Here is a 71,523-nt window from a genome sequence, read left to right as displayed (position 1 = left end):
GAGAGATGCCTGCAGGAACATGTTACCGACAGTGCAGTACTGCGAGCCTCAGTCTCAGCCTCAGGAAAGATGCCTGCAGGAACATGTTACCCACAGTGCAGTACTGCGAGCCTCAGTCTCAGCCTCAGGAGAGATGCCTGCAAGAACATGTTACCGACAGTGCAGTACTGCGAGCCTCAGTCTCAGCCTCAGGAGAGATGCCTGCAGGAACATGTTATCGACATTGCAGTACTGCGAGCCTCAATATCTGCCTCAGGAGAGATGCCTGCAGGAACATGTTACCGACAGTGCAGTACTGCGAGCCTCAGTCTCAGCCTCAGGAGAGATGCCTGCAGGAACATGTTACCGACAGTGCAGTACTGCGAGCCTCAGTCTCAGCCTCAGGAGAGATGCCTGCAGGAACATGTTACCCTCAGTGCAGTGCTGCGAGCCTCAGCCTCAGGAGAGATGCCTGCAGGAACATGTTACCCACAGTGCAGTACTTCAAGCCTCAGTCTCAGCCTCAGGAGAGATGCCTGCAGGAACATGTTACCGACAGTGCAGTACTTGGAGCCTCAGTCTAGGCCTCAGGAGCGATGCCTGCAGGAACATGTTACCCACAGTGCAGTACATCGAGCCTCAGTCTCAGCCTCAGGAGAGACGCCTGCAGGAACATGTTACCCACAGTGCTGTACTGCGATCCTCAGTCTCCACCTCAGGAGAGATGCCTGCAGGAACATGTTACCAACAGTGCAGTACTGCGAGCCTCAGTCTCAGCCTCAGGAGAGAAGCCTGCAGGAACATGTTACCGACAGTGCAGTAATTCGAGCCTCAGTCTCAGCCTCAGGAGAGATGCCTGCAGGAACATGTTACCGACAGTGCAGTACTTCGGGCCTCAGTCTCAGCCTCAGGAGCGATGCCTGCAGGAACATGTTACCCACAGTGCTGTACTTCGAGCCTCAGTCTCATCCTCAGGATTGACGCCTGCAGGAACATGTTACCCACAGTGCAGTACTGCAAGCCTCAGTCTAAGCATCAGGAGAGACGCCTGCAGGAACATGTTACCCACAGTGCAGTAATGCGAGCCTCAGTCTCAGCCTCAGGAGAGATGCCTGCAGGAACATGTTACCGACAGTGCAGTACTTGGAGCCTCAGTCTCAGCCTCAGGAGAGACGCCTGCAGGAACATGTTACCCACAGTGCAGTACTGCGAGCCTCAGTCTCAGCCTCAGAAGAGATGCCTGCAGGAACATGTTACCGACAGTGCAGTACTGCGAGCCTCAGTCTCAGCCTCCGGAGAGACGCCTGCAGGAACATGTTACCCACAGTGCAGTACTGCGAGCCTCAGACTCAGCCTCAGGAGAGATGCCTGCAGGAACATGTTACAGACAGTGCAGTACTGCGAGCCTCAGTCTGATCCTCAGGAGCGATGCCTGCAGGAACATGTTACCGACAGTGCAGTACTTCGAGCCTCAGTCTCAGCCTCAGGAGAGATGCCTGCAGGAACATGTTACCGACAGTGCAGTACTGCGAGCCTCAGTCTCAGCCTCAGGAGAGATGCCTGCAGGAACATGTTACCCACAGTGCAGTACTGCGAGCCTCAGTCTCAGCCTCAGGAGAGATGCCTGCAGGAACACGTTACCAACAGTGCAGTACTGCGAGCCTCAGTCTCAGCCTCAGGAGAGATGCCTGCAGAAACATGTTACCGACAGTGCAGTACTTCGAGCCTCAGTCTCAGCCTCAGGAGAGACGCCTGCAGGAACATGTTACTGACAGTGCAGTACTTGGAGCCTCAGTCTCAGCCTCAGGAGCGATACCTGCAGGAACATGTTACCGACAGTGCAGTACTGCGAGCCTCAGTCTCAGCCTCAGGAGAGATGCCTGCAGGAACATGTTACCCACAGTGCAGTACTGCGAGCCTCAGTCTCAGCCTCAGGAGAGATGCCTGCAGGAACACGTTACCAACAGTGCAGTACCGCGAGCCTCAGTCTCATCCTCAGGAGAGATGCCTGCGGGAACATGTTACCGACAGTGCAGTACTTCGAGCCTCAGTTTCGGCCTCAGGAGAGACGCCTGCAGGAACATGTTACCGACAGTGCAGTACTTGGAGCCTCAGTCTCAGCCTCAGGAGCGATGCTTGCAGGAACATGTTACCCACAGTGCAGTACTTCGAGCCTCAGTCTCAGCCTCAGGAGAGATGCCTGCAGGAACATGTTACCGACAGTGCAGTACTTGGAGCCTCAGTCTCAGCCTCAGGAGCGATGCCTGCAGGAACATGTTACCCACAGTGCAGTACTTCGAGCCTCAGTCTCAGCATCAGGAGAGACACCTGCAGGAACATGTTACCCACAGTGCAGTACTGCGAGCCTCAGGAGAGATGCCTGCAGGAACATGTTACCGACAGTGCAGTACTTGGAGCCTCAGTCTCAGCCTCAGGAGAGATGCCTGCAGGAATATGTTACCAACAGCGCAGTACTTGGAGCCTCAGTCTCAGCCTCAGGAGAGATGCCTGCAGGAACATGTTACCGACAGTGCAGTACTTGGAACCTCAGTCTCAGCCTCAGGAGAGATGCCTGCAGGAACATGTTACCGACAGTGCAGTACTGCGAGCCTCAATATCAGCCTCAGGAGAGATGCCTGCAGGAACATGTTACCGACAGTGCAGTACTGCGAGCCTCAGTCTCAGCCTCAGGAGCGATGCCTGCAGGAACATGTTACCCACAGTGCAGTACTTCGAGCCTCAGTCTCAGCCTCAGGAGAGACGCCTGCAGGAACATGTTACCCACAGTGCTGTACTGCGATCCTCAGTCCACGCCTCAGGAGAGAGGCCTGCAGGAACATGTTACCGACAGTGCAGTACTGCGAGCCTCAGTCTCAGCCTCAGGAGAGATGCCTGCAGGAACATGTTACCCACAGTGCAGTACTTCAAGCCTCAGTCTCAGCCTCAGGAGAGACGCCTGCAGGAACATGTTACCAACAGTGCAGTACTGCGAGCCTCAGTCTCAGCCTCAGGAGAGAAGCCTGCAGGAACATGTTACCGACAGTGCAGTACTTCGAGCCTCAGTCTCAGCCTCAGGAGAGATGCCTGCAGGAACATGTTACCGACAGTGCAGTAATTCGAGACTCAATCTCAGCCTCAGGAGCGATGCCTGCAGGAACATGTTACCCACAGTGCAGTACTTCGAGCCTCAGTCTCAGCCTCAGGAGAGACGCCTGCAGGAACATGTCACCCACAGTGCAGTACTGCGAGCCTCAGTCTCAGCCTCAGGAGAGATGCCTGCAGGAACATGTTACCGACAGTGCAGTACTTGGAGCCTCAGTCTCAGCCTCAGGAGAGACGCCTGCAGGAACATGTTACCCACAGTGCAGTACTGCGAGCCTCAGTCTCAGCCTCAGGAGAGATGCCTGCAGGAACATGTTACCGACAGTGCAGTACTGCGAGCCTCAGTCTCATCCTCAGGAGCGATGCCTGCAGGAACATGTTACCCACAGTGCAGTACTGCGAGCCTCAGTCTCAGTCTCAGGAGAGATGCCTGCAGGAACATGTTACCGACAGTGCAGTACTTGGAGCCTCAGTCTCAGCCTCAGGAGAGACGCCTGCAGGAACATGTTACCCCCAGTGCAGTACTGCGAGCCTCAGTCTCAGCCTCAGGAGAGATGCCTGCAGGAACATGTTACCCACAGTGCAGTACTGCGAGCCTCAGTTTCAGCCTTAGGAGAGATGCCTGCAGGAACATGTTACCGACAGTGCAGTACTGCGAGCCTCAGTCTCAGCCTCAGGAGAGACGCCTGCAGGAACATGTTACCCACAGTGCAGTACTGCGAGCCTCAGTCTCAGCCTCAGGAGAGATGCCTGCAGGAACATGTTACCGACAATGCAGTACTGCGAGCCTCAGTCTCATCCTCAGGAGCGATGCCTGCAGGAACATGTTACCGACAGTGCAGTACTTCGAGCCTCAGTCTCAGCCTCAGGAGAGATGCCTGCAGGAACATGTTACCGACAGTGCAGTACTGCGAGCCTCAGTCTCAGCCTCAGGAGAGATGCCTGCAGGAACATGTTACCCACAGTGCAGTACTGCGAGCCTCAGTCTCAGCCTCAGGAGAGATGCCTGCAGGAACACGTTACCAACAGTGCAGTACTGCGAGCCTCAGTCTCAGCCTCAGGACAGATGCCTGCAGGAACATGTTACCGATAGTGCAGTACTTCGAGCCTCAGTCTCAGCCTCAGGAGAGACGCCTGCAGGAACATGTTACCGACAGTGCAGTACTTGGAGCCTCAGTCTCAGCCTCAGGAGCGATGCCTGCAGGAACATGTTACCGACAGTGCAGTACTGCGAGCCTCAGTCTCAGCCTCAGGAGAGACGCCTGCAGGAACATGTTACCGACAGTGCAGTACTTGGAGCCTCAGTCTAGGCCTCAGGAGCGATGCCTGCAGGAATATGTTACCCACAGTGCAGTACTTCGAGCCTCAGTCTCAGCCTCAGGAGAGACGCCTGCAGGAACATGTTACCCACAGTGCTGTACTGCGATCCTCAGTCTCCGCCTCAGGAGAGATGCCTGCAGGAACATGTTACCGACAGTGCAGTACTGCGAGCCTCAGTCTCAGCCTCAGGAGAGATGCCTGCAGGAACATGTTACCCACAGTGCAGTACTTCAAGCCTCAGTCTCAGCCTCAGGAGAGACGCCTGCAGGAACATGTTACCAACAGTGCAGTACTGCGAGCCTCAGTCTCAGCCTCAGGAGAGAAGCCTGCAGGAACATGTTACCGACAGTGCAGTACTTCGAGCCTCAGTCTCAGCCTCAGGAGAGATGCCTGCAGGAACATGTTACCGACAGTGCAGTACTTCGAGCCTCAGTCTCAGCCTCAGGAGCGATGCCTGCAGGAACATGTTACCCACAGTGCAGTACTTCGAGCCTCAGTCTCAGCCTCAGGATTGACGCCTGCAGGAACATGTTACCCACAGTGCAGTACTGCGAGCCTCGGTCTCAGCCTCAGGAGAGACGCCTGCAGGAACATGTTACCCACAGTGCAGTACTGCGAGCCTCAGTCTCAGCCTCAGGAGAGATGCCTGCAGGAACATGTTACCGACAGTGCAGTACTTGGAACCTCAGTCTCAGCCTCAGGAGAGACGCCTGCAGGAACATGTTACCCACAGTGCAGTACTGCGAGCCTCAGTCTCAGCCTCAGGAGAGATGCCTGCAGGAACATGTTACCGACAGAGCAGTACTGCGAGCCTCAGTCTCATCCTCAGGAGCGATGCCTGCAGGAACATGTTACCGACAGTGCAGTACTTCGAGCCTCAGTCTCAGCCTCAGGAGAGATGCCTGCAGGAACATGTTACCGACAGTGCAGTACTGCAAGCCTCAGTCTCAGCCTCAGGAGAGATGCCTGCAGGAACATGTTACCCACAGTGCAGTACTGCGAGCCTCAGTCTCAGCCTCAGGAGAGATGCCTGCAGGAACACGTTACCAACAGTGCAGTACTGCGAGCCTCAGTCTCAGCCTCAGGAGAGATGCCTGCAGGAACATGTTACCGACAGTGCAGTACTTCGAGCCTCAGTCTCAGCCTCAGGAGAGACGCCTGCAGGAACATGTTACTGACAGTGCAGTACTTGGAGCCTCAGTCTCAGCCTCAGGAGCGATGCCTGCAGGAACATGTTACCGACAGTGCAGTACTGCGAGCCTCAGTCTCAGCCTCAGGAGAGAAGCCTGCAGGAACATGTTACCCACAGTGCAGTACTGCGAGCCTCATTCTCAGCCTCAGGAGAGATGCCTGCAGGAACACGTTACCAACAGTGCAGTACTGCGAGCCTCAGTCTCAGCCTCAGGAGAGATGCCTGCAGGAACATGTTACCGACAGTGCAGTACTTCGAGCCTCTGTCTCGGCCTCAGGAGAGACGCCTGCAGGAACATGTTACCGACAGTGCAGTACTTGGAGCCTCAGTCTCAGCCTCAGGAGCGATGCCTGCAGGAACATGTTACCAGCAATGCAGTACTTCGAGCCTCAGTCTCAGCCTCAGGAGAGATGCCTGCAGGAACATGTTACCGACAGTGCAGTACTTGGAGCCTCAGTCTCAGCCTCAGGAGCGATGCCTGCAGGAACATGTTACCCACAGTGCAGTACTTCGAGCCTCAGTCTCAGCATCAGGAGAGACACCTGCAAGAACATGTTACCCACAGTGCAGTACTGAGAGCCTCAGGAGAGATGCCTGCAGGAACATGTTACCGACAGTGCAGTACTTGGAGCCTCAGTCTCAGCCTCAGGAGAGATGCCTGCAGGAACATGTTACCAACAGCGCAGTACTTGGAGCCTCAGTCTCAGCCTCAGGAGAGATGCCTGCAGGAACATGTTACCGACAGTGCAGTACTTGGAGCCTCAGTCTCAGCCTCAGGAGAGATGCCTGCAGGAACATGTTACCGACAGTGCAGTACTGCGAGCCTCAATATCAGCCTCAGGAGAGATGCCTGCAGGAACATGTTACCGCCAGCGCAGTACTTGGAGCCTCAGTCTTAGCCTCAGGAGAGATGCCTGCAGGAACATGTTACCAACAGTGCAGTACTGCGAGCCTCAGTCTCAGCCTCAGGAGAGACGCCTGCAGGAACATGTTACCGACAGTGCAGTACTTTGAGCCTCAGTCTCAGCCACAGGAGAGATGCCTGCAGGAACATGTTACCGACAGTGCAGTACTTCGAGCCTCAGTCTCAGCCTCAGGAGCGATGCCTACAGGAACATGTTACCCACAGTGCAGTAATTCGAGCCTCAGTCTCAGCCTCAGGAGAGACGCCTGCAGGAACATGTTACCCACAGTGCAGTACTGCGAGCCTCAGTCTCAGCCTCAGGAGAGACGCCTGCAGGAACATGTTACCCACAGTGCAGTACTGCGAGCCTCAGTCTCAGCCCCAGGAGAGATGCCTGCAGGAACATGTTACCGACAGTGCAGTACTTGGAGCCTCAGTCTCAGCCTCAGGAGAGACGCCTGCAGGAACATGTTACCCACAGTGCAGTACTGCGAGCCTCAGTCTCAGCCTCAGGAGAGATGCCTGCAGGAACATGTTACCCACAGTGCAGTACTGCGAGCCTCAGTTTCAGCCTTAGGAGAGATGCCTGCAGGAACATGTTACCGACAGTGCAGTACTGCAAACCTCAGTCTCAGCCTCAGGAGAGACGCCTGCAGGAACATGTTACCCACAGTGCAGTACTCCGAGCCTCAGTCTCAGCCTCAGGAGAGATGCCTGCAGGAACATGTTACCGACAATGCAGTACTGCGAGCCTCAGTCTCATCCTTAGGAGCGATGCCTGCAGGAACATGTTACCGACAGTGCAGTACTTCGAGCCTCAGTCTCAGCCTCAGGAGAGATGCCTGCAGGAACATGTTACCGACAGTGCAGTACTGCGAGCCTCAGTCTCAGCCTCAGGAGAGATGTCTGCAGGAACATGTTACCCACAGTGCAGTACTGCGAGCCTCAGTCTCAGCCTCAGGAGAGATGCCTGCAGGAACACGTTACCAACAGTGCAGTACTGCGAGCCTCAGTCTCACCCTCAGGAGAGATGCCTGCAGGAACATGTTACCGACAGTGCAGTACTTCGAGCCTCAGTCTCAGCCTCAGGAGAGACGCCTGCAGGAACATGTTACCGACAGTGCAGTACTGCGAGCCTCAGTCTCAGCCTCAGGAGAGATGTCTGCAGGAACATGTTACCCACAGTGCAGTACTGCGAGCCTCAGTCTCAGCCTCAGGAGAGATGCCTGCAGGAACACGTTACCAACAGTGCAGTACTGCGAGCCTCAGTCTCAGCCTCAGGAGAGATGCCTGCAGGAACACGTTACCAACAGTGCAGTACTGCGAGCCTCAGTCTCAGCCTCAGGAGAGATGCCTGCAGGAACATGTTACCGACAGTGCAGTACTTGGAGCCTCAGTCTCGGCCTCAGGAGAGACGCCTGCAGGAACATGTTACCGACAGTGCAGTACTTGGAGCCTCAGTCTCAGCCTCAGGAGCGATGCCTGCAGGAACAAGTTACCCACAGTGCAGTACTTCGAGCCTCAGTCTCAGCCTCAGGAGAGATGCCTGCAGGAACATGTTACCGACAGTGCAGTACTTGGAGCCTCAGTCTCAGCCTCAGGAGCGATGCCTGCAGGAACATGTTACCCACAGTGCAGTACTTCGAGCCTCAGTCTCAGCATCAGGAGAGACACCTGCAGGAACATGTTACCCACAGTGCAGTACTGTGAGCCTCAGGAGAGATGCCTGCAGGAACATGTTACCGACTGTGCAGTACTTGGAGCCTCAGTCTCAGCCTCAGGAGAGATGCCTGCAGGAATATGTTACCGACAGCGCAGTACTTGGAGCCTCAGTCTCAGCCTCAGGAGAGATGCCTGCAGGAACATGTTACCGACAGTGCAGTGCTTGGAGCCTCAGTCTCAGCCTCAGGAGAGATGCCTGCAGGAACATGTTACCGACAGTGCAGTACTGCGAGCCTCAGTCTCAGCCTCAGGAAAGATGCCTGCAGGAACATGTTACCCACAGTGCAGTACTGCGAGCCTCAGTCTCAGCCTCAGGAGAGATGCCTGCAAGAACATGTTACCGACAGTGCAGTACTGCGAGCCTCAGTCTCAGCCTCAGGAGAGATGCCTGCAGGAACATGTTATCGACATTGCAGTACTGCGAGCCTCAATATCTGCCTCAGGAGAGATGCCTGCAGGAACATGTTACCGACAGTGCAGTACTGCGAGCCTCAGTCTCAGCCTCAGGAGAGATGCCTGCAGGAACATGTTACCGACAGTGCAGTACTGCGAGCCTCAGTCTCAGCCTCAGGAGAGATGCCTGCAGGAACATGTTACCCTCAGTGCAGTGCTGCGAGCCTCAGCCTCAGGAGAGATGCCTGCAGGAACATGTTACCCACAGTGCAGTACTTCAAGCCTCAGTCTCAGCCTCAGGAGAGATGCCTGCAGGAACATGTTACCGACAGTGCAGTACTTGGAGCCTCAGTCTAGGCCTCAGGAGCGATGCCTGCAGGAACATGTTACCCACAGTGCAGTACATCGAGCCTCAGTCTCAGCCTCAGGAGAGACGCCTGCAGGAACATGTTACCCACAGTGCTGTACTGCGATCCTCAGTCTCCGCCTCAGGAGAGATGCCTGCAGGAACATGTTACCAACAGTGCAGTACTGCGAGCCTCAGTCTCAGCCTCAGGAGAGAAGCCTGCAGGAACATGTTACCGACAGTGCAGTAATTCGAGCCTCAGTCTCAGCCTCAGGAGAGATGCCTGCAGGAACATGTTACCGACAGTGCAGTACTTCGGGCCTCAGTCTCAGCCTCAGGAGCGATGCATGCAGGAACATGTTACCCACAGTGCTGTACTTCGAGCCTCAGTCTCATCCTCAGGATTGACGCCTGCAGGAACATGTTACCCACAGTGCAGTACTGCAAGCCTCAGTCTAAACATCAGGAGAGACGCCTGCAGGAACATGTTACCCACAGTGCAGTAATGCGAGCCTCAGTCTCAGCCTCAGGAGAGATGCCTGCAGGAACATGTTACCGACAGTGCAGTACTTGGAGCCTCAGTCTCAGCCTCAGGAGAGACGCCTGCAGGAACATGTTACCCACAGTGCAGTACTGCGAGCCTCAGTCTCAGCCTCAGAAGAGATGCCTGCAGGAACATGTTACCGACAGTGCAGTACTGCGAGCCTCAGTCTCAGCCTCCGGAGAGACGCCTGCAGGAACATGTTACCCACAGTGCAGTACTGCGAGCCTCAGACTCAGCCTCAGGAGAGATGCCTGCAGGAACATGTTACAGACAGTGCAGTACTGCGAGCCTCAGTCTGATCCTCAGGAGCGATGCCTGCAGGAACATGTTACCGACAGTGCAGTACTTCGAGCCTCAGTCTCAGCCTCAGGAGAGATGCCTGCAGGAACATGTTACCGACAGTGCAGTACTGCGAGCCTCAGTCTCAGCCTCCGGAGAGATGCCTGCAGGAACATGTTACCCACAGTGCAGTACTGCGAGCCTCAGTCTCAGCCTCAGGAGAGATGCCTGCAGGAACACGTTACCAACAGTGCAGTACTGCGAGCCTCAGTCTCAGCCTCAGGAGAGATGCCTGCAGAAACATGTTACCGACAGTGCAGTACTTCGAGCCTCAGTCTCAGCCTCAGGAGAGACGCCTGCAGGAACATGTTACTGACAGTGCAGTACTTGGAGCCTCAGTCTCAGCCTCAGGAGCGATACCTGCAGGAACATGTTACCGACAGTGCAGTACTGCGAGCCTCAGTCTCAGCCTCAGGAGAGATGCCTGCAGGAACATGTTACCCACAGTGCAGTACTGCGAGCCTCAGTCTCAGCCTCAGGAGAGATGCCTGCAGGAACACGTTACCAACAGTGCAGTACCGCGAGCCTCAGTCTCAGCCTCAGGAGAGATGCCTGCGGGAACATGTTACCGACAGTGCAGTACTTCGAGCCTCAGTTTCGGCCTCAGGAGAGACGCCTGCAGGAACATGTTACCGACAGTGCAGTACTTGGAGCCTCAGTCTCAGCCTCAGGAGCGATGCTTGCAGGAACATGTTACCCACAGTGCAGTACTTCGAGCCTCAGTCTCAGCCTCAGGAGAGATGCCTGCAGGAACATGTTACCGACAGTGCAGTACTTGGAGCCTCAGTCTCAGCCTCAGGAGCGATGCCTGCAGGAACATGTTACCCACAGTGCAGTACTTCGAGCCTCAGTCTCAGCATCAGGAGAGACACCTGCAGGAACATGTTACCCACAGTGCAGTACTGCGAGCCTCAGGAGAGATGCCTGCAGGAACATGTTACCGACAGTGCAGTACTTGGAGCCTCAGTCTCAGCCTCAGGAGAGATGCCTGCAGGAATATGTTACCAACAGCGCAGTACTTGGAGCCTCAGTCTCAGCCTCAGGAGAGATGCCTGCAGGAACATGTTACCGACAGTGCAGTACTTGGAACCTCAGTCTCAGCCTCAGGAGAGATGCCTGCAGGAACATGTTACCGACAGTGCAGTACTGCGAGCCTCAATATCAGCCTCAGGAGAGATGCCTGCAGGAACATGTTACCGACAGTGCAGTACTGCGAGCCTCAGTCTCAGCCTCAGGAGCGATGCCTGCAGGAACATGTTACCCACAGTGCAGTACTTCGAGCCTCAGTCTCAGCCTCAGGAGAGACGCCTGCAGGAACATGTTACCCACAGTGCTGTACTGCGATCCTCAGTCCACGCCTCAGGAGAGAGGCCTGCAGGAACATGTTACCGACAGTGCAGTACTGCGAGCCTCAGTCTCAGCCTCAGGAGAGATGCCTGCAGGAACATGTTACCCACAGTGCAGTACTTCAAGCCTCAGTCTCAGCCTCAGGAGAGACGCCTGCAGGAACATGTTACCCACAGTGCAGTACTGCGAGCCTCAGTCTCAGCCTCAGGAGAGACGCCTGCAGGAACATGTTACCCACAGTGCAGTACTGCGAGCCTCAGTCTCAGCCCCAGGAGAGATGCCTGCAGGAACATGTTACCGACAGTGCAGTACTTGGAGCCTCAGTCTCAGCCTCAGGAGAGACGCCTGCAGGAACATGTTACCCACAGTGCAGTACTGCGAGCCTCAGTCTCAGCCTCAGGAGAGATGCCTGCAGGAACATGTTACCCACAGTGCAGTACTGCGAGCCTCAGTTTCAGCCTTAGGAGAGATGCCTGCAGGAACATGTTACCGACAGTGCAGTACTGCAAACCTCAGTCTCAGCCTCAGGAGAGACGCCTGCAGGAACATGTTACCCACAGTGCAGTACTCCGAGCCTCAGTCTCAGCCTCAGGAGAGATGCCTGCAGGAACATGTTACCGACAATGCAGTACTGCGAGCCTCAGTCTCATCCTTAGGAGCGATGCCTGCAGGAACATGTTACCGACAGTGCAGTACTTCGAGCCTCAGTCTCAGCCTCAGGAGAGATGCCTGCAGGAACATGTTACCGACAGTGCAGTACTGCGAGCCTCAGTCTCAGCCTCAGGAGAGATGTCTGCAGGAACATGTTACCCACAGTGCAGTACTGCGAGCCTCAGTCTCAGCCTCAGGAGAGATGCCTGCAGGAACACGTTACCAACAGTGCAGTACTGCGAGCCTCAGTCTCACCCTCAGGAGAGATGCCTGCAGGAACATGTTACCGACAGTGCAGTACTTCGAGCCTCAGTCTCAGCCTCAGGAGAGACGCCTGCAGGAACATGTTACCGACAGTGCAGTACTGCGAGCCTCAGTCTCAGCCTCAGGAGAGATGTCTGCAGGAACATGTTACCCACAGTGCAGTACTGCGAGCCTCAGTCTCAGCCTCAGGAGAGATGCCTGCAGGAACACGTTACCAACAGTGCAGTACTGCGAGCCTCAGTCTCAGCCTCAGGAGAGATGCCTGCAGGAACACGTTACCAACAGTGCAGTACTGCGAGCCTCAGTCTCAGCCTCAGGAGAGATGCCTGCAGGAACATGTTACCGACAGTGCAGTACTTGGAGCCTCAGTCTCGGCCTCAGGAGAGACGCCTGCAGGAACATGTTACCGACAGTGCAGTACTTGGAGCCTCAGTCTCAGCCTCAGGAGCGATGCCTGCAGGAACATGTTACCCACAGTGCAGTACTTCGAGCCTCAGTCTCAGCCTCAGGAGAGATGCCTGCAGGAACATGTTACCGACAGTGCAGTACTTGGAGCCTCAGTCTCAGCCTCAGGAGCGATGCCTGCAGGAACATGTTACCCACAGTGCAGTACTTCGAGCCTCAGTCTCAGCATCAGGAGAGACACCTGCAGGAACATGTTACCCACAGTGCAGTACTGTGAGCCTCAGGAGAGATGCCTGCAGGAACATGTTACCGACTGTGCAGTACTTGGAGCCTCAGTCTCAGCCTCAGGAGAGATGCCTGCAGGAATATGTTACCGACAGCGCAGTACTTGGAGCCTCAGTCTCAGCCTCAGGAGAGATGCCTGCAGGAACATGTTACCGACAGTGCAGTGCTTGGAGCCTCAGTCTCAGCCTCAGGAGAGATGCCTGCAGGAACATGTTACCGACAGTGCAGTACTGCGAGCCTCAGTCTCAGCCTCAGGAAAGATGCCTGCAGGAACATGTTACCCACAGTGCAGTACTGCGAGCCTCAGTCTCAGCCTCAGGAGAGATGCCTGCAAGAACATGTTACCGACAGTGCAGTACTGCGAGCCTCAGTCTCAGCCTCAGGAGAGATGCCTGCAGGAACATGTTATCGACATTGCAGTACTGCGAGCCTCAATATCTGCCTCAGGAGAGATGCCTGCAGGAACATGTTACCGACAGTGCAGTACTGCGAGCCTCAGTCTCAGCCTCAGGAGAGATGCCTGCAGGAACATGTTACCGACAGTGCAGTACTGCGAGCCTCAGTCTCAGCCTCAGGAGAGATGCCTGCAGGAACATGTTACCCTCAGTGCAGTGCTGCGAGCCTCAGCCTCAGGAGAGATGCCTGCAGGAACATGTTACCCACAGTGCAGTACTTCAAGCCTCAGTCTCAGCCTCAGGAGAGATGCCTGCAGGAACATGTTACCGACAGTGCAGTACTTGGAGCCTCAGTCTAGGCCTCAGGAGCGATGCCTGCAGGAACATGTTACCCACAGTGCAGTACATCGAGCCTCAGTCTCAGCCTCAGGAGAGACGCCTGCAGGAACATGTTACCCACAGTGCTGTACTGCGATCCTCAGTCTCCGCCTCAGGAGAGATGCCTGCAGGAACATGTTACCAACAGTGCAGTACTGCGAGCCTCAGTCTCAGCCTCAGGAGAGAAGCCTGCAGGAACATGTTACCGACAGTGCAGTAATTCGAGCCTCAGTCTCAGCCTCAGGAGAGATGCCTGCAGGAACATGTTACCGACAGTGCAGTACTTCGGGCCTCAGTCTCAGCCTCAGGAGCGATGCCTGCAGGAACATGTTACCCACAGTGCTGTACTTCGAGCCTCAGTCTCATCCTCAGGATTGACGCCTGCAGGAACATGTTACCCACAGTGCAGTACTGCAAGCCTCAGTCTAAGCATCAGGAGAGACGCCTGCAGGAACATGTTACCCACAGTGCAGTAATGCGAGCCTCAGTCTCAGCCTCAGGAGAGATGCCTGCAGGAACATGTTACCGACAGTGCAGTACTTGGAGCCTCAGTCTCAGCCTCAGGAGAGACGCCTGCAGGAACATGTTACCCACAGTGCAGTACTGCGAGCCTCAGTCTCAGCCTCAGAAGAGATGCCTGCAGGAACATGTTACCGACAGTGCAGTACTGCGAGCCTCAGTCTCAGCCTCCGGAGAGACGCCTGCAGGAACATGTTACCCACAGTGCAGTACTGCGAGCCTCAGACTCAGCCTCAGGAGAGATGCCTGCAGGAACATGTTACAGACAGTGCAGTACTGCGAGCCTCAGTCTGATCCTCAGGAGCGATGCCTGCAGGAACATGTTACCGACAGTGCAGTACTTCGAGCCTCAGTCTCAGCCTCAGGAGAGATGCCTGCAGGAACATGTTACCGACAGTGCAGTACTGCGAGCCTCAGTCTCAGCCTCCGGAGAGATGCCTGCAGGAACATGTTACCCACAGTGCAGTACTGCGAGCCTCAGTCTCAGCCTCAGGAGAGATGCCTGCAGGAACACGTTACCAACAGTGCAGTACTGCGAGCCTCAGTCTCAGCCTCAGGAGAGATGCCTGCAGAAACATGTTACCGACAGTGCAGTACTTCGAGCCTCAGTCTCAGCCTCAGGAGAGACGCCTGCAGGAACATGTTACTGACAGTGCAGTACTTGGAGCCTCAGTCTCAGCCTCAGGAGCGATACCTGCAGGAACATGTTACCGACAGTGCAGTACTGCGAGCCTCATTCTCAGCCTCAGGAGAGATGCCTTCAGGAACATGTTACCCACAGTGCAGTACTGCGAGCCTCAGTCTCAGCCTCAGGAGAGATGCCTGCAGGAACACGTTACCAACAGTGCAGTACCGCGAGCCTCAGTCTCAGCCTCAGGAGAGATGCCTGCGGGAACATGTTACCGACAGTGCAGTACTTCGAGCCTCAGTTTCGGCCTCAGGAGAGACGCCTGCAGGAACATGTTACCGACAGTGCAGTACTTGGAGCCTCAGTCTCAGCCTCAGGAGCGATGCTTGCAGGAACATGTTACCCACAGTGCAGTACTTCGAGCCTCAGTCTCAGCCTCAGGAGAGATGCCTGCAGGAACATGTTACCGACAGTGCAGTACTTGGAGCCTCAGTCTCAGCCTCAGGAGCGATGCCTGCAGGAACATGTTACCCACAGTGCAGTACTTCGAGCCTCAGTCTCAGCATCAGGAGAGACACCTGCAGGAACATGTTACCCACAGTGCAGTACTGCGAGCCTCAGGAGAGATGCCTGCAGGAACATGTTACCGACAGTGCAGTACTTGGAGCCTCAGTCTCAGCCTCAGGAGAGATGCCTGCAGGAATATGTTACCAACAGCGCAGTACTTGGAGCCTCAGTCTCAGCCTCAGGAGAGATGCCTGCAGGAACATGTTACCGACAGTGCAGTACTTGGAACCTCAGTCTCAGCCTCAGGAGAGATGCCTGCAGGAACATGTTACCGACAGTGCAGTACTGCGAGCCTCAATATCAGCCTCAGGAGAGATGCCTGCAGGAACATGTTACCGACAGTGCAGTACTGCGAGCCTCAGTCTCAGCCTCAGGAGCGATGCCTGCAGGAACATGTTACCCACAGTGCAGTACTTCGAGCCTCAGTCTCAGCCTCAGGAGAGACGCCTGCAGGAACATGTTACCCACAGTGCTGTACTGCGATCCTCAGTCCACGCCTCAGGAGAGAGGCCTGCAGAAACATGTTACCGACAGTGCAGTACTGCGAGCCTCAGTCTCAGCCTCAGGAGAGATGCCTGCAGGAACATGTTACCCACAGTGCAGTACTTCAAGCCTCAGTCTCAGCCTCAGGAGAGACGCCTGCAGGAACATGTTACCAACAGTGCAGTACTGCGAGCCTCAGTCTCAGCCTCAGGAGAGAAGCCTGCAGGAACATGTTACCGACAGTGCAGTACTTCGAGCCTCAGTCTCAGCCTCAGGAGAGATGCCTGCAGGAACATGTTACCGACAGTGCAGTAATTCGAGACTCAATCTCAGCCTCAGGAGCGATGCCTGCAGGAACATGTTACCCACAGTGCAGTACTTCGAGCCTCAGTCTCAGCCTCAGGAGAGACGCCTGCAGGAACATGTCACCCACAGTGCAGTACTGCGAGCCTCAGTCTCAGCCTCAGGAGAGATGCCTGCAGGAACATGTTACCGACAGTGCAGTACTTGGAGCCTCAGTCTCAGCCTCAGGAGAGACGCCTGCAGGAACATGTTACCCACAGTGCAGTACTGCGAGCCTCAGTCTCAGCCTCAGGAGAGATGCCTGCAGGAACATGTTACTGACAGTGCAGTACTGCGAGCCTCAGTCTCATCCTCAGGAGCGATGCCTGCAGGAACATGTTACCGACAGTGCAGTACTTCGAGCCTCTGTCTCAGCCTCAGGAGAGATGCCTGCAGGAACATGTTACCGACAGTGCAGTACTGCGAGCCTCAGTCTCAGCCTCAGGAGAAATGCCTGCAGGAACATGTTACCCACAGTGCAGTACTGCGAGCCTCAGTCTCAGCCTCAGGAGAGATGCCTGCAGGAACACGTTACCAACAGTGCAGTACTGCGAGCCTCAGTCTCAGCCTCAGGAGAGATGCCTGCAGGAACATGTTACCCACAGTGCAGTACTGCGAGCCTCAGTCTCAGCCTCAGGAGAGATGCCTGCAGGAACACGTTACCAACAGTGCAGTACTGCGAGCCTCAGTCTCAGCCTCAGGAGAGATGCCTGCAGGAACATGTTACCGACAGTGCAGTACTTGGAGCCTCAGTCTCGGCCTCAGGAGAGACGCCTGCAGGAACATGTTACCGACAGTGCAGTACTTGGAGCCTCAGTCTCAGCCTCAGGAGCGATGCCTGCAGGAACATGTTACCCACAGTGCAGTGCTTCGAGCCTCAGTCTCAGCCTCAGGAGAGATGCCTGCAGGAACATGTTACCGACAGTGCAGTACTTGGAGCCTCAGTCTCAGCCTCAGGAGCGATGCCTGCAGGAACATGTTACCCACAGTGCAGTACTTCGAGCCTCAGTCTCAGCATCAGGAGAGACACCTGCAGGAACATGTTACCCACAGTGCAGTACTGTGAGCCTCAGGAGAGATGCCTGCAGGAACATGTTACCGACTGTGCAGTACTTGGAGCCTCAGTCTCAGCCTCAGGAGAGATGCCTGCAGGAATATGTTACCGACAGCGCAGTACTTGGAGCCTCAGTCTCAGCCTCAGGAGAGATGCCTGCAGGAACATGTTACCGACAGTGCAGTGCTTGGAGCCTCAGTCTCAGCCTCAGGAGAGATGCCTGCAGGAACATGTTACCGACAGTGCAGTACTGCGAGCCTCAGTCTCAGCCTCAGGAAAGATGCCTGCAGGAACATGTTACCCACAGTGCAGTACTGCGAGCCTCAGTCTCAGCCTCAGGAGAGATGCCTGCAAGAACATGTTACCGACAGTGCAGTACTGCGAGCCTCAGTCTCAGCCTCAGGAGAGATGCCTGCAGGAACATGTTATCGACATTGCAGTACTGCGAGCCTCAATATCTGCCTCAGGAGAGATGCCTGCAGGAACATGTTACCGACAGTGCAGTACTGCGAGCCTCAGTCTCAGCCTCAGGAGAGATGCCTGCAGGAACATGTTACCGACAGTGCAGTACTGCGAGCCTCAGTCTCAGCCTCAGGAGAGATGCCTGCAGGAACATGTTACCCTCAGTGCAGTGCTGCGAGCCTCAGCCTCAGGAGAGATGCCTGCAGGAACATGTTACCCACAGTGCAGTACTTCAAGCCTCAGTCTCAGCCTCAGGAGAGACGCCTGCAGGAACATGTTACCGACAGTGCAGTACTTGGAGCCTCAGTCTAGGCCTCAGGAGCGATGCCTGCAGGAACATGTTACCCACAGTGCAGTACATCGAGCCTCAGTCTCAGCCTCAGGAGAGACGCCTGCAGGAACATGTTACCCACAGTACTGTACTGCGATCCTCAGTCTCCGCCTCAGGAGAGATGCCTGCAGGAACATGTTACCAACAGTGCAGTACTGCGAGCCTCAGTCTCAGCCTCAGGAGAGAAGCCTGCAGGAACATGTTACCGACAGTGCAGTAATTCGAGCCTCAGTCTCAGCCTCAGGAGAGATGCCTGCAGGAACATGTTACCGACAGTGCAGTACTTCGGGCCTCAGTCTCAGCCTCAGGAGCGATGCCTGCAGGAACATGTTACCCACAGTGCTGTACTTCGAGCCTCAGTCTCATCCTCAGGATTGACGCCTGCAGGAACATGTTACCCACAGTGCAGTACTGCAAGCCTCAGTCTAAGCATCAGGAGAGACGCCTGCAGGAACATGTTACCCACAGTGCAGTAATGCGAGCCTCAGTCTCAGCCTCAGGAGAGATGCCTGCAGGAACATGTTACCGACAGTGCAGTACTTGGAGCCTCAGTCTCAGCCTCAGGAGAGACGCCTGCAGGAACATGTTACCCACAGTGCAGTACTGCGAGCCTCAGTCTCAGCCTCAGAAGAGATGCCTGCAGGAACATGTTACCGACAGTGCAGTACTGCGAGCCTCAGTCTCAGCCTCAGGAGAGACGCCTGCAGGAACATGTTACCCACAGTGCAGTACTGCGAGCCTCAGACTCAGCCTCAGGAGAGATGCCTGCAGGAACATGTTACAGACAGTGCAGTACTGCGAGCCTCAGTCTGATCCTCAGGAGCGATGCCTGCAGGAACATGTTACCGACAGTGCAGTACTTCGAGCCTCAGTCTCAGCCTCAGGAGAGATGCCTGCAGGAACATGTTACCGACAGTGCAGTACTGCGAGCCTCAGTCTCAGCCTCCGGAGAGATGCCTGCAGGAACATGTTACCCACAGTGCAGTACTGCGAGCCTCAGTCTCAGCCTCAGGAGAGATGCCTGCAGGAACACGTTACCAACAGTGCAGTACTGCGAGCCTCAGTCTCAGCCTCAGGAGAGATGCCTGCAGAAACATGTTACCGACAGTGCAGTACTTCGAGCCTCAGTCTCAGCCTCAGGAGAGACGCCTGCAGGAACATGTTACTGACAGTGCAGTACTTGGAGCCTCAGTCTCAGCCTCAGGAGAGAAGCCTGCAGGAACATGTTACCGACAGTGCAGTACTTCGAGCCTCAGTCTCAGCCTCAGGAGAGATGCCTGCAGGAACATGTTACCGACAGTGCAGTACTTCGAGCCTCAGTCTCAGCCTCAGGAGCGATGCCTGCAGGAACATGTTACCCACAGTGCAGTACTTCGAGCCTCAGTCTCAGCCTCAGGATTGACGCCTGCAGGAACATGTTACCCACAGTGCAGTACTGCGAGCCTCGGTCTCAGCCTCAGGAGAGACGCCTGCAGGAACATGTTACCCACAGTGCAGTACTGCGAGCCTCAGTCTCAGCCTCAGGAGAGATGCCTGCAGGAACATGTTACCGACAGTGCAGTACTTGGAACCTCAGTCTCAGCCTCAGGAGAGACGCCTGCAGGAACATGTTACCCACAGTGCAGTACTGCGAGCCTCAGTCTCAGCCTCAGGAGAGATGCCTGCAGGAACATGTTACCGACAGAGCAGTACTGCGAGCCTCAGTCTCATCCTCAGGAGCGATGCCTGCAGGAACATGTTACCGACAGTGCAGTACTTCGAGCCTCAGTCTCAGCCTCAGGAGAGATGCCTGCAGGAACATGTTACCGACAGTGCAGTGCTGCAAGCCTCAGTCTCAGCCTCAGGAGAGATGCCTGCAGGAACATGTTACCCACAGTGCAGTACTGCGAGCCTCAGTCTCAGCCTCAGGAGAGATGCCTGCAGGAACACGTTACCAACAGTGCAGTACTGCGAGCCTCAGTCTCAGCCTCAGGAGAGATGCCTGCAGGAACATGTTACCGACAGTGCAGTACTTCGAGCCTCAGCCTCAGCCTCAGGAGAGACGCCTGCAGGAACATGTTACTGACAGTGCAGTACTTGGAGCCTCAGTCTCAGCCTCAGGAGCGATGCCTGCAGGAACATGTTACCGACAGTGCAGTACTGCGAGCCTCAGTCTCAGCCTCAGGAGAGAAGCCTGCAGGAACATGTTACCCACAGTGCAGTACTGCGAGCCTCATTCTCAGCCTCAGGAGAGATGCCTGCAGGAACACGTTACCAACAGTGCAGTACTGCGAGCCTCAGTCTCAGCCTCAGGAGAGATGCCTGCAGGAACATGTTACCGACAGTGCAGTACTTCGAGCCTCTGTCTCGGCCTCAGGAGAGACGCCTGCAGGAACATGTTACCGACAGTGCAGTACTTGGAGCCTCAGTCTCAGCCTCAGGAGCGATGCCTGCAGGAACATGTTACCAGCAATGCAGTACTTCGAGCCTCAGTCTCAGCCTCAGGAGAGATGCCTGCAGGAACATGTTACCGACAGTGCAGTACTTGGAGCCTCAGTCTCAGCCTCAGGAGCGATGCCTGCAGGAACATGTTACCCACAGTGCAGTACTTCGAGCCTCAGTCTCAGCATCAGGAGAGACACCTGCAAGAACATGTTACCCACAGTGCAGTACTGAGAGCCTCAGGAGAGATGCCTGCAGGAACATGTTACCGACAGTGCAGTACTTGGAGCCTCAGTCTCAGCCTCAGGAGAGATGCCTGCAGGAACATGTTACCAACAGCGCAGTACTTGGAGCCTCAGTCTCAGCCTCAGGAGAGATGCCTGCAGGAACATGTTACCGACAGTGCAGTACTTGGAGCCTCAGTCTCAGCCTCAGGAGAGATGCCTGCAGGAACATGTTACCGACAGTGCAGTACTGCGAGCCTCAATATCAGCCTCAGGAGAGATGCCTGCAGGAACATGTTACCGCCAGCGCAGTACTTGGAGCCTCAGTCTTAGCCTCAGGAGAGATGCCTGCAGGAACATGTTACCAACAGTGCAGTACTGCGAGCCTCAGTCTCAGCCTCAGGAGAGACGCCTGCAGGAACATGTTACCGACAGTGCAGTACTTTGAGCCTCAGTCTCAGCCTCAGGAGAGATGCCTGCAGGAACATGTTACCGACAGTGCAGTACTTCGAGCCTCAGTCTCAGCCTCAGGAGCGATGCCTACAGGAACATGTTACCCACAGTGCAGTAATTCGAGCCTCAGTCTCAGCCTCAGGAGAGACGCCTGCAGGAACATGTTACCCACAGTGCAGTACTGCGAGCCTCAGTCTCAGCCTCAGGAGAGACGCCTGCAGGAACATGTTACCCACAGTGCAGTACTGCGAGCCGCAGTCTCAGCCCCAGGAGAGATGCCTGCAGGAACATGTTACCGACAGTGCAGTACTTGGAGCCTCAGTCTCAGCCTCAGGAGAGACGCCTGCAGGAACATGTTACCCACAGTGCAGTACTGCGAGCCTCAGTCTCAGCCTCAGGAGAGATGCCTGCAGGAACATGTTACCCACAGTGCAGTACTGCGAGCCTCAGTTTCAGCCTTAGGAGAGATGCCTGCAGGAACATGTTACCGACAGTGCAGTACTGCAAACCTCAGTCTCAGCCTCAGGAGAGACGCCTGCAGGAACATGTTACCCACAGTGCAGTACTCCGAGCCTCAGTCTCAGCCTCAGGAGAGATGCCTGCAGGAACATGTTACCGACAATGCAGTACTGCGAGCCTCAGTCTCATCCTTAGGAGCGATGCCTGCAGGAACATGTTACCGACAGTGCAGTACTTCGAGCCTCAGTCTCAGCCTCAGGAGAGATGCCTGCAGGAACATGTTACCGACAGTGCAGTACTGCGAGCCTCAGTCTCAGCCTCAGGAGAGATGTCTGCAGGAACATGTTACCCACAGTGCAGTACTGCGAGCCTCAGTCTCAGCCTCAGGAGAGATGCCTGCAGGAACACGTTACCAACAGTGCAGTACTGCGAGCCTCAGTCTCACCCTCAGGAGAGATGCCTGCAGGAACATGTTACCGACAGTGCAGTACTTCGAGCCTCAGTCTCAGCCTCAGGAGAGACGCCTGCAGGAACATGTTACCGACAGTGCAGTACTGCGAGCCTCAGTCTCAGCCTCAGGAGAGATGTCTGCAGGAACATGTTACCCACAGTGCAGTACTGCGAGCCTCAGTCTCAGCCTCAGGAGAGATGCCTGCAGGAACACGTTACCAACAGTGCAGTACTGCGAGCCTCAGTCTCAGCCTCAGGAGAGATGCCTGCAGGAACACGTTACCAACAGTGCAGTACTGCGAGCCTCAGTCTCAGCCTCAGGAGAGATGCCTGCAGGAACATGTTACCGACAGTGCAGTACTTGGAGCCTCAGTCTCGGCCTCAGGAGAGACGCCTGCAGGAACATGTTACCGACAGTGCAGTACTTGGAGCCTCAGTCTCAGCCTCAGGAGCGATGCCTGCAGGAACATGTTACCCACAGTGCAGTACTTCGAGCCTCAGTCTCAGCCTCAGGAGAGATGCCTGCAGGAACATGTTACCGACAGTGCAGTACTTGGAGCCTCAGTCTCAGCCTCAGGAGCGATGCCTGCAGGAACATGTTACCCACAGTGCAGTACTTCGAGCCTCAGTCTCAGCATCAGGAGAGACACCTGCAGGAACATGTTACCCACAGTGCAGTACTGTGAGCCTCAGGAGAGATGCCTGCAGGAACATGTTACCGACTGTGCAGTACTTGGAGCCTCAGTCTCAGCCTCAGGAGAGATGCCTGCAGGAATATGTTACCGACAGCGCAGTACTTGGAGCCTCAGTCTCAGCCTCAGGAGAGATGCCTGCAGGAACATGTTACCGACAGTGCAGTGCTTGGAGCCTCAGTCTCAGCCTCAGGAGAGATGCCTGCAGGAACATGTTACCGACAGTGCAGTACTTCGGGCCTCAGTCTCAGCCTCAGGAGCGATGCCTGCAGGAACATGTTACCCACAGTGCTGTACTTCGAGCCTCAGTCTCATCCTCAGGATTGACGCCTGCAGGAACATGTTACCCACAGTGCAGTACTGCAAGCCTCAGTCTAAGCATCAGGAGAGACGCCTGCAGGAACATGTTACCCACAGTGCAGTAATGCGAGCCTCAGTCTCAGCCTCAGGAGAGATGCCTGCAGGAACATGTTACCGACAGTGCAGTACTTGGAGCCTCAGTCTCAGCCTCAGGAGAGACGCCTGCAGGAACATGTTACCCACAGTGCAGTACTGCGAGCCTCAGTCTCAGCCTCAGAAGAGATGCCTGCAGGAACATGTTACCGACAGTGCAGTACTGCGAGCCTCAGTCTCAGCCTCAGGAGAGACGCCTGCAGGAACATGTTACCCACAGTGCAGTACTGCGAGCCTCAGACTCAGCCTCAGGAGAGATGCCTGCAGGAACATGTTACAGACAGTGCAGTACTGCGAGCCTCAGTCTGATCCTCAGGAGCGATGCCTGCAGGAACATGTTACCGACAGTGCAGTACTTCGAGCCTCAGTCTCAGCCTCCGGAGAGATGCCTGCAGGAACATGTTACCCACAGTGCAGTACTGCGAGCCTCAGTCTCAGCCTCAGGAGAGATGCCTGCAGGAACACGTTACCAACAGTGCAGTACTGCGAGCCTCAGTCTCAGCCTCAGGAGAGATGCCTGCAGAAACATGTTACCGACAGTGCAGTACTTCGAGCCTCAGTCTCAGCCTCAGGAGAGACGCCTGCAGGAACATGTTACTGACAGTGCAGTACTTGGAGCCTCAGTCTCAGCCTCAGGAGCGATACCTGCAGGAACATGTTACCGACAGTGCAGTACTGCGAGCCTCAGTCTCAGCCTCAGGAGAGATGCCTGCAGGAACATGTTACCCACAGTGCAGTACTGCGAGCCTCAGTCTCAGCCTCAGGAGAGATGCCTGCAGGAACACGTTACCAACAGTGCAGTACCGCGAGCCTCAGTCTCAGCCTCAGGAGAGATGCCTGCGGGAACATGTTACCGACAGTGCAGTACTTCGAGCCTCAGTTTCGGCCTCAGGAGAGACGCCTGCAGGAACATGTTACCGACAGTGCAGTACTTGGAGCCTCAGTCTCAGCCTCAGGAGCGATGCTTGCAGGAACATGTTACCCACAGTGCAGTACTTCGAGCCTCAGTCTCAGCCTCAGGAGAGATGCCTGCAGGAACATGTTACCGACAGTGCAGTACTTGGAGCCTCAGTCTCAGCCTCAGGAGCGATGCCTGCAGGAACATGTTACCCACAGTGCAGTACTTCGAGACTCAGTCTCAGCATCAGGAGAGACACCTGCAGGAACATGTTACCCGCAGTACTGCGAGCCTCAGGAGAGATGCCTGCAGGAACATGTTACCGACAGTGCAGTACTTGGAGCCTCAGTCTCAGCCTCAGGAGAGATGCCTGCAGGAATATGTTACCAACAGCGCAGTACTTGGAGCCTCAGTCTCAGCCTCAGGAGAGATGCCTGCAGGAACATGTTACCGACAGTGCAGTACTTGGAACCTCAGTCTCAGCCTCAGGAGAGATGCCTGCAGGAACATGTTACCGACAGTGCAGTACTGCGAGCCTCAATATCAGCCTCAGGAGAGATGCCTGCAGGAACATGTTACCGACAGTGCAGTACTGCGAGCCTCAGTCTCAGCCTCAGGAGCGATGCCTGCAGGAACATGTTACCCACAGTGCAGTACTTCGAGCCTCAGTCTCAGCCTCAGGAGAGACGCCTGCAGGAACATGTTACCCACAGTGCTGTACTGCGATCCTCAGTCCACGCCTCAGGAGAGAGGCCTGCAGGAACATGTTACCGACAGTGCAGTACTGCGAGCCTCAGTCTCAGCCTCAGGAGAGATGCCTGCAGGAACATGTTACCCACAGTGCAGTAATTCAAGCCTCAGTCTCAGCCTCAGGAGAGACGCCTGCAGGAACATGTTACCAACAGTGCAGTACTGCGAGCCTCAGTCTCAGCCTCAGGAGAGAAGCCTGCAGGAACATGTTACCGACAGTGCAGTACTTCGAGCCTCAGTCTCAGCCTCAGGAGAGATGCCTGCAGGAACATGTTACCGACAGTGCAGTAATTCGAGACTCAATCTCAGCCTCAGGAGCGATGCCTGCAGGAACATGTTACCCACAGTGCAGTACTTCGAGCCTCAGTCTCAGCCTCAGGAGAGACGCCTGCAGGAACATGTCACCCACAGTGCAGTACTGCGAGCCTCAGTCTCAGCCTCAGGAGAGATGCCTGCAGGAACATGTTACCGACAGTGCAGTACTTGGAGCCTCAGTCTCAGCCTCAGGAGAGACGCCTGCAGGAACATGTTACCCACAGTGCAGTACTGCGAGCCTCAGTCTCAGCCTCAGGAGAGATGCCTGCAGGAACATGTTACCGACAGTGCAGTACTGCGAGCCTCAGTCTCATCCTCAGGAGCGATGCCTGCAGGAACATGTTACCGACAGTGCAGTACTTCGAGCCTCTGTCTCAGCCTCAGGAGAGATGCCTGCAGGAACATGTTACCGACAGTGCAGTACTGCGAGCCTCAGTCTCAGCCTCAGGAGAAATGCCTGCAGGAACATGTTACCCACAGTGCAGTACTGCGAGCCTCAGTCTCAGCCTCAGGAGAGATGCCTGCAGGAACACGTTACCAACAGTGCAGTACTGCGAGCCTCAGTCTCAGCCTCAGGAGAGATGCCTGCAGGAACATGTTACCCACAGTGCAGTACTGCGAGCCTCAGTCTCAGCCTCAGGAGAGATGCCTGCAGGAACACGTTACCAACAGTGCAGTACTGCGAGCCTCAGTCTCAGCCTCAGGAGAGATGCCTGCAGGAACATGTTACCGACAGTGCAGTACTTGGAGCCTCAGTCTCGGCCTCAGGAGAGACGCCTGCAGGAACATGTTACCGACAGTGCAGTACTTGGAGCCTCAGTCTCAGCCTCAGGAGCGATGCCTGCAGGAACATGTTACCCACAGTGCAGTACTTCGAGCCTCAGTCTCAGCCTCAGGAGAGATGCCTGCAGGAACATGTTACCGACAGTGCAGTACTTGGAGCCTCAGTCTCAGCCTCAGGAGCGATGCCTGCAGGAACATGTTACCCACAGTGCAGTACTTCGAGCCTCAGTCTCAGCATCAGGAGAGACACCTGCAGGAACATGTTACCCACAGTGCAGTACTGTGAGCCTCAGGAGAGATGCCTGCAGGAACATGTTACCGACTGTGCAGTACTTGGAGCCTCAGTCTCAGCCTCAGGAGAGATGCCTGCAGGAATATGTTACCGACAGCGCAGTACTTGGAGCCTCAGTCTCAGCCTCAGGAGAGATGCCTGCAGGAACATGTTACCGACAGTGCAGTGCTTGGAGCCTCAGTCTCAGCCTCAGGAGAGATGCCTGCAGGAACATGTTACCGACAGTGCAGTACTGAGAGCCTCAGTCTCAGCCTCAGGAAAGATGCCTGCAGGAACATGTTACCCACAGTGCAGTACTGCGAGCCTCAGTCTCAGCCTCAGGAGAGATGCCTGCAAGAACATGTTACCGACAGTGCAGTACTGCGAGCCTCAGTCTCAGCCTCAGGAGAGATGCCTGCAGGAACATGTTATCGACATTGCAGTACTGCGAGCCTCAATATCTGCCTCAGGAGAGATGCCTGCAGGAACATGTTACCGACAGTGCAGTACTGCGAGCCTCAGTCTCAGCCTCAGGAGAGATGCCTGCAGGAACATGTTACCGACAGTGCAGTACTGCGAGCCTCAGTCTCAGCCTCAGGAGAGATGCCTGCAGGAACATGTTACCCTCAGTGCAGTGCTGCGAGCCTCAGCCTCAGGAGAGATGCCTGCAGGAACATGTTACCCACAGTGCAGTACTTCAAGCCTCAGTCTCAGCCTCAGGAGAGACGCCTGCAGGAACATGTTACCGACAGTGCAGTACTTGGAGCCTCAGTCTAGGCCTCAGGAGCGATGCCTGCAGGAACATGTTACCCACAGTGCAGTACATCGAGCCTCAGTCTCAGCCTCAGGAGAGACGCCTGCAGGAACATGTTACCCACAGTGCTGTACTGCGATCCTCAGTCTCCGCCTCAGGAGAGATGCCTGCAGGAACATGTTACCAACAGTGCAGTACTGCGAGCCTCAGTCTCAGCCTCAGGAGAGATGCCTGCAGGAACATGTTACCGACAGTGCAGTACTTCGGGCCTCAGTCTCAGCCTCAGGAGCGATGCCTGCAGGAACATGTTACCCACAGTGCTGTACTTCGAGCCTCAGTCTCATCCTCAGGATTGACGCCTGCAGGAACATGTTACCCACAGTGCAGTACTGCAAGCCTCAGTCTAAGCATCAGGAGAGACGCCTGCAGGAACATGTTACCCACAGTGCAGTAATGCGAGCCTCAGTCTCAGCCTCAGGAGAGATGCCTGCAGGAACATGTTACCGACAGTGCAGTACTTGGAGCCTCAGTCTCAGCCTCAGGAGAGACGCCTGCAGGAACATGTTACCCACAGTGCAGTACTGCGAGCCTCAGTCTCAGCCTCAGAAGAGATGCCTGCAGGAACATGTTACCGACAGTGCAGTACTGCGAGCCTCAGTCTCAGCCTCAGGAGAGACGCCTGCAGGAACATGTTACCCACAGTGCAGTACTGCGAGTCTCAGACTCAGCCTCAGGAGAGATGCCTGCAGGAACATGTTACAGACAGTGCAGTACTGCGAGCCTCAGTCTGATCCTCAGGAGCGATGCCTGCAGGAACATGTTACCGACAGTGCAGTACTTCGAGCCTCAGTCTCAGCCTCAGGAGAGATGCCTGCAGGAACATGTTACCGACAGTGCAGTACTGCGAGCCTCAGTCTCAGCCTCCGGAGAGATGCCTGCAGGAACATGTTACCCACAGTGCAGTACTGCGAGCCTCAGTCTCAGCCTCAGGAGAGATGCCTGCAGGAACACGTTACCAACAGTGCAGTACTGCGAGCCTCAGTCTCAGCCTCAGGAGAGATGCCTGCAGAAACATGTTACCGACAGTGCAGTACTTCGAGCCTCAGTCTCAGCCTCAGGAGAGACGCCTGCAGGAACATGTTACTGACAGTGCAGTACTTGGAGCCTCAGTCTCAGCCTCAGGAGAGAAGCCTGCAGGAACATGTTACCGACAGTGCAGTACTTCGAGCCTCAGTCTCAGCCTCAGGAGAGATGCCTGCAGGAACATGTTACCGACAGTGCAGTACTTCGAGCCTCAGTCTCAGCCTCAGGAGCGATGCCTGCAGGAACATGTTACCCACAGTGCAGTACTTCGAGCCTCAGTCTCAGCCTCAGGATTGACGCCTGCAGGAACATGTTACCCACAGTGCAGTACTGCGAGCCTCGGTCTCAGCCTCAGGAGAGACGCCTGCAGGAACATGTTACCCACAGTGCAGTACTGCGAGCCTCAGTCTCAGCCTCAGGAGAGATGCCTGCAGGAACATGTTACCGACAGTGCAGTACTTGGAACCTCAGTCTCAGCCTCAGGAGAGACGCCTGCAGGAACATGTTACCCACAGTGCAGTACTGCGAGCCTCAGTCTCAGCCTCAGGAGAGATGCCTGCAGGAACATGTTACCGACAGAGCAGTACTGCGAGCCTCAGTCTCATCCTCAGGAGCGATGCCTGCAGGAACATGTTACCGACAGTGCAGTACTTCGAGCCTCAGTCTCAGCCTCAGGAGAGATGCCTGCAGGAACATGTTACCGACAGTGCAGTACTGCAAGCCTCAGTCTCAGCCTCAGGAGAGATGCCTGCAGGAACATGTTACCCACAGTGCAGTACTGCGAGCCTCAGTCTCAGCCTCAGGAGAGATGCCTGCAGGAACACGTTACCAACAGTGCAGTACTGCGAGCCTCAGTCTCAGCCTCAGGAGAGATGCCTGCAGGAACATGTTACCGACAGTGCAGTACTTCGAGCCTCAGTCTCAGCCTCAGGAGAGACGCCTGCAGGAACATGTTACTGACAGTGCAGTACTTGGAGCCTCAGTCTCAGCCTCAGGAGCGATGCCTGCAGGAACATGTTACCGACAGTGCAGTACTGCGAGCCTCAGTCTCAGCCTCAGGAGAGAAGCCTGCAGGAACATGTTACCCACAGTGCAGTACTGCGAGCCTCATTCTCAGCCTCAGGAGAGATGCCTGCAGGAACACGTTACCAACAGTGCAGTACTGCGAGCCTCAGTCTCAGCCTCAGGAGAGATGCCTGCAGGAACATGTTACCGACAGTGCAGTACTTCGAGCCTCTGTCTCGGCCTCAGGAGAGACGCCTGCAGGAACATGTTACCGACAGTGCAGTACTTGGAGCCTCAGTCTCAGCCTCAGGAGCGATGCCTGCAGGAACATGTTACCAGCAATGCAGTACTTCGAGCCTCAGTCTCAGCCTCAGGAGAGATGCCTGCAGGAACATGTTACCGACAGTGCAGTACTTGGAGCCTCAGTCTCAGCCTCAGGAGCGATGCCTGCAGGAACATGTTACCCACAGTGCAGTACTTCGAGCCTCAGTCTCAGCATCAGGAGAGACACCTGCAAGAACATGTTACCCACAGTGCAGTACTGAGAGCCTCAGGAGAGATGCCTGCAGGAACATGTTACCGACAGTGCAGTACTTGGAGCCTCAGTCTCAGCCTCAGGAGAGATGCCTGCAGGAACATGTTACCAACAGCGCAGTACTTGGAGCCTCAGTCTCAGCCTCAGGAGAGATGCCTGCAGGAACATGTTACCGACAGTGCAGTACTTGGAGCCTCAGTCTCAGCCTCAGGAGAGATGCCTGCAGGAACATGTTACCGACAGTGCAGTACTGCGAGCCTCAATATCAGCCTCAGGAGAGATGCCTGCAGGAACATGTTACCGCCAGCGCAGTACTTGGAGCCTCAGTCTTAGCCTCAGGAGAGATGCCTGCAGGAACATGTTACCAACAGTGCAGTACTGCGAGCCTCAGTCTCAGCCTCAGGAGAGACGCCTGCAGGAACATGTTACCGACAGTGCAGTACTTTGAGCCTCAGTCTCAGCCTCAGGAGAGATGCCTGCAGGAACATGTTACCGACAGTGCAGTACTTCGAGCCTCAGTCTCAGCCTCAGGAGCGATGCCTACAGGAACATGTTACCCACAGTGCAGTAATTCGAGCCTCAGTCTCAGCCTTAGGAGAGACGCCTGCAGGAACATGTTACCCACAGTGCAGTACTGCGAGCCTCAGTCTCAGCCTCAGGAGAGACGCCTGCAGGAACATGTTACCCACAGTGCAGTACTGCGAGCCTCAGTCTCAGCCCCAGGAGAGATGCCTGCAGGAACATGTTACCGACAGTGCAGTACTTGGAGCCTCAGTCTCAGCCTCAGGAGAGACGCCTGCAGGAACATGTTACCCACAGTGCAGTACTGCGAGCCTCAGTCTCAGCCTCAGGAGAGATGCCTGCAGGAACATGTTACCGACAGTGCAGTACTTGGAGCCTCAGTCTCGGCCTCAGGAGAGACGCCTGCAGGAACATGTTACCGACAGTGCAGTACTTGGAGCCTCAGTCTCAGCCTCAGGAGCGATGCCTGCAGGAACATGTTACCCACAGTGCAGTACTTCGAGCCTCAGTCTCAGCCTCAGGAGAGATGCCTGCAGGAACATGTTACCGACAGTGCAGTACTTGGAGCCTCAGTCTCAGCCTCAGGAGCGATGCCTGCAGGAACATGTTACCCACAGTGCAGTACTTCGAGCCTCAGTCTCAGCATCAGGAGAGACACCTGCAGGAACATGTTACCCACAGTGCAGTACTGTGAGCCTCAGGAGAGATGCCTGCAGGAACATGTTACCGACTGTGCAGTACTTGGAGCCTCAGTCTCAGCCTCAGGAGAGATGCCTGCAGGAATATGTTACCGACAGCGCAGTACTTGGAGCCTCAGTCTCAGCCTCAGGAGAGATGCCTGCAGGAACATGTTACCGACAGTGCAGTGCTTGGAGCCTCAGTCTCAGCCTCAGGAGAGATGCCTGCAGGAACATGTTACCGACAGTGCAGTACTGAGAGCCTCAGTCTCAGCCTCAGGAAAGATGCCTGCAGGAACATGTTACCCACAGTGCAGTACTGCGAGCCTCAGTCTCAGCCTCAGGAGAGATGCCTGCAAGAACATGTTACCGACAGTGCAGTACTGCGAGCCTCAGTCTCAGCCTCAGGAGAGATGCCTGCAGGAACATGTTATCGACATTGCAGTACTGCGAGCCTCAATATCTGCCTCAGGAGAGATGCCTGCAGGAACATGTTACCGACAGTGCAGTACTGCGAGCCTCAGTCTCAGCCTCAGGAGAGATGCCTGCAGGAACATGTTACCGACAGTGCAGTACTGCGAGCCTCAGTCTCAGCCTCAGGAGAGATGCCTGCAGGAACATGTTACCCTCAGTGCAGTGCTGCGAGCCTCAGCCTCAGGAGAGATGCCTGCAGGAACATGTTACCCACAGTGCAGTACTTCAAGCCTCAGTCTCAGCCTCAGGAGAGACGCCTGCAGGAACATGTTACCGACAGTGCAGTACTTGGAGCCTCAGTCTAGGCCTCAGGAGCGATGCCTGCAGGAACATGTTACCCACAGTGCAGTACATCGAGCCTCAGTCTCAGCCTCAGGAGAGACGCCTGCAGGAACATGTTACCCACAGTGCTGTACTGCGATCCTCAGTCTCCGCCTCAGGAGAGATGCCTGCAGGAACATGTTACCAACAGTGCAGTACTGCGAGCCTCAGTCTCAGCCTCAGGAGAGATGCCTGCAGGAACATGTTACCGACAGTGCAGTACTTCGGGCCTCAGTCTCAGCCTCAGGAGCGATGCCTGCAGGAACATGTTACCCACAGTGCTGTACTTCGAGCCTCAGTCTCATCCTCAGGATTGACGCCTGCAGGAACATGTTACCCACAGTGCAGTACTGCAAGCCTCAGTCTAAGCATCAGGAGAGACGCCTGCAGGAACATGTTACCCACAGTGCAGTAATGCGAGCCTCAGTCTCAGCCTCAGGAGAGATGCCTGCAGGAACATGTTACCGACAGTGCAGTACTTGGAGCCTCAGTCTCAGCCTCAGGAGAGACGCCTGCAGGAACATGTTACCCACAGTGCAGTACTGCGAGCCTCAGTCTCAGCCTCAGAAGAGATGCCTGCAGGAACATGTTACCGACAGTGCAGTACTGCGAGCCTCAGTCTCAGCCTCAGGAGAGACGCCTGCAGGAACATGTTACCCACAGTGCAGTACTGCGAGCCTCAGACTCAGCCTCAGGAGAGATGCCTGCAGGAACATGTTACAGACAGTGCAGTACTGCGAGCCTCAGTCTGATCCTCAGGAGCGATGCCTGCAGGAACATGTTACCGACAGTGCAGTACTTCGAGCCTCAGTCTCAGCCTCAGGAGAGATGCCTGCAGGAACATGTTACCGACAGTGCAGTACTGCGAGCCTCAGTCTCAGCCTCCGGAGAGATGCCTGCAGGAACATGTTACCCACAGTGCAGTACTGCGAGCCTCAGTCTCAGCCTCAGGAGAGATGCCTGCAGGAACACGTTACCAACAGTGCAGTACTGCGAGCCTCAGTCTCAGCCTCAGGAGAGATGCCTGCAGAAACATGTTACCGACAGTGCAGTACTTCGAGCCTCAGTCTCAGCCTCAGGAGAGACGCCTGCAGGAACATGTTACTGACAGTGCAGTACTTGGAGCCTCAGTCTCAGCCTCAGGAGAGAAGCCTGCAGGAACATGTTACCGACAGTGCAGTACTTCGAGCCTCAGTCTCAGCCTCAGGAGAGATGCCTGCAGGAACATGTTACCGACAGTGCAGTACTTCGAGCCTCAGTCTCAGCCTCAGGAGCGATGCCTGCAGGAACATGTTACCCACAGTGCAGTACTTCGAGCCTCAGTCTCAGCCTCAGGATTGACGCCTGCAGGAACATGTTACCCACAGTGCAGTACTGCGAGCCTCGGTCTCAGCCTCAGGAGAGACGCCTGCAGGAACATGTTACCCACAGTGCAGTACTGCGAGCCTCAGTCTCAGCCTCAGGAGAGATGCCTGCAGGAACATGTTACCGACAGTGCAGTACTTGGAACCTCAGTCTCAGCCTCAGGAGAGACGCCTGCAGGAACATGTTACCCACAGTGCAGTACTGCGAGCCTCAGTCTCAGCCTCAGGAGAGATGCCTGCAGGAACATGTTACCGACAGAGCAGTACTGCGAGCCTCAGTCTCATCCTCAGGAGCGATGCCTGCAGGAACATGTTACCGACAGTGCAGTACTTCGAGCCTCAGTCTCAGCCTCAGGAGAGATGCCTGCAGGAACATGTTACCGACAGTGCAGTACTGCAAGCCTCAGTCTCAGCCTCAGGAGAGATGCCTGCAGGAACATGTTACCCACAGTGCAGTACTGCGAGCCTCAGTCTCAGCCTCAGGAGAGATGCCTGCAGGAACACGTTACCAACAGTGCAGTACTGCGAGCCTCAGTCTCAGCCTCAGGAGAGATGCCTGCAGGAACATGTTACCGACAGTGCAGTACTTCGAGCCTCAGTCTCAGCCTCAGGAGAGACGCCTGCAGGAACATGTTACTGACAGTGCAGTACTTGGAGCCTCAGTCTCAGCCTCAGGAGCGATGCCTGCAGGAACATGTTACCGACAGTGCAGTACTGCGAGCCTCAGTCTCAGCCTCAGGAGAGAAGCCTGCAGGAACATGTTACCCACAGTGCAGTACTGCGAGCCTCATTCTCAGCCTCAGGAGAGATGCCTGCAGGAACACGTTACCAACAGTGCAGTACTGCGAGCCTCAGTCTCAGCCTCAGGAGAGATGCCTGCAGGAACATGTTACCGACAGTGCAGTACTTCGAGCCTCTGTCTCGGCCTCAGGAGAGACGCCTGCAGGAACATGTTACCGACAGTGCAGTACTTGGAGCCTCAGTCTCAGCCTCAGGAGCGATGCCTGCAGGAACATGTTACCAGCAATGCAGTACTTCGAGCCTCAGTCTCAGCCTCAGGAGAGATGCCTGCAGGAACATGTTACCGACAGTGCAGTACTTGGAGCCTCAGTCTCAGCCTCAGGAGCGATGCCTGCAGGAACATGTTACCCACAGTGCAGTACTTCGAGCCTCAGTCTCAGCATCAGGAGAGACACCTGCAAGAACATGTTACCCACAGTGCAGTACTGAGAGCCTCAGGAGAGATGCCTGCAGGAACATGTTACCGACAGTGCAGTACTTGGAGCCTCAGTCTCAGCCTCAGGAGAGATGCCTGCAGGAACATGTTACCAACAGCGCAGTACTTGGAGCCTCAGTCTCAGCCTCAGGAGAGATGCCTGCAGGAACATGTTACCGACAGTGCAGTACTTGGAGCCTCAGTCTCAGCCTCAGGAGAGATGCCTGCAGGAACATGTTACCGACAGTGCAGTACTGCGAGCCTCAATATCAGCCTCAGGAGAGATGCCTGCAGGAACATGTTACCGCCAGCGCAGTACTTGGAGCCTCAGTCTTAGCCTCAGGAGAGATGCCTGCAGGAACATGTTACCAACAGTGCAGTACTGCGAGCCTCAGTCTCAGCCTCAGGAGAGACGCCTGCAGGAACATGTTACCGACAGTGCAGTACTTTGAGCCTCAGTCTCAGCCTCAGGAGAGATGCCTGCAGGAACATGTTACCGACAGTGCAGTACTTCGAGCCTCAGTCTCAGCCTCAGGAGCGATGCCTACAGGAACATGTTACCCACAGTGCAGTAATTCGAGCCTCAGTCTCAGCCTTAGGAGAGACGCCTGCAGGAACATGTTACCCACAGTGCAGTACTGCGAGCCTCAGTCTCAGCCTCAGGAGAGACGCCTGCAGGAACATGTTACCCACAGTGCAGTACTGCGAGCCTCAGTCTCAGCCCCAGGAGAGATGCCTGCAGGAACATGTTACCGACAGTGCAGTACTTGGAGCCTCAGTCTCAGCCTCAGGAGAGACGCCTGCAGGAACATGTTACCCACAGTGCAGTACTGCGAGCCTCAGTCTCAGCCTCAGGAGAGATGCCTGCAGGAACATGTTACCCACAGTGCAGTACTGCGAGCCTCAGTTTCAGCCTTAGGAGAGATGCCTGCAGGAACATGTTACCGACAGTGCAGTACTGCAAACCTCAGTCTCAGCCTCAGGAGAGACGCCTGCAGGAACATGTTACCCACAGTGCAGTACTCCGAGCCTCAGTCTCAGCCTCAGGAGAGATGCCTGCAGGAACATGTTACCGACAATGCAGTACTGCGAGCCTCAGTCTCATCCTTAGGAGCGATGCCTGCAGGAACATGTTACCGACAGTGCAGTACTTCGAGCCTCAGTCTCAGCCTCAGGAGAGATGCCTGCAGGAACATGTTACCGACAGTGCAGTACTGCGAGCCTCAGTCTCAGCCTCAGGAGAGATGTCTGCAGGAACATGTTACCCACAGTGCAGTACTGCGAGCCTCAGTCTCAGCCTCAGGAGAGATGCCTGCAGGAACACGTTACCAACAGTGCAGTACTGCGAGCCTCAGTCTCACCCTCAGGAGAGATGCCTGCAGGAACATGTTACCGACAGTGCAGTACTTCGAGCCTCAGTCTCAGCCTCAGGAGAGACGCCTGCAGGAACATGTTACCGACAGTGCAGTACTGCGAGCCTCAGTCTCAGCCTCAGGAGAGATGTCTGCAGGAACATGTTACCCACAGTGCAGTACTGCGAGCCTCAGTCTCAGCCTCAGGAGAGATGCCTGCAGGAACACGTTACCAACAGTGCAGTACTGCGAGCCTCAGTCTCAGCCTCAGGAGAGATGCCTGCAGGAACACGTTACCAACAGTGCAGTACTGCGAGCCTCAGTCTCAGCCTCAGGAGAGATGCCTGCAGGAACATGTTACCGACAGTGCAGTACTTGGAGCCTCAGTCTCGGCCTCAGGAGAGACGCCTGCAGGAACATGTTACCGACAGTGCAGTACTTGGAGCCTCAGTCTCAGCCTCAGGAGCGATGCCTGCAGGAACATGTTACCCACAGTGCAGTACTTCGAGCCTCAGTCTCAGCCTCAGGAGAGATGCCTGCAGGAACATGTTACCGACAGTGCAGTACTTGGAGCCTCAGTCTCAGCCTCAGGAGCGATGCCTGCAGGAACATGTTACCCACAGTGCAGTACTTCGAGCCTCAGTCTCAGCATCAGGAGAGACACCTGCAGGAACATGTTACCCACAGTGCAGTACTGTGAGCCTCAGGAGAGATGCCTGCAGGAACATGTTACCGACTGTGCAGTACTTGGAGCCTCAGTCTCAGCCTCAGGAGAGATGCCTGCAGGAATATGTTACCGACAGCGCAGTACTTGGAGCCTCAGTCTCAGCCTCAGGAGAGATGCCTGCAGGAACATGTTACCGACAGTGCAGTGCTTGGAGCCTCAGTCTCAGCCTCAGGAGAGATGCCTGCAGGAACATGTTACCGACAGTGCAGTACTTCGGGCCTCAGTCTCAGCCTCAGGAGCGATGCCTGCAGGAACATGTTACCCACAGTGCTGTACTTCGAGCCTCAGTCTCATCCTCAGGATTGACGCCTGCAGGAACATGTTACCCACAGTGCAGTACTGCAAGCCTCAGTCTAAGCATCAGGAGAGACGCCTGCAGGAACATGTTACCCACAGTGCAGTAATGCGAGCCTCAGTCTCAGCCTCAGGAGAGATGCCTGCAGGAACATGTTACCGACAGTGCAGTACTTGGAGCCTCAGTCTCAGCCTCAGGAGAGACGCCTGCAGGAACATGTTACCCACAGTGCAGTACTGCGAGCCTCAGTCTCAGCCTCAGAAGAGATGCCTGCAGGAACATGTTACCGACAGTGCAGTACTGCGAGCCTCAGTCTCAGCCTCAGGAGAGACGCCTGCAGGAACATGTTACCCACAGTGCAGTACTGCGAGCCTCAGACTCAGCCTCAGGAGAGATGCCTGCAGGAACATGTTACAGACAGTGCAGTACTGCGAGCCTCAGTCTGATCCTCAGGAGCGATGCCTGCAGGAACATGTTACCGACAGTGCAGTACTTCGAGCCTCAGTCTCAGCCTCAGGAGAGATGCCTGCAGGAACATGTTACCGACAGTGCAGTACTGCGAGCCTCAGTCTCAGCCTCCGGAGAGATGCCTGCAGGAACATGTTACCCACAGTGCAGTACTGCGAGCCTCAGTCTCAGCCTCAGGAGAGATGCCTGCAGGAACACGTTACCAACAGTGCAGTACTGCGAGCCTCAGTCTCAGCCTCAGGAGAGATGCCTGCAGAAACATGTTACCGACAGTGCAGTACTTCGAGCCTCAGTCTCAGCCTCAGGAGAGACGCCTGCAGAAACATGTTACTGACAGTGCAGTACTTGGAGCCTCAGTCTCAGCCTCAGGAGCGATACCTGCAGGAACATGTTACCGACAGTGCAGTACTGCGAGCCTCAGTCTCAGCCTCAGGAGAGATGCCTGCAGGAACATGTTACCCACAGTGCAGTACTGCGAGCCTCAGTCTCAGCCTCAGGAGAGATGCCTGCAGGAACACGTTACCAACAGTGCAGTACCGCGAGCCTCAGTCTCAGCCTCAGGAGAGATGCCTGCGGGAACATGTTACCGACAGTGCAGTACTTCGAGCCTCAGTTTCGGCCTCAGGAGAGACGCCTGCAGGAACATGTTACCGACAGTGCAGTACTTGGAGCCTCAGTCTCAGCCTCAGGAGCGATGCTTGCAGGAACATGTTACCCACAGTGCAGTACTTCGAGCCTCAGTCTCAGCCTCAGGAGAGATGCCTGCAGGAACATGTTACCGACAGTGCAGTACTTGGAGCCTCAGTCTCAGCCTCAGGAGCGATGCCTGCAGGAACATGTTACCCACAGTGCAGTACTTCGAGACTCAGTCTCAGCATCAGGAGAGACACCTGCAGGAACATGTTACCCACAGTGCAGTACTGCGAGCCTCAGGAGAGATGCCTGCAGGAACATGTTACCGACAGTGCAGTACTTGGAGCCTCAGTCTCAGCCTCAGGAGAGATGCCTGCAGGAATATGTTACCAACAGCGCAGTACTTGGAGCCTCAGTCTCAGCCTCAGGAGAGATGCCTGCAGGAACATGTTACCGACAGTGCAGTACTTGGAACCTCAGTCTCAGCCTCAGGAGAGATGCCTGCAGGAACATGTTACCGACAGTGCAGTACTGCGAGCCTCAATATCAGCCTCAGGAGAGATGCCTGCAGGAACATGTTACCGACAGTGCAGTACTGCGAGCCTCAGTCTCAGCCTCAGGAGCGATGCCTGCAGGAACATGTTACCCACAGTGCAGTACTTCGAGCCTCAGTCTCAGCATCAGGAGAGACACCTGCAAGAACATGTTACCCACAGTGCAGTACTGAGAGCCTCAGGAGAGATGCCTGCAGGAACATGTTACCGACAGTGCAGTACTTGGAGCCTCAGTCTCAGCCTCAGGAGAGATGCCTGCAGGAACATGTTACCAACAGCGCAGTACTTGGAGCCTCAGTCTCAGCCTCAGGAGAGATGCCTGCAGGAACATGTTACCGACAGTGCAGTACTTGGAGCCTCAGTCTCAGCCTCAGGAGAGATGCCTGCAGGAACATGTTACCGACAGTGCAGTACTGCGAGCCTCAATATCAGCCTCAGGAGAGATGCCTGCAGGAACATGTTACCGCCAGCGCAGTACTTGGAGCCTCAGTCTTAGCCTCAGGAGAGATGCCTGCAGGAACATGTTACCAACAGTGCAGTACTGCGAGCCTCAGTCTCAGCCTCAGGAGAGACGCCTGCAGGAACATGTTACCGACAGTGCAGTACTTTGAGCCTCAGTCTCAGCCTCAGGAGAGATGCCTGCAGGAACATGTTACCGACAGTGCAGTACTTCGAGCCTCAGTCTCAGCCTCAGGAGCGATGCCTACAGGAACATGTTACCCACAGTGCAGTAATTCGAGCCTCAGTCTCAGCCTCAGGAGAGACGCCTGCAGGAACATGTTACCCACAGTGCAGTACTGCGAGCCTCAGTCTCAGCCTCAGGAGAGACGCCTGCAGGAACATGTTACCCACAGTGCAGTACTGCGAGCCTCAGTCTCAGCCCCAGGAGAGATGCCTGCAGGAACATGTTACCGACAGTGCAGTACTTGGAGCCTCAGTCTCAGCCTCAGGAGAGACGCCTGCAGGAACATGTTACCCACAGTGCAGTACTGCGAGCCTCAGTCTCAGCCTCAGGAGAGATGCCTGCAGGAACATGTTACCCACAGTGCAGTACTGCGAGCCTCAGTTTCAGCCTTAGGAGAGATGCCTGCAGGAACATGTTACCGACAGTGCAGTACTGCAAACCTCAGTCTCAGCCTCAGGAGAGACGCCTGCAGGAACATGTTACCCACAGTGCAGTACTCCGAGCCTCAGTCTCAGCCTCAGGAGAGATGCCTGCAGGAACATGTTACCGACAATGCAGTACTGCGAGCCTCAGTCTCATCCTTAGGAGCGATGCCTGCAGGAACATGTTACCGACAGTGCAGTACTTCGAGCCTCAGTCTCAGCCTCAGGAGAGATGCCTGCAGGAACATGTTACCGACAGTGCAGTACTGCGAGCCTCAGTCTCAGCCTCAGGAGAGATGTCTGCAGGAACATGTTACCCACAGTGCAGTACTGCGAGCCTCAGTCTCAGCCTCAGGAGAGATGCCTGCAGGAACACGTTACCAACAGTGCAGTACTGCGAGCCTCAGTCTCACCCTCAGGAGAGATGCCTGCAGGAACATGTTACCGACAGTGCAGTACTTCGAGCCTCAGTCTCAGCCTCAGGAGAGACGCCTGCAGGAACATGTTACCGACAGTGCAGTACTGCGAGCCTCAGTCTCCGCCTCAGGAGAGATGTCTGCAGGAACATGTTACCCACAGTGCAGTACTGCGAGCCTCAGTCTCAGCCTCAGGAGAGATGCCTGCAGGAACACGTTACCAACAGTGCAGTACTGCGAGCCTCAGTCTCAGCCTCAGGAGAGATGCCTGCAGGAACACGTTACCAACAGTGCAGTACTGCGAGCCTCAGTCTCAGCCTCAGGAGAGATGCCTGCAGGAACATGTTACCGACAGTGCAGTACTTGGAGCCTCAGTCTCGGCCTCAGGAGAGACGCCTGCAGGAACATGTTACCGACAGTGCAGTACTTGGAGCCTCAGTCTCAGCCTCAGGAGCGATGCCTGCAGGAACATGTTACCCACAGTGCAGTACTTCGAGCCTCAGTCTCAGCCTCAGGAGAGATGCCTGCAGGAACATGTTACCGACAGTGCAGTACTTGGAGCCTCAGTCTCAGCCTCAGGAGCGATGCCTGCAGGAACATGTTACCCACAGTGCAGTACTTCGAGCCTCAGTCTCAGCATCAGGAGAGACACCTGCAGGAACATGTTACCCACAGTGCAGTACTGTGAGCCTCAGGAGAGATGCCTGCAGGAACATGTTACCGACTGTGCAGTACTTGGAGCCTCAGTCTCAGCCTCAGGAGAGATGCCTGCAGGAATATGTTACCGACAGCGCAGTACTTGGAGCCTCAGTCTCAGCCTCAGGAGAGATGCCTGCAGGAACATGTTACCGACAGTGCAGTGCTTGGAGCCTCAGTCTCAGCCTCAGGAGAGATGCCTGCAGGAACATGTTACCGACAGTGCAGTACTTCGGGCCTCAGTCTCAGCCTCAGGAGCGATGCCTGCAGGAACATGTTACCCACAGTGCTGTACTTCGAGCCTCAGTCTCATCCTCAGGATTGACGCCTGCAGGAACATGTTACCCACAGTGCAGTACTGCAAGCCTCAGTCTAAGCATCAGGAGAGACGCCTGCAGGAACATGTTACCCACAGTGCAGTAATGCGAGCCTCAGTCTCAGCCTCAGGAGAGATGCCTGCAGGAACATGTTACCGACAGTGCAGTACTTGGAGCCTCAGTCTCAGCCTCAGGAGAGACGCCTGCAGGAACATGTTACCCACAGTGCAGTACTGCGAGCCTCAGTCTCAGCCTCAGAAGAGATGCCTGCAGGAACATGTTACCGACAGTGCAGTACTGCGAGCCTCAGTCTCAGCCTCAGGAGAGACGCCTGCAGGAACATGTTACAGACAGTGCAGTACTGCGAGCCTCAGTCTGATCCTCAGGAGCGATGCCTGCAGGAACATGTTACCGACAGTGCAGTACTTCGAGCCTCAGTCTCAGCCTCAGGAGAGATGCCTGCAGGAACATGTTACCGACAGTGCAGTACTGCGAGCCTCAGTCTCAGCCTCCGGAGAGATGCCTGCAGGAACATGTTACCCACAGTGCAGTACTGCGAGCCTCAGTCTCAGCCTCAGGAGAGATGCCTGCAGGAACACGTTACCAACAGTGCAGTACTGCGAGCCTCAGTCTCAGCCTCAGGAGAGATGCCTGCAGAAACATGTTACCGACAGTGCAGTACTTCGAGCCTCAGTCTCAGCCTCAGGAGAGACGCCTGCAGGAACATGTTACTGACAGTGCAGTACTTGGAGCCTCAGTCTCAGCCTCAGGAGCGATACCTGCAGGAACATGTTACCGACAGTGCAGTACTGCGAGCCTCAGTCTCAGCCTCAGGAGAGATGCCTGCAGGAACATGTTACCCACAGTGCAGTACTGCGAGCCTCAGTCTCAGCCTCAGGAGAGATGCCTGCAGGAACACGTTACCAACAGTGCAGTACCGCGAGCCTCAGTCTCAGCCTCAGGAGAGATGCCTGCGGGAACATGTTACCGACAGTGCAGTACTTCGAGCCTCAGTTTCGGCCTAAGGAGAGACGCCTGCAGGAACATGTTACCGACAGTGCAGTACTTGGAGCCTCAGTCTCAGCCTCAGGAGCGATGCTTGCAGGAACATGTTACCCACAGTGCAGTACTTCGAGCCTCAGTCTCAGCCTCAGGAGAGATGCCTGCAGGAACATGTTACCGACAGTGCAGTACTTGGAGCCTCAGTCTCAGCCTCAGGAGCGATGCCTGCAGGAACATGTTACCCACAGTGCAGTACTTCGAAACTCAGTCTCAGCATCAGGAGAGACACCTGCAGGAACATGTTACCCACAGTGCAGTACTGCGAGCCTCAGGAGAGATGCCTGCAGGAACATGTTACCGACAGTGCAGTACTTGGAGCCTCAGTCTCAGCCTCAGGAGAGATGCCTGCAGGAATATGTTACCAACAGCGCAGTACTTGGAGCCTCAGTCTCAGCCTCAGGAGAGATGCCTGCAGGAACATGTTACCGACAGTGCAGTACTTGGAACCTCAGTCTCAGCCTCAGGAGAGATGCCTGCAGGAACATGTTACCGACAGTGCAGTACTGCGAGCCTCAATATCAGCCTCAGGAGAGATGCCTGCAGGAACATGTTACCGACAGTGCAGTACTGCGAGCCTCAGTCTCAGCCTCAGGAGCGATGCCTGCAGGAACATGTTACCCACAGTGCAGTACTTCAAGCCTCAGTCTCAGCCTCAGGAGAGACGCCTGCAGGAACATGTTACCCACAGTGCTGTACTGCGATCCTCAGTCCACGCCTCAGGAGAGAGGCCTGCAGGAACATGTTACCGACAGTGCAGTACTGCGAGCCTCAGTCTCAGCCTCAGGAGAGATGCCTGCAGGAACATGTTACCCACAGTGCAGTACTTCAAGCCTCAGTCTCAGCCTCAGGAGAGACGCCTGCAGGAACATGTTACCAACAGTGCAGTACTGCGAGCCTCAGTCTCAGCCTCAGGAGAGAAGCCTGCAGGAACATGTTACCGACAGTGCAGTACTTCGAGCCTCAGTCTCAGCCTCAGGAGAGATGCCTGCAGGAACATGTTACCGACAGTGCAGTACTTCGAGCCTCTGTCTCAGCCTCAGGAGAGATGCCTGCAGGAACATGTCACCGACAGTGCAGTACTGCGACCCTCAGTCTCAGCCTCAGGAGAAATGCCTGCAGGAACATGTTACCCACAGTGCAGTACTGCGAGCCTCAGTCTCAGCCTCAGGAGAGATGCCTGCAGGAACACGTTACCAACAGTGCAGTACTGCGAGCCTCAGTCTCAGCCTCAGGAGAGATGCCTGCAGGAACATGTTACCCACAGTGCAGTACTGCGAGCCTCAGTCTCAGCCTCAGGAGAGATGCCTGCAGGAACACGTTACCAACAGTGCAGTACTGCGAGCCTCAGTCTCAGCCTCAGGAGAGATGCCTGCAGGAACATGTTACCGACAGTGCAGTACTTGGAGCCTCAGTCTCGGCCTCAGGAGAGACGCCTGCAGGAACATGTTACCGACAGTGCAGTACTTGGAGCCTCAGTCTCAGCCTCAGGAGCGATGCCTGCAGGAACATGTTACCCACAGTGCAGTACTTCGAGCCTCAGTCTCAGCCTCAGGAGAGATGCCTGCAGGAACATGTTACCGACAGTGCAGTACTTGGAGCCTCAGTCTCAGCCTCAGGAGCGATGCCTGCAGGAACATGTTACCCACAGTGCAGTACTTCGAGCCTCAGTCTCAGCATCAGGAGAGACACCTGCAGGAACATGTTACCCACAGTGCAGTACTGTGAGCCTCAGGAGAGATGCCTGCAGGAACATGTTACCGACTGTGCAGTACTTGGAGCCTCAGTCTCAGCCTCAGGAGAGATGCCTGCAGGAATATGTTACCGACAGCGCAGTACTTGGAGCCTCAGTCTCAGCCTCAGGAGAGATGCCTGCAGGAACATGTTACCGACAGTGCAGTGCTTGGAGCCTCAGTCTCAGCCTCAGGAGAGATGCCTGCAGGAACATGTTACCGACAGTGCAGTACTGCGAGCCTCAGTCTCAGCCTCAGGAAAGATGCCTGCAGGAACATGTTACCCACAGTGCAGTACTGCGAGCCTCAGTCTCAGCCTCAGGAGAGATGCCTGCAAGAACATGTTACCGACAGTGCAGTACTGCGAGCCTCAGTCTCAGCCTCAGGAGAGATGCCTGCAGGAACATGTTATCGACATTGCAGTACTGCGAGCCTCAATATCTGCCTCAGGAGAGATGCCTGCAGGAACATGTTACCGACAGTGCAGTACTGCGAGCCTCAGTCTCAGCCTCAGGAGAGATGCCTGCAGGAACATGTTACCGACAGTGCAGTACTGCGAGCCTCAGTCTCAGCCTCAGGAGAGATGCCTGCAGGAACATGTTACCCTCAGTGCAGTGCTGCGAGCCTCAGCCTCAGGAGAGATGCCTGCAGGAACATGTTACCCACAGTGCAGTACTTCAAGCCTCAGTCTCAGCCTCAGGAGAGACGCCTGCAGGAACATGTTACCGACAGTGCAGTACTTGGAGCCTCAGTCTAGGCCTCAGGAGCGATGCCTGCAGGAACATGTTACCCACAGTGCAGTACATCGAGCCTCAGTCTCAGCCTCAGGAGAGACGCCTGCAGGAACATGTTACCCACAGTGCTGTACTGCGATCCTCAGTCTCCGCCTCAGGAGAGATGCCTGCAGGAACATGTTACCAACAGTGCAGTACTGCGAGCCTCAGTCTCAGCCTCAGGAGAGAAGCCTGCAGGAACATGTTACCGACAGTGCAGTAATTCGAGCCTCAGTCTCAGCCTCAGGAGAGATGCCTGCAGGAACATGTTACCGACAGTGCAGTACTTCGGGCCTCAGTCTCAGCCTCAGGAGCGATGCCTGCAGGAACATGTTACCCACAGTGCTGTACTTCGAGCCTCAGTCTCATCCTCAGGATTGACGCCTGCAGGAACATGTTACCCACAGTGCAGTACTGCAAGCCTCAGTCTAAGCATCAGGAGAGACGCCTGCAGGAACATGTTACCCACAGTGCAGTAATGCGAGCCTCAGTCTCAGCTTCAGGAGAGATGCCTGCAGGAACATGTTACCGACAGTGCAGTACTTGGAGCCTCAGTCTCAGCCTCAGGAGAGACGCCTGCAGGAACATGTTACCCACAGTGCAGTACTGCGAGCCTCAGTCTCAGCCTCAGAAGAGATGCCTGCAGGAACATGTTACCGACAGTGCAGTACTGCGAGCCTCAGTCTCAGCCTCAGGAGAGACGCCTGCAGGAACATGTTACCCACAGTGCAGTACTGCGAGCCTCAGACTCAGCCTCAGGAGAGATGCCTGCAGGAACATGTTACAGACAGTGCAGTACTGCGAGCCTCAGTCTGATCCTCAGGAGCGATGCCTGCAGGAACATGTTACCGACAGTGCAGTACTTCGAGCCTCAGTCTCAGCCTCAGGAGAGATGCCTGCAGGAACATGTTACCGACAGTGCAGTACTGCGAGCCTCAGTCTCAGCCTCCGGAGAGATGCCTGCAGGAACATGTTACCCACAGTGCAGTACTGCGAGCCTCAGTCTCAGCCTCAGGAGAGATGCCTGCAGGAACACGTTACCAACAGTGCAGTACTGCGAGCCTCAGTCTCAGCCTCAGGAGAGATGCCTGCAGAAACATGTTACCGACAGTGCAGTACTTCGAGCCTCAGTCTCAGCCTCAGGAGAGACGCCTGCAGGAACATGTTACTGACAGTGCAGTACTTGGAGCCTCAGTCTCAGCCTCAGGAGCGATACCTGCAGGAACATGTTACCGACAGTGCAGTACTGCGAGCCTCAGTCTCAGCCTCAGGAGAGATGCCTGCAGGAACATGTTACCCACAGTGCAGTACTGCGAGCCTCAGTCTCAGCCTCAGGAGAGATGCCTGCAGGAACACGTTACCAACAGTGCAGTACCGCGAGCCTCAGTCTCAGCCTCAGGAGAGATGCCTGCGGGAACATGTTACCGACAGTGCAGTACTTCGAGCCTCAGTTTCGGCCTCAGGAGAGACGCCTGCAGGAACATGTTACCGACAGTGCAGTACTTGGAGCCTCAGTCTCAGCCTCAGGAGCGATGCTTGCAGGAACATGTTACCCACAGTGCAGTACTTCGAGCCTCAGTCTCAGCCTCAGGAGAGATGCCTGCAGGAACATGTTACCGACAGTGCAGTACTTGGAGCCTCAGTCTCAGCCTCAGGAGCGATGCCTGCAGGAACATGTTACCCACAGTGCAGTACTTCGAGCCTCAGTCTCAGCATCAGGAGAGACACCTGCAGGAACATGTTACCCACAGTGCAGTACTGCGAGCCTCAGGAGAGATGCCTGCAGGAACTTGTTACCGACAGTGCAGTACTTGGAGCCTCAGTCTCAGCCTCAGGAGAGATGCCTGCAGGAATATGTTACCAACAGCGCAGTACTTGGAGCCTCAGTCTCAGCCTCAGGAGAGATGCCTGCAGGAACATGTTACCGACAGTGCAGTACTTGGAACCTCAGTCTCAGCCTCAGGAGAGATGCCTGCAGGAACATGTTACCGACAGTGCAGTACTGCGAGCCTCAATATCAGCCTCAGGAGAGATGCCTGCAGGAACATGTTACCGACAGTGCAGTACTGCGAGCCTCAGTCTCAGCCTCAGGAGCGATGCCTGCAGGAACATGTTACCCACAGTGCAGTACTTCGAGCCTCAGTCTCAGCCTCAGGAGAGACGCCTGCAGGAACATGTTACCCACAGTGCTGTACTGCGATCCTCAGTCCACGCCTCAGGAGAGAGGCCTGCAGGAACATGTTACCGACAGTGCAGTACTGCGAGCCTCAGTCTCAGCCTCAGGAGAGATGCCTGCAGGAACATGTTACCCACAGTGCAGTACTTCAAGCCTCAGTCTCAGCCTCAGGAGAGACGCCTGCAGGAACATGTTACCAACAGTGCAGTACTGCGAGCCTCAGTCTCAGCCTCAGGAGAGAAGCCTGCAGGAACATGTTACCGACAGTGCAGTACTTCGAGCCTCAGTCTCAGCCTCAGGAGAGATGCCTGCAGGAACATGTTACCGACAGTGCAGTAATTCGAGACTCAATCTCAGCCTCAGGAGCGATGCCTGCAGGAACATGTTACCCACAGTGCAGTACTTCGAGCCTCAGTCTCAGCCTCAGGAGAGACGCCTGCAGGAACATGTCACCCACAGTGCAGTACTGCGAGCCTCAGTCTCAGCCTCAGGAGAGATGCCTGCAGGAACATGTTACCGACAGTGCAGTACTTGGAGCCTCAGTCTCAGCCTCAGGAGAGACGCCTGCAGGAACATGTTACCCACAGTGCAGTACTGCGAGCCTCAGTCTCAGCCTCAGGAGAGATGCCTGCAGGAACATGTTACCGACAGTGCAGTACTGCGAGCCTCAGTCTCATCCTCAGGAGCGATGCCTGCAGGAACATGTTACCGACAGTGCAGTACTTCGAGCCTCTGTCTCAGCCTCAGGAGAGATGCCTGCAGGAACATGTTACCGACAGTGCAGTACTGCGAGCCTCAGTCTCAGCCTCAGGAGAAATGCCTGCAGGAACATGTTACCCACAGTGCAGTACTGCGAGCCTCAGTCTCAGCCTCAGGAGAGATGCCTGCAGGAACACGTTACCAACAGTGCAGTACTGCGAGCCTCAGTCTCAGCCTCAGGAGAGATGCCTGCAGGAACATGTTACCCACAGTGCAGTACTGCGAGCCTCAGTCTCAGCCTCAGGAGAGATGCCTACAGGAACACGTTACCAACAGTGCAGTACTTGGAGCCTCAGTCTCAGCCTCAGGAGCGATGCCTGCAGGAACATGTTACCAGTGCAGTACTGCGAGCCTCAGTCTCAGCCTCAGGAGAGATGCCTGCAGGAACATGTTACCCACAGTGCAGTACTGCGAGCCTCCGTCTCAGCCTCAGGAGAGATGCCTGCAGGAACACGTTACCAACAGTGCAGTACTGCGAGCCTCAGTCTCAGCCTCAGGAGAGATGCCTGCAGGAACATGTTACCGACAGTGCAGTACTTCGAGCCTCAGTCTCGGCCTCAGGAGAGACGCCTGCAGGAGCATGTTACTGACAGTGCAGTACTTGGAGCCTCAGTCTCAGCCTCAGGAGCGATGCCTGCAGGAACATGTTACCCACAGTGCAGTACTTCGAGCCTCAGTCTCAGCCTCAGGAGAGATGCCTGCAGGAACATGTTACCGACAGTGCAGTACTTGGAGCCTCAGTCTCAGCCTCAGGAGCTATGCCTGCAGGAACATGTTACCCACAGTGCAGTACTTCGAGCCTCAGTCTCAGCATCAGGAGAGACACCTGCAAGAACATGTTACCCACAGTGCAGTACTGCGAGCCTCAGGAGAGATGCCTGCAGGAACATGTTACCGACAGTGCAGTACTTGGAGCCTCAGTCTCAGCCTCAGGAGAAATGCCTGCAGGAACATGTTACCGACAGCGCAGTACTTGGAGCCTCAGTCTCAGCCTCAGGAGAGATGCCTGCAGGAACATGTTACCGACAGTGCATACTTGGAGCCTCAGTCTCAGCCTCAGGAGAGATGCCTGCAGGAACATGTTACCGACAGTGCAGTACTTCGAGCCTCAGTCTCAGCCTCAGGAGAGATGCCTACAGGAACATGTTACCCACAGTGCAGTACTGCGAGCCTCAGTCTCAGCCTCAGGAGAGATGCCTGCAGGAACATGTTACCGACAGTGCAGTACTTGGAGCCTCAGTCTCAGCCTCAGGAGAGACGCCTGCAGGAACATGTTACCCACAGTGCAGTACTGCGAGCCTCAGTCTCAGCCTCAGGAGAGATGCCTGCAGGAACATGTTACCCACAGTGCAGTACTGCGAGCCTCAGTTTCAGCCTTAGGAGAGATGCCTGCATGAACATGTTACCGACAGTGCAGTACTGCGAGCCTCAGTCTCAGCCTCAGGAGAGACGCCTGCAGGAACATGTTACCCACAGTGCAGTACTGCGAGCCTCAGTCTCAGTCTCAGGAGAGATGCCTGCAGGAACATGTTACCGACAATGCAGTACTGCGAGCCTCAGTCTCATCCTCAGGAGTGATGCCTGCAGGAACATGTTACCGACAGTGCAGTACTTCGAGCCTCAGTCTCAGCCTCAGGAGAGATGCCTGCAGGAACATGTTACCGACAGTGCAGTACTGCGAGCCTCAGTCTCAGCCTCAGGAGAGATGCCTGCAGGAACATGTTACCCACAGTGCAGTACTGCGAGCCTCAGTCTCAGCCTCAGGAGAGATGCCTGCAGGAACACGTTACCAACAGTGCAGTACTGCGAGCCTCAGTCTCAGCCTCAGGAGAGATGCCTGCAGGAACATGTTACCGACAGTGCAGTACTTCGAGCCTCTGTCTCAGCCTCAGGAGAGACGCCTGCAGGAACATGTTACCGACAGTGCAGTACTTGGAGCCTTAGTCTCAGCCTCAGGAGTGATGCCTGCAGGAACATGTTACCGACAGTGCAGTACTGCGAGCCTCAGTCTCAGCCTCAGGAGAGATGCCTGCAGGAACATGTTACCCACAGTGCAGTACTGCGAGCCTCAGTCTCAGCCTCAGGAGCGATGCCTGCAGGAACATGTTACCCACAGTGCAGTACTTCGAGCCTCAGTCTCAGCCTCAGGAGAGATGCCTGCAGGAACATGTTACCGACAGTGCAGTACTTGGAGCCTCAGTCTCAGCCTCAGGAGCGATGCCTGCAGGAACATGTTACCCACAGTGCAGTACTTCGAGCCTCAGTCTCAGCATCAGGAAAGACACCTGCAGGAACATGTTACCCACAGTGCAGTACTGTGAGCCTCAGGAGAGATGCCTGCAGGAACATGTTACCGACTGTGCAGTACTTGGAGCCTCAGTCTCAGCCTCAGGAGAGATGCCTGCAGGAATATGTTACCGACAGCGCAGTACTTGGAGCCTCAGTCTCAGCCTCAGGAGAGATGCCTGCAGGAACATGTTACCGACAGTGCAGTGCTTGGAGCCTCAGTCTCAGCCTCAGGAGAGATGCCTGCAGGAACATGTTACCGACAGTGCAGTACTGCGAGCCTCAGTCTCAGCCTCAGGAAAGATGCCTGCAGGAACATGTTACCCACAGTGCAGTACTGTGAGCCTCAGTCTCAGCCTCAGGAGAGATGCCTGCAAGAACATGTTACCGACAGTGCAGTACTGCGAGCCTCAGTCTCAGCCTCAGGAGAGATGCCTGCAGGAACATGTTATCGACATTGCAGTACTGCGAGCCTCAATATCTGCCTCAGGAGAGATGCCTGCAGGAACATGTTACCGACAGTGCAGTACTGCGAGCCTCAGTCTCAGCCTCAGGAGAGATGCCTGCAGGAACATGTTACCGACAGTGCAGTACTGCGAGCCTCAGTCTCAGCCTCAGGAGAGATGCCTGCAGGAACATGTTACCCTCAGTGCAGTGCTGCGAGCCTCAGCCTCAGGAGAGATGCCTGCAGGAACATGTTACCCACAGTGCAGTACTTCAAGCCTCAGTCTCAGCCTCAGGAGAGACGCCTGCAGGAACATGTTACCGACAGTGCAGTACTTGGAGCCTCAGTCTAGGCCTCAGGAGCGATGCCTGCAGGAACATGTTACCCACAGTGCAGTACATCGAGCCTCAGTCTCAGCCTCAGGAGAGACGCCTGCAGGAACATGTTACCCACAGTGCTGTACTGCGATCCTCAGTCTCCGCCTCAGGAGAGATGCCTGCAGGAACATGTTACCAACAGTGCAGTACTGCGAGCCTCAGTCTCAGCCTCAGGAGAGAAGCCTGCAGGAACATGTTACCGACAGTGCAGTAATTCGAGCCTCAGTCTCAGCCTCAGGAGAGATGCCTGCAGGAACATGTTACCGACAGTGCAGTACTTCGGGCCTCAGTCTCAGCCTCAGGAGCGATGCCTGCAGGAACATGTTACCCACAGTGCTGTACTTCGAGCCTCAGTCTCATCCTCAGGATTGACGCCTGCAGGAACATGTTACCCACAGTGCAGTACTGCAAGCCTCAGTCTAAGCATCAGGAGAGATGCCTGCAGGAACATGTTACCCACAGTGCAGTAATGCGAGCCTCAGTCTCAGCCTCAGGAGAGATGCCTGCAGGAACATGTTACCGACAGTGCAGTACTTGGAGCCTCAGTCTCAGCCTCAGGAGAGACGCCTGCAGGAACATGTTACCCACAGTGCAGTACTGCGAGCCTCAGTCTCAGCCTCAGAAGAGATGCCTGCAGGAACATGTTACCGACAGTGCAGTACTGCGAGCCTCAGTCTCAGCCTCAGGAGAGACGCCTGCAGGAACATGTTACCCACAGTGCAGTACTGCGAGCCTCAGACTCAGCCTCAGGAGAGATGCCTGCAGGAACATGTTACAGACAGTGCAGTACTGCGAGCCTCAGTCTGATCCTCAGGAGCGATGCCTGCAGGAACATGTTACCGACAGTGCAGTACTTCGAGCCTCAGTCTCAGCCTCAGGAGAGATGCCTGCAGGAACATGTTACCGACAGTGCAGTACTGCGAGCCTCAGTCTCAGCCTCCGGAGAGATGCCTGCAGGAACATGTTACCCACAGTGCAGTACTGCGAGCCTCAGTCTCAGCCTCAGGAGAGATGCCTGCAGGAACACGTTACCAACAGTGCAGTACTGCGAGCCTCAGTCTCAGCCTCAGGAGAGATGCCTGCAGAAACATGTTACCGACAGTGCAGTACTTCGAGCCTCAGTCTCAGCCTCAGGAGAGACGCCTGCAGGAACATGTTACTGACAGTGCAGTACTTGGAGCCTCAGTCTCAGCCTCAGGAGCGATACCTGCAGGAACATGTTACCGACAGTGCAGTACTGCGAGCCTCAGTCTCAGCCTCAGGAGAGACACCTGCAGGAACATGTTACCCACAGTGCAGTACTGCGAGCCTCAGGAGAGATGCCTGCAGGAACATGTTACCGACAGTGCAGTACTTGGAGCCTCAGTCTCAGCCTCAGGAGAGATGCCTGCAGGAATATGTTACCAACAGCGCAGTACTTGGAGCCTCAGTCTCAGCCTCAGGAGAGATGCCTGCAGGAACATGTTACCGACAGTGCAGTACTTGGAACCTCAGTCTCAGCCTCAGGAGCGATGCTTGCAGGAACATGTTACCCACAGTGCAGTACTTCGAGCCTCAGTCTCAGCCTCAGGAGAGATGCCTGCAGGAACATGTTACCGACAGTGCAGTACTGCGAGCCTCAGTCTCAGCCTCAGGAGCGATGCCTGCAGGAACATGTTACCCACGGTGCAGTACTTCGAGCCTCAGTCTCAGCCTCAGGAGAGACGCCTGCAGGAACATGTTACCCACAGTGCTGTACTGCGATCCTCAGTCCACGCCTCAGGAGAGAGGCCTGCAGGAACATGTTACCGACAGTGCAGTACTGCGAGCCTCAGTCTCAGCCTCAGGAGAGATGCCTGCAGGAACATGTTACCCACAGTGCAGTACTTCAAGCCTCAGTCTCAGCCTCAGGAGAGACGCCTGCAGGAACATGTTACCAACAGTGCAGTACTGCGAGCCTCAGTCTCAGCCTCAGGAGAGAATCCTGCAGGAACATGTTACCGACAGTGCAGTACTTCGAGCCTCAGTCTCAGCCTCAGGAGAGATGCCTGCAGGAACATGTTACCGACAGTGCAGTAATTCGAGACTCAATCTCAGCCTCAGGAGCGATGCCTGCAGGAACATGTTACCCACAGTGCAGTACTTCGAGCCTCAGTCTCAGCCTCAGGAGAGACGCCTGCAGGAACATGTCACCCACAGTGCAGTACTGCGAGCCTCAGTCTCAGCCTCAGGAGAGATGCCTGCAGGAACATGTTACCGACAGTGCAGTACTTGGAGCCTCAGCCTCAGCCTCAGGAGAGACGCCTGCAGGAACATGTTACCCACAGTGCAGTACTGCGAGCCTCAGTCTCAGCCTCAGGAGAGATGCCTGCAGGAACATGTTACCGACAGTGCAGTACTGCGAGCCTCAGTCTCATCCTCAGGAGCGATGCCTGCAGGAACATGTTACCGACAGTGCAGTACTTCGAGCCTCTGTCTCAGCCTCAGGAGAGATGCCTGCAGGAACATGTTACCGACAGTGCAGTACTGCGAGCCTCAGTCTCAGCCTCAGGAGAAATGCCTGCAGGAACATGTTACCCACAGTGCAGTACTGCGAGCCTCAGTCTCAGCCTCAGGAGAGATGCCTGCAGGAACACGTTACCAACAGTGCAGTACTGCGAGCCTCAGTCTCAGCCTCAGGAGAGATGCCTGCAGGAACATGTTACCCACAGTGCAGTACTGCGAGCCTCAGTCTCAGCCTCAGGAGAGATGCCTACAGGAACACGTTACCAACAGTGCAGTACTTGGAGCCTCAGTCTCAGCCTCAGGAGCGATGCCTGCAGGAACATGTTACCAGTGCAGTACTGCGAGCCTCAGTCTCAGCCTCAGGAGAGATGCCTGCAGGAACATGTTACCCACAGTGCAGTACTGCGAGCCTCCGTCTCAGCCTCAGGAGAGATGCCTGCAGGAACACGTTACCAACAGTGCAGTACTGCGAGCCTCAGTCTCAGCCTCAGGAGAGATGCCTGCAGGAACATGTTACCGACAGTGCAGTACTTCGAGCCTCAGTCTCGGCCTCAGGAGAGACGCCTGCAGGAACATGTTACTGACAGTGCAGTACTTGGAGCCTCAGTCTCAGCCTCAGGAGCGATGCCTGCAGGAACATGTTACCCACAGTGCAGTACTTCGAACCTCAGTCTCAGCCTCAGGAGAGATGCCTGCAGGAACATGTTACCGACAGTGCAGTACTTGGAGCCTCAGTCTCAGCCTCAGGAGCTATGCCTGCAGGAACATGTTACCCACAGTGCAGTACTTCGAGCCTCAGTCTCAGCATCAGGAGAGACACCTGCAAGAACATGTTACCCACAGTGCAGTACTGCGAGCCTCAGGAGAGATGCCTGCAGGAACATGTTACCGACAGTGCAGTACTTGGAGCCTCAGTCTCAGCCTCAGGAGAAATGCCTGCAGGAACATGTTACCGACAGCGCAGTACTTGGAGCCTCAGTCTCAGCCTCAGGAGAGATGCCTGCAGGAACATGTTACCGACAGTGCATACTTGGAGCCTCAGTCTCAGCCTCAGGAGAGATGCCTGCAGGAACATGTTACCGACAGTGCAGTACTTCGAGCCTCAGTCTCAGCCTCAGGAGAGATGCCTACAGGAACATGTTACCCACAGTGCAGTAATTCAAGCCTCAGTCTCAGCCTCAGGAGAGACGCCTGCAGGAACATGTTACCCACAGTGCAGTACTGCGAGCCTCAGTCTCAGCCTCAGGAGAGACGCCTGCAGGAACATGTTACCCACAGTGCAGTACTGCGAGCCTCAGTCTCAGCCTCAGGAGAGATGCCTGCAGGAACATGTTACCGACAGTGCAGTACTTGGAGCCTCAGTCTCAGCCTCAGGAGCGATGCCTGCAGGAACATGTTACCGACAGTGCAGTACTGCGAGCCTCAGTCTCAGCCTCAGGAGAGATGCCTGCAGGAACATGTTACCCACAGTGCAGTACTGCGAGCCTCAGTCTCAGCCTCAGGAGAGATGCCTGCAGGAACATGTTACCGACAGTGCAGTACTGCGAGCTTCAGTCTCAGCCTCAGGAGAGATGCCTGCAGGAACATGTTACCGACAGTGCAGTACTGCGAGCCTCAATATCTGCCTCAGGAGAGATGCCTGCAGGAACATGTTACCGACAGTGCAGTACTGCGAGCCTCAGTCTCAGCCTCAGGAGAGATGCCTGCAGGAACACGTTACCAACAGTGCAGTACTGCGAGCCTCAGTCTCAGCCTCAGGAGAGATGCCTGCAGGAACATGTTACCGACAGTGCAGTACTTGGAGCCTCAGTCTCAGCCTCAGGAGAGATGCCTGCAGGAACATGTTACCGACAGCGCAGTACTTGGAGCCTCAGTCTCTGCTTCAGGAGAGATGCCTGCAGGAACATGTTACCGACAGTGCAGTACTTGGAGCCTCAGTCTCAGCCTCAGGAGAGATGCCTGCAGGAACATGTTACCGACAGTGCAGTACTGCGAGCCTCAATATCAGCCTCAGGAGGGATGCCTGCAGGAACATGTTACCGACAGTGCAGTACTGCGAGCCTCAGTCTCAGCCTCAGGAGAGATGCCTGCAGGAACATGTTACCCACAGTGCAGTACTGCGAGCCTCAGTCTCAGCCTCAGGAGAGATGCCTGCAGGAACATGTTACCGACAGTGCAGTACTGCAAACCTCAATATCTGCCTCAGGAGAGATGCCTGCAGGAACATGTTACCGACAGTGCAGTACTGCGAGCCTCAGTCTCAGCCTCAGGAGAGATGCCTGCAGGAACACGTTACCAACAGTGCAGTACTGCGAGCCTCAGTCTCAGCCTCAGGAGAGACGCCTGCAGGAACATGTTACCGACAGTGCAGTACTTGGAGCCTCAGTCTCAGCCTCAGGAGCGATGCCTGCAGGAACATGTTACCCACAGTGCAGTACTTCGAGCCTCAGTCTCAGCCTCAGGAGAGATGCCTGCAGGAACATGTTACCGACAGTGCAGTACTTGGAGCCTCAGTCTCAGCCTCAGGAGCGATGCCTGCAGGAACATGTTACCCACAGTGCAGTACTTGGAGCCTCAGTCTCAGCCTCAGGAGAGATGCCTGCAGGAACATGTTACCCACAGTGCAGTACTGCGAGCCTCAGTCTCAGCCTCAGGAGAGATGCCTGCAGGAACACGTTACCAACAGTGCAGTACTGCGAGCCTCAGTCTCAGCCTCAGGACAGATGCCTGCAGGAACATGTTACCGACAGTGCAGTACTTCGAGCCTCAGTCTCAGCCTCAGGAGAGACGCCTGCAGGAACATGTTACCGAAAGTGCAGTACTTGGAGCCTCAGTCTCAGCCTCAGGAGCGATGCCTGCAGGAACATGTTACCCACAGTGCAGTACTTCGAGCCTCAGTCTCAGCCTCAGGAGAGATGCCTGCAGGAACATGTTACCGACAGTGCAGTACTTGGAGCCTCAGTCTCAGCCTCAGGAGCGATGCCTGCAGGAACATGTTACCCACAGTGCAGTACTTCGAGCCTCAGTCTCAGCCCCAGGAGCGATGCCTGCAGGAACATGTTACCCACAGTGCAGTACTGCGAGCCTCAGTCTCAGCCTCAGGAGAGATGCCTGCAGGAACATGTTACCCACAGTGCAGTACTGCGAGCCTCAGTTTCAGCCTTAGGAGAGATGCCTGCATGAACATGTTACCGACAGTGCAGTACTGCGAGCCTCAGTCTCAGCCTCAGGAGAGACGCCTGCAGGAACATGTTACCCACAGTGCAGTACTGCGAGCCTCAGTCTCAGTCTCAGGAGAGATGCCTGCAGGAACATGTTACCGACAATGCAGTACTGCGAGCCTCAGTCTCATCCTCAGGAGCGATGCCTGCAGGAACATGTTACCGACAGTGCAGTACTTCGAGCCTCAGTTTCGGCCTCAGGAGAGACGCCTGCAGGAACATGTTACCGACAGTGCAGTACTTGGAGCCTCAGTCTCAGCCTCAGGAGCGATGCTTGCAGGAACATGTTACCCACAGTGCAGTACTGCGAGCCTCAGTCTCAGCCTCAGGAGAGATGCCTGCAGGAACATGTTACCCACAGTGCAGTACTGCGAGCCTCAGTCTCAGCCTCAGGAGAGATGCCTGCAGGAACATGTTACCGACAGTGCAGTACTGCGAGCTTCAGTCTCAGCCTCAGGAGAGATGCCTGCAGGAACATGTTACCGACAGTGCAGTACTGCGAGCCTCAATATCTGCCTCAGGAGAGATGCCTGCAGGAACATGTTACCGACAGTGCAGTACTGCGAGCCTCAGTCTCAGCCTCAGGAGAGATGCCTGCAGGAACACGTTACCAACAGTGCAGTACTGCGAGCCTCAGTCTCAGCCTCAGGAGAGATGCCTGCAGGAACATGTTACCGACAGTGCAGTACTTGGAGCCTCAGTCTCAGCCTCAGGAGAGATGCCTGCAGGAACATGTTACCGACAGCGCAGTACTTGGAGCCTCAGTCTCAGCTTCAGGAGAGATGCCTGCAGGAACATGTTACCGACAGTGCAGTACTTGGAGCCTCAGTCTCAGCCTCAGGAGAGATGCCTGCAGGAACATGTTACCGACAGTGCAGTACTGCGAGCCTCAATATCAGCCTCAGGAGGGATGCCTGCAGGAACATGTTACCGACAGTGCAGTACTGCGAGCCTCAGTCTCAGCCTCAGGAGAGATGCCTGCAGGAACATGTTACCCACAGTGCAGTACTGCGAGCCTCAGTCTCAGCCTCAGGAGAGATGCCTGCAGGAACATGTTACCGACAGTGCAGTACTGCAAACCTCAATATCTGCCTCAGGAGAGATGCCTGCAGGAACATGTTACCGACAGTGCAGTACTGCGAGCCTCAGTCTCAGCCTCAGGAGAGATGCCTGCAGGAACACGTTACCAACAGTGCAGTACTGCGAGCCTCAGTCTCAGCCTCAGGAGAGACGCCTGCAGGAACATGTTACCGACAGTGCAGTACTTGGAGCCTCAGTCTCAGCCTCAGGAGCGATGCCTGCAGGAACATGTTACCCACAGTGCAGTACTTCGAGCCTCAGTCTCAGCCTCAGGAGAGATGCCTGCAGGAACATGTTACCGACAGTGCAGTACTTGGAGCCTCAGTCTCAGCCTCAGGAGCGATGCCTGCAGGAACATGTTACCCACAGTGCAGTACTTGGAGCCTCAGTCTCAGCCTCAGGAGAGATGCCTGCAGGAACATGTTACCCACAGTGCAGTACTGCGAGCCTCAGTCTCAGCCTCAGGAGAGATGCCTGCAGGAACACGTTACCAACAGTGCAGTACTGCGAGCCTCAGTCTCAGCCTCAGGACAGATGCCTGCAGGAACATGTTACCGACAGTGCAGTACTTCGAGCCTCAGTCTCAGCCTCAGGAGAGACGCCTGCAGGAACATGTTACCGAAAGTGCAGTACTTGGAGCCTCAGTCTCAGCCTCAGGAGCGATGCCTGCAGGAACATGTTACCCACAGTGCAGTACTTCGAGCCTCAGTCTCAGCCTCAGGAGAGATGCCTGCAGGAACATGTTACCGACAGTGCAGTACTTGGAGCCTCAGTCTCAGCCTCAGGAGCGATGCCTGCAGGAACATGTTACCCACAGTGCAGTACTTCGAGCCTCAGTCTCAGCCCCAGGAGCGATGCCTGCAGGAACATGTTACCCACAGTGCAGTACTGCGAGCCTCAGTCTCAGCCTCAGGAGAGATGCCTGCAGGAACATGTTACCCACAGTGCAGTACTGCGAGCCTCAGTTTCAGCCTTAGGAGAGATGCCTGCATGAACATGTTACCGACAGTGCAGTACTGCGAGCCTCAGTCTCAGCCTCAGGAGAGACGCCTGCAGGAACATGTTACCCACAGTGCAGTACTGCGAGCCTCAGTCTCAGTCTCAGGAGAGATGCCTGCAGGAACATGTTACCGACAATGCAGTACTGCGAGCCTCAGTCTCATCCTCAGGAGCGATGCCTGCAGGAACATGTTACCGACAGTGCAGTACTTCGAGCCTCAGTCTCAGCCTCAGGAGAGATGCCTGCAGGAACATGTTACCGACAGTGCAGTACTGCGACCCTCAGTCTCAGCCTCAGGAGAGATGCCTGCAGGAACATGTTACTCACAGTGCAGTACTGCGAGCCTCAGTCTCAGCCTCAGGAGAGATGCCTGCAGGAACACGTTACCAACAGTGCAGTACTGCGAGCCACAGTCTCAGCCTCAGGAGAGATGCCTGCAGGAACATGTTACCGACAGTGCAGTACTTCGAGCCTCTGTCTCAGCCTCAGGAGAGACGCCTGCAGGAACATGTTACCGACAGTGCAGTACTTGGAGCCTTAGTCTCAGCCTCAGGAGTGATGCCTGCAGGAACATGTTACCGACAGTGCAGTACTGCGAGCCTCAGTCTCAGCCTCAGGAGAGATGCCTGCAGGAACATGTTACCCACAGTGCAGTACTGCGAGCCTCAGTCTCAGCCTCAGGAGAGATGCCTGCAGGAACACGTTACCAACAGTGCAGTACTGCGAGCCTCAGTCTCAGCCTCAGGAGAGATGCCTGCAGGAACATGTTACCGACAGTGCAGTACTTCGAGCCTCAGTCTCAGCCTCAGGAGCGATGCCTGCAGGAACATGTTACCCACAGTGCAGTACTTCGAGCCTCAGTCTCAGCATCAGGAGAGACACCTGCAGGAACATGTTACCCACAGTGCAGTACTGCGAGCCTCAGGAGAGATGCCTGCAGGAACATGTTACCGACTGTGTAGTACTTGGAGCCTCAGTCTCAGCCTCAGGAGAGATGCCTGCAAGAATATGTTACCAACAGCGCAGTACTTGGAGCCTCAGTCTCAGCCTCAGGAGAGATGCCTGCAGGAACATGTTACCAACAGTGCAGTACTTGGAGCCTCAGTCTCAGCCTCAGGAGAGATGCCTGCAGGAACATGTTACCGACAGTGCAGTACTGCGAGCCTCAGTCTCAGCCTCAGGAGAGATGCCTGCAGGAACATGTTACCCACAGTGCAGTACTGCGAGCCTCAGTCTCAGCCTCAGGAGAGATGCCTGCAGGAACATGTTACCGACAGTGCAGTACTGCGAGCCTCAGTCTCAGCCTCAGGAGAGATGCCTGCAGGAACATGTTACCGACAGTGCAGTACTGCGAGCTTCCATATCTGCCTCAGGAGAGATGCCTGCAGGAACATGTTACCGACAGTGCAGTACTGCGAGCCTCAGTCTCAGCCTCAGGAGAGATGTCTGCAGGAACATGTTACCGACAGTGCAGTACTGCGAGCCTCAGTCTTAGCCTCAGGAGAGATGCCTGCAGGAACATGTTACCCTCAGTGCAGTACTGCGAGTCTCAGCCTCAGGAGAGATGCCTGCAGGAACATGTTACCCACAGTGCAGTACTTCAAGCCTCAGTCTCAGCCTCAGGAGAGACGCCTGCAGGAACATGTTACCGACAGTGCTGTACTGCGATCCTCAGTCTCCGCCTCAGGAGAGATGCCTGCAGGAACATGTTACCGACAGTGCAGTACTGCGAGCCTCAGTCTCAGCCTCAGGAGAGATGCCTGCAGGAACATGTTACCCACAGTGCAGTACTTCAAGCCTCAGTCTCAGCCTCAGGAGAAACGCCTGCAGGAACATGTTACCAACAGTGCAGTACTGCGAGCCTCAGTCTCAGCCTCAGGAGAGAAGCCTTCAGGAACATGTTACCGACAGTGCAGTACTTTGAGCCTCAGTCTCAGCCTCAGGAGAGATGCCTGCAGGAACATGTTACCGACAGTGCAGTACTTCGAGCCTCAGTCTCAGCCTCAGGAGCGATGCCTGCAGGAACATGTTACCCACAGTGCTGTACTTCGAGCCTCAGTCTCAGCCTCAGGATTGACGCCTGCAGGAACATGTTACCCACAGTGCAGTACTGCAATCCTCAGTCTCAGCCTCAGGAGAGGCGCCTGCAGGAACATGTTACCCACAGTGCAGTACTGCGAGCCTCAGTCTCAGCCTCAGGAGAGATGCCTGCAGGAACATGTTACCGACAGTGCAGTACTGCGAGCCTCAGTCTCAGCCTCAGGAGAGACGCCTGCAGGAACATGTTACCCACAGTGCAGTACTGCGAGCCTCAGTCTCAGCCTCAGGAGAGATGCCTGCAGGAACATGTTACAGACAGTGCAGTACTGCGAGCCTCAGTCTGATCCTCAGGAGCGATGCCTGCAGGAACATGTTACCGACAGTGCAGTACTTCGAGCCTCAGTCTCAGCCTCAGGAGAGATGTGCAGGAATTTATATAGCGCAAATCACCAAGCGGTCTCTAAGCGCTTGCTTAGGGAACCCGTCCTGGTATTCCCCTGTGAGATAACCCGGCAGGGCATCCGCAAGGTGAAAGCCAGGCATCCCGCCGCGAGGGGCCCATGTGGAGATTAAGCAAGCTATTGCCCAGAGTCGCAGAGTGTGAACCCATGAATCGAGTATGCACTGGAGCGAGAATTATCGAGTCCATGGACATTTATGGACTCAAGACCCATCCGAGCCGGGAATTGAACCCTGGTCCCGGGCTGACCTCTGCTTCCAGGTCTGCCTCCTCTAACCAGTGAGCCACACTTCTCCACAGATGCCTGCAGGAACATGTTACCGACAGTGCAGTACTGCGAGCCTCAGTCTCAGCCTCAGGAGAGATGCCTGCAGGAACATGTTACCCACAGTGCAGTACTGCGAGCCTCAGTCTCAGCCTCAGGAGAGATGCCTGCAGGAACACGTTACCAACAGTGCAGTACTGCAAGCCTCAGTCTCAGCCTCAGGAGAGATGCCTGCAGGAACATGTTACCGACAGTGCAGTACTTCGAGCCTCAGTCTCAGCCTCAGGAGAGACGCCTGCAGGAACATGTTACTGACAGTGCAGTACTTGGAGCCTCAGTCTCAGCCTCATGAGCGATGCTTGCAGGAACATATTACCGACAGTGCAGTACTGCGAGCCTCAGTCTCAGCCTCAGGAGAGATGCCTGCAGGAACATGTTACCGACAGTGCAGTACTTGGAGCCTCAGTCTCAGCCTCAGGGGCTATGCCTGCAGGAACATGTTACCCACAGTGCAGTACTTCGAGCCTTAGTCTCAGCATCAGGAGAGACACCTGCAGGAACATGTTAGCCACAGTGCAGTACTGCGAGCCTCAGGAGAGATGCCTGCAGGAATATGTTACCAACAGCGCAGTACTTGGAGCCTCAGTCTCAGCCTCAGGAGAGATGCCTGCAGGAACATGTTACCGACAGTGCAGTACTTAGAGCCTCAGTCTCAGCCTCAGGAGCGATGCCTGCAGGAACATCTTACCCACAGGGAAGTACTTCGAGTCTCAGCCTCAGGAGAGATGCCTGCAGGAACATGTTACCGACAGTGCAGTACTTGGAGCCTCAGTCTCAGCCTCAGGAGAGATGCCTGCAAGAATATGTTACCAACAGCGCAGTACTTGGAGCCTCAGTCTCAGCCTCAGGAGAGATGCCTGCAGGAACATGTTACCCACAGTGCTGTACTTCGAGCCTCAGTCTCAGCCTCAGGATTGACGCCTGCAGGAACATGTTACCCACAGTGCAGTACTGCAATCCTCAGTCTCAGCCTCAGGAGAGGCGCCTGCAGGAACATGTTACCCACAGTGCAGTACTGCGAGCCTCAGTCTCAGCCTCAGGAGAGATGCCTGCAGGAACATGTTACCGACAGTGCAGTACTGCGAGCCTCAGTCTCAGCCTCAGGAGAGACGCCTGCAGGAACATGTTACCCACAGTGCAGTACTGCGAGCCTCAGTCTCAGCCTCAGGAGAGATGCCTGCAGGAACATGTTACAGACAGTGCAGTACTGCGAGCCTCAGTCTGATCCTCAGGAGCGATGCCTGCAGGAACATGTTACCGACAGTGCAGTACTTCGAGCCTCAGTCTCAGCCTCAGGAGAGATGTGCAGGAATTTATATAGCGCAAATCACCAAGCGGTCTCTAAGCGCTTGCTTAGGGAACCCGTCCTGGTATTCCCCTGTGAGATAACCCGGCAGGGCATCCGCAAGGTGAAAGCCAGGCATCCCGCCGCGAGGGGCCCATGTGGAGATTAAGCAAGCTATTGCCCAGAGTCGCAGAGTGTGAACCCATGAATCGAGTATGCACTGGAGCGAGAATTATCGAGTCCATGGACATTTATGGACTCAAGACCCATCCGAGCCGGGAATTGAACCCTGGTCCCGGGCTGACCTCTGCTTCCAGGTCTGCCTCCTCTAACCAGTGAGCCACACTTCTCCACAGATGCCTGCAGGAACATGTTACCGACAGTGCAGTACTGCGAGCCTCAGTCTCAGCCTCAGGAGAGATGCCTGCAGGAACATGTTACCCACAGTGCAGTACTGCGAGCCTCAGTCTCAGCCTCAGGAGAGATGCCTGCAGGAACACGTTACCAACAGTGCAGTACTGCAAGCCTCAGTCTCAGCCTCAGGAGAGATGCCTGCAGGAACATGTTACCGACAGTGCAGTACTTCGAGCCTCAGTCTCAGCCTCAGGAGAGACGCCTGCAGGAACATGTTACTGACAGTGCAGTACTTGGAGCCTCAGTCTCAGCCTCATGAGCGATGCTTGCAGGAACATATTACCGACAGTGCAGTACTGCGAGCCTCAGTCTCAGCCTCAGGAGAGATGCCTGCAGGAACATGTTACCGACAGTGCAGTACTTGGAGCCTCAGTCTCAGCCTCAGGGGCTATGCCTGCAGGAACATGTTACCCACAGTGCAGTACTTCGAGCCTTAGTCTCAGCATCAGGAGAGACACCTGCAGGAACATGTTAGCCACAGTGCAGTACTGCGAGCCTCAGGAGAGATGCCTGCAGGAATATGTTACCAACAGCGCAGTACTTGGAGCCTCAGTCTCAGCCTCAGGAGAGATGCCTGCAGGAACATGTTACCGACAGTGCAGTACTTAGAGCCTCAGTCTCAGCCTCAGGAGCGATGCCTGCAGGAACATCTTACCCACAGGGAAGTACTTCGAGTCTCAGCCTCAGGAGAGATGCCTGCAGGAACATGTTACCGACAGTGCAGTACTTGGAGCCTCAGTCTCAGCCTCAGGAGCGATGCCTGCAGGAACATGTTACCCACAGTGCAGTACTTCGAGCCTCAGTCTCAGCATCAGGAGAGACACCTGCAGGAACATGTTACCCACAGTGCAGTACTGCGAGCCTCAGGAGAGATGCCTGCAGGAACATGTTACCGACTGTGCAGTACTTGGAGCCTCAGTCTCAGCCTCAGGAGAGATGCCTGCAAGAATATGTTACCAACAGCGCAGTACTTGGAGCCTCAGTCTCAGCCTCAGGAGAGATGCCTGCAGGAACATGTTACCAACAGTGCAGTACTTGGAGCCTCAGTCTCAGCCTCAGGAGAGATGCCTGCAGGAACATGTTACCGACAGTGCAGTACTGCGAGCCTCAGTCTCAGCCTCAGGAGAGATGCCTGCAGGAACATGTTACCCACAGTGCAGTACTGCGAGCCTCAGTCTCAGCCTCAGGAGAGATGCCTGCAGGAACATGTTACCGACAGTGCAGTACTGCGAGCCTCAGTCTCAGCCTCAGGAGAGATGCCTGCAGGAACATGTTACCGACAGTGCAGTACTGCGAGCTTCCATATCTGCCTCAGGAGAGATGCCTGCAGGAACATGTTACCGACAGTGCAGTACTGCGAGCCTCAGTCTCAGCCTCAGGAGAGATGTCTGCAGGAACATGTTACCGACAGTGCAGTACTGCGAGCCTCAGTCTCAGCCTCAGGAGAGATGCCTGCAGGAACATGTTACCCTCAGTGCAGTACTGCGAGCCTCAGCCTCAGGAGAGATGCCTGCAGGAACATGTTACCCACAGTGCAGTACTTCAAGACTCAGTCTCAGCCTCAGGAGAGACGCCTGCAGGAACATGTTACCGACAGTGCTGTACTGCGATCCTCAGTCTCCGCCTCAGGAGAGATGCCTGCAGGAACATGTTACCGACAGTGCAGTACTGCGAGCCTCAGTCTCAGCCTCAGGAGAGATGCCTGCAGGAACATGTTACCCACAGTGCAGTACTTCAAGCCTCAGTCTCAGCCTCAGGAGAAACGCCTGCAGGAACATGTTACCAACAGTGCAGTACTGCGAGCCTCAGTCTCAGCCTCAGGAGAGAAGCCTTCAGGAACATGTTACCGACAGTGCAGTACTTCGAGCCTCAGTCTCAGCCTCAGGAGAGATGCCTGCAGGAACATGTTACCGACAGTGCAGTACTTCGAGCCTCAGTCTCAGCCTCAGGAGCGATGCCTGCAGGAACATGTTACCCACAGTGCTGTACTTCGAGCCTCAGTCTCAGCCTCAGGATTGACGCCTGCAGGAACATGTTACCCACAGTGCAGTACTGCAATCCTCAGTCTCAGCCTCAGGAGAGGCGCCTGCAGGAACATGTTACCCACAGTGCAGTACTGCGAGCCTCAGTCTCAGCCTCAGGAGAGATGCCTGCAGGAACATGTTACCGACAGTGCAGTACTTGGAGCCGCAGTCTCAGCCTCAGGAGAGACGCCTGCAGGAACATGTTACCCACAGTGCATTACTGCGAGCCTCAGTCTCAGCCTCAGGAGAGATGCCTGCAGGAACATGTTACCGACAGTGCAGTACTGCGAGCCTCAGTCTCAGCCTCAGGAGAGACGCCTGCAGGAACATGTTACCCACAGTGCAGTACTGCGAGCCTCAGTCTCAGCCTCAGGAGAGATGCCTGCAGGAACATGTTACAGACAGTGCAGTACTGCGAGCCTCAGTCTGATCCTCAGGAGCGATGCCTGCAGGAACATGTTACCGACAGTGCAGTACTTCGAGCCTCAGTCTCAGCCTCAGGAGAGATGCCTGCAGGAACATGTTACCGACAGTGCAGTACTGCGAGCCTCAGTCTCAGCCTCAGGAGAGATGCCTGCAGGAACATGTTACCCACAGTGCAGTACTGCGAGCCTCAGTCTCAGCCTCAGGAGAGATGCCTGCAGGAACACGTTACCAACAGTGCAGTACTGCAAGCCTCAGTCTCAGCCTCAGGAGAGATGCCTGCAGGAACATGTTACTGACAGTGCAGTACTTCGAGCCTCAGTCTCAGCCTCAGGAGAGACGCCTGCAGGAACATGTTACTGACAGTGCAGTACTTGGAGCCTCAGTCTCAGCCTCATGAGCGCTGCTTGCAGGAACATATTACCGACAGTGCAGTACTGCGAGCCTCAGTCTCAGCCTCAGGAGAGATGCCTGCAGGAACATGTTACCGACAGTGCAGTACTTGGAGCCTCAGTCTCAGCCTCAGGAGCTATGCCTGCAGGAACATGTTACCCACAGTGCAGTACTTCGAGCCTTAGTCTCAGCATCAGGAGAGACACCTGCAGGAACATGTTAGCCACAGTGCAGTACTGCGAGCCTCAGGAGAGATGCCTGCAGGAATATGTTACCAACAGCGCAGTACTTGGAGCCTCAGTCTCAGCCTCAGGAGAGATGCCTGCAGGAACATGTTACCGACAGTGCAGTACTTGGAGCCTCAGTCTCAGCCTCAGGAGAGATGCCTGCAGGAACATGTTACCGACAGTGCAGTACTGCGCGCCTCAATATCAGCCTCAGGAGAGATGCCTGCAGGAACATGTTACCGACAGTGCAGTACTGCGAGCCTCAGTCTCAGCCTCAGGAGAGATGCCTGCAGGAACATGTTACCCACAGTGCAGTACTGCGAGCCTCAGTCTCAGCCTCAGGAGAGATGCCTGCAGGAACATGTTACCGACAGTGCAGTACTGCGAGCCTCAGTCTCAACCTCAGGAGAGATGCCTGCAGGAACATGTTACCGACAGTGCAGTACTGCGAGCCTCAATATCTGCCTCAGGAGAGATGCCTGCAGGAACAGGTTACCGACAGTGCAGTTCTGCGAGCCTCAGCCTCAGGAGAGATGCCTGCAGGAACATGTTACCCACAGTGCAGTACTTCAAGCCTCAGTCTCAGCCTCAGGAGAGACGCCTGCAGGAACATGTTACCGACAGTGCAGTACTTGGAGCCTCAGTCTAGGCCTCAGGAGAGACGCCTGCAGGAACATGTTACCCACAGTGCTGTACTGCGATCCTCAGTCTCCGCCTCAGGAGAGATGCCTGCAGGAACATGTTACCGACAGTGCAGTACTGCGAGTCTCAGCCTCAGGAGAGATGCCTGCAGGAACATGTTACCCACAGTGCAGTACTGCGAGCCTCAGTCTCAGCCTCAGGAGAGAAGCCTGCAGGAACATGTTACCGACAGCGCAGTACTTCGAGCCTCAGACTCAGCCTCAGGAGAGATGCCTGCAGGAACATGTTACCGACAGTGCAGTACTTCGAGCCTCAGTCTCAGCCTCAGGAGAGATGCCTGCAGGAACACGTTACCAACAGTGCAGTACTGCGAGCCTCAGTCTCAGCCTCAGGAGAGATGCCTGCAGGAACATGTTACCGACAGTGCAGTACTTCGAGCCTCAGTCTCGGCCTCAGGAGAGACGCCTGCAGGAACACGTTACCGACAGTGCAGTACTTGGAGCCTCAGTCTCAGCCTCAGGAGCGATGCTTGCAGGAACATGTTACCCACAGTGCAGTACTTCGAGCCTCAGTCTCAGCCTCAGGAGAGATGCCTGCAGGAACATGTTACCGACAGTGCAGTACTTGGAGCCTCAGTCTCAGCCTCACGAGCGATGCCTGCAGGAACATGTTACCCACAGTGCAGTACTTCGAGCCTCAGTCTCAGCCTCAGGATTGACGCCTGCAGGAACATGTTACCCACAGTGCAGTACTGTGAGCCTCAGTCTCAGCCTCAGGAGAGACGCCTGCAGGAACATGTTACCCACAGTGCAGTACTGCGAGCCTCAGTCTCAGCCTCAGGAGAGATGCCTGCAGGAACATGTTACCGACAGTGCAGTACTTGGAGCCTCAGTCTCAGCATCAGGAGAGACGCCTGCAGGAACATGTTACCCACAGTGCAGTACTGCGAGCCTCAGTCTCAGCCTCAGGAGAGATGCCTGCAGGAACATGTTACCAACAGTGCAGTACTGCGAGCCTCAGTCTCAGCCTCAGGAGAGACGCCTGCAGGAACACGTTACCAACAGTGCAGTACTGCGAGCCTCAGTCTCAGCCTCAGGAGAGATGCCTGCAGGAACATGTTACCGACAGTGCAGTACTTCGAGCCTCAGTCTCGGCCTCAGGAGAGACGCCTGCAGGAACATGTTACCGACAGTGCAGTACTTGGAGCCTCAGTCTCAGCCTCAGGAGCGATGCTTGCAGGAACATGTTACCCACAGTGCAGTACTTCGAGCCTCAGTCTCAGCCTCAGGAGAGATGCCTGCAGGAACATGTTACCGACAGTGCAGTACTTGGAGCCTCAGTCTCAGCCACAGGAGCGATGCCTGCAGGAACATGTTACCCACAGTGCAGTACTTCGAGCCTCAGTCTCAGCATCAGGAGAGACACCTGCAGGAACATGTTACCCACAGTGCAGTACTGCGAGCCTCAGGAGAGATGCCTGCAGGAACATGTTACCGACAGTGCAGGACTTGGAGCCTCAGTCTCAGCCTCAGGAGAGATGCCTGCAGGAATATGTTACCAACAGCGCAGTACTTGGAGCCTCAGTCTCAGCCTCAGGAGAGATGCCTGCAGGAACATGTTACCGACAGTGCAGTACTTGGAGCCTCAGTCTCAGCCTCAGGAGAGATGCCTGCAGGAACATGTTACCGACAGTGCAGTACTGCGAGCCTCAATATCAGCCTCAGGAGAGATGCCTGCAGGAACATGTTACCGACAGTGCAGTACTGCGAGCCTCAGTCTCAGCCTCAGGAGAGATGCCTGCCGGAACATGTTACCCACAGTGCAGTACTGCGAGCCTCAGTCTCAGCCTCAGGAGAGATGCCTGCAGGAACATGTTACCGACAGTGCAGTACTGCGAGCCTCAGTCTCAGCCTCAGGAGCGATGCCTGCAGGAACATGTTACCGACAGTGCAGTACTTCGAGCCTCAGTCTCAGCCTCAGGAGAGACGCCTGCAGGAACATGTTACTGACAGTGCAGTACTTGGAGCCTCAGTCTCAGCCTCATGAGCGATGCTTGCAGGAACATATTACCGACAGTGCAGTACTGCGAGCCTCAGTCTCAGCCTCAGGAGAGATGCCTGCAGGAACATGTTACCGACAGTGCAGTACTTGGAGCCTCAGTCTCAGCCTCAGGAGCTATGCCTGCAGGAACATGTTACCCACAGTGCAGTACTTCGAGCCTTAGTCTCAGCATCAGGAGAGACACCTGCAGGAACATGTTAGCCACAGTGCAGTACTGCGAGCCTCAGGAGAGATGCCTGCAGGAATATGTTACCAACAGCGCAGTACTTGGAGCCTCAGTCTCAGCCTCAGGAGAGATGCCTGCAGGAACATGTTACCGACAGTGCAGTACTTGGAGCCTCAGTCTCAGCCTCAGGAGAGATGCCTGCAGGAACATGTTACCGACAGTGCAGTACTGCGCGCCTCAATATCAGCCTCAGGAGAGATGCCTGCAGGAACATGTTACCGACAGTGCAGTACTGCGAGCCTCAGTCTCAGCCTCAGGAGAGATGCCTGCAGGAACATGTTACCCACAGTGCAGTACTGCGAGCCTCAGTCTCAGCCTCAGGAGAGATGCCTGCAGGAACATGTTACCGACAGTGCAGTACTGCGAGCCTCAGTCTCAACCTCAGGAGAGATGCCTGCAGGAACATGTTACCGACAGTGCAGTACTGCGAGCCTCAATATCTGCCTCAGGAGAGATGCCTGCAGGAACAGGTTACCGACAGTGCAGTTCTGCGAGCCTCAGCCTCAGGAGAGATGCCTGCAGGAACATGTTACCCACAGTGCAGTACTTCAAGCCTCAGTCTCAGCCTCAGGAGAGACGCCTGCAGGAACATGTTACCGACAGTGCAGTACTTGGAGCCTCAGTCTAGGCCTCAGGAGAGACGCCTGCAGGAACATGTTACCCACAGTGCTGTACTGCGATCCTCAGTCTCCGCCTCAGGAGAGATGCCTGCAGGAACATGTTACCGACAGTGCAGTACTGCGAGTCTCAGCCTCAGGAGAGATGCCTGCAGGAACATGTTACCCACAGTGCAGTACTGCGAGCCTCAGTCTCAGCCTCAGGAGAGAAGCCTGCAGGAACATGTTACCGACAGCGCAGTACTTCGAGCCTCAGACTCAGCCTCAGGAGAGATGCCTGCAGGAACATGTTACCGACAGTGCAGTACTTCGAGCCTCAGTCTCAGCCTCAGGAGAGATGCCTGCAGGAACACGTTACCAACAGTGCAGTACTGCGAGCCTCAGTCTCAGCCTCAGGAGAGATGCCTGCAGGAACATGTTACCGACAGTGCAGTACTTCGAGCCTCAGTCTCGGCCTCAGGAGAGACGCCTGCAGGAACACGTTACCGACAGTGCAGTACTTGGAGCCTCAGTCTCAGCCTCAGGAGCGATGCTTGCAGGAACATGTTACCCACAGTGCAGTACTTCGAGCCTCAGTCTCAGCCTCAGGAGAGATGCCTGCAGGAACATGTTACCGACAGTGCAGTACTTGGAGCCTCAGTCTCAGCCTCACGAGCGATGCCTGCAGGAACATGTTACCCACAGTGCAGTACTTCGAGCCTCAGTCTCAGCCTCAGGATTGACGCCTGCAGGAACATGTTACCCACAGTGCAGTACTGTGAGCCTCAGTCTCAGCCTCAGGAGAGACGCCTGCAGGAACATGTTACCCACAGTGCAGTACTGCGAGCCTCAGTCTCAGCCTCAGGAGAGATGCCTGCAGGAACATGTTACCGACAGTGCAGTACTTGGAGCCTCAGTCTCAGCCTCATGAGCGATGCTTGCAGGAACATATTACCGACAGTGCAGTACTGCGAGCCTCAGTCTCAGCCTCAGGAGAGATGCCTGCAGGAACATGTTACTGACAGTGCAGTACTTGGAGCCTCAGTCTCAGCCTCATGAGCGATGCTTGCAGGAACATATTACCGACAGTGCAGTACTGCGAGCCTCAGTCTCAGCCTCAGGAGAGATGCCTGCAGGAACATGTTACCGACAGTGCAGTACTTGGAGCCTCAGTCTCAGCCTCAGGGGCTATGCCTGCAGGAACATGTTACCCACAGTGCAGTACTTCGAGCCTTAGTCTCAGCATCAGGAGAGACACCTGCAGGAACATGTTAGCCACAGTGCAGTACTGCGAGCCTCAGGAGAGATGCCTGCAGGAATATGTTACCAACAGCGCAGTACTTGGAGCCTCAGTCTCAGCCTCAGGAGAGATGCCTGCAGGAACATGTTACCGACAGTGCAGTACTTAGAGCCTCAGTCTCAGCCTCAGGAGCGATGCCTGCAGGAACATCTTACCCACAGGGAAGTACTTCGAGTCTCAGCCTCAGGAGAGATGCCTGCAGGAACATGTTACCGACAGTGCAGTACTTGGAGCCTCAGTCTCAGCCTCAGGAGAGATGCCTGCAAGAATATGTTACCAACAGCGCAGTACTTGGAGCCTCAGTCTCAGCCTCAGGAGAGATGCCTGCAGGAACATGTTACCCACAGTGCTGTACTTCGAGCCTCAGTCTCAGCCTCAGGATTGACGCCTGCAGGAACATGTTACCCACAGTGCAGTACTGCAATCCTCAGTCTCAGCCTCAGGAGAGGCGCCTGCAGGAACATGTTACCCACAGTGCAGTACTGCGAGCCTCAGTCTCAGCCTCAGGAGAGATGCCTGCAGGAACATGTTACCGACAGTGCAGTACTGCGAGCCTCAGTCTCAGCCTCAGGAGAGACGCCTGCAGGAACATGTTACCCACAGTGCAGTACTGCGAGCCTCAGTCTCAGCCTCAGGAGAGATGCCTGCAGGAACATGTTACAGACAGTGCAGTACTGCGAGCCTCAGTCTGATCCTCAGGAGCGATGCCTGCAGGAACATGTTACCGACAGTGCAGTACTTCGAGCCTCAGTCTCAGCCTCAGGAGAGATGTGCAGGAATTTATATAGCGCAAATCACCAAGCGGTCTCTAAGCGCTTGCTTAGGGAACCCGTCCTGGTATTCCCCTGTGAGATAACCCGGCAGGGCATCCGCAAGGTGAAAGCCAGGCATCCCGCCGCGAGGGGCCCATGTGGAGATTAAGCAAGCTATTGCCCAGAGTCGCAGAGTGTGAACCCATGAATCGAGTATGCACTGGAGCGAGAATTATCGAGTCCATGGACATTTATGGACTCAAGACCCATCCGAGCCGGGAATTGAACCCTGGTCCCGGGCTGACCTCTGCTTCCAGGTCTGCCT

Source organism: Triturus cristatus, chromosome 1_1, assembly GCF_964204655.1.
Source record: "Triturus cristatus chromosome 1_1, aTriCri1.1, whole genome shotgun sequence".
Lineage (NCBI taxonomy): Eukaryota > Metazoa > Chordata > Amphibia > Caudata > Salamandridae > Triturus > Triturus cristatus.
This window is presented reverse-complemented; position numbering follows the sequence as displayed.